Source organism: Rosa chinensis, chromosome 1 (genome assembly GCF_002994745.2).
Source record: "Rosa chinensis cultivar Old Blush chromosome 1, RchiOBHm-V2, whole genome shotgun sequence".
Lineage (NCBI taxonomy): Eukaryota > Viridiplantae > Streptophyta > Magnoliopsida > Rosales > Rosaceae > Rosa > Rosa chinensis.
Window position 1 is genome coordinate 14,344,338 of NC_037088.1, and position 71,512 is coordinate 14,415,849.

At 38.8% G+C, this 71,512-nt stretch overlaps 6 protein-coding genes and 3 long non-coding RNA genes across 12 annotated transcripts in view; 8 read left to right on the forward strand and 1 right to left on the reverse strand.

Moving 5' to 3' along the window:
- Positions 1-2,486: 2,486 nt before the first annotated feature.
- On the forward strand, positions 2,487-4,908 carry LOC121050015. The gene is made up of 5 exons (XR_005801655.1): positions 2,487-2,850; positions 2,980-3,042; positions 3,662-3,904; positions 4,394-4,512; positions 4,880-4,908. It is a non-coding gene; the product is annotated as an uncharacterized LOC121050015 (long non-coding RNA).
- A 262-nt stretch (positions 4,909-5,170) lies between these two features.
- On the forward strand, positions 5,171-6,620 carry LOC112201810. Its single transcript, XM_024342733.1, has 3 exons — positions 5,171-5,584; positions 5,995-6,316; positions 6,439-6,620. The coding sequence occupies exons 1-3, from the start codon at positions 5,171-5,173 to the stop codon at positions 6,618-6,620; spliced, it is 918 nt and encodes a 305-aa protein (XP_024198501.1).
- A 3,727-nt stretch (positions 6,621-10,347) lies between these two features.
- Positions 10,348-10,911, forward strand: LOC112201828. Its single transcript, XM_024342756.2, has 2 exons — positions 10,348-10,542; positions 10,664-10,911. Exons 1-2 carry the CDS (start codon positions 10,357-10,359, stop codon positions 10,907-10,909), a joined length of 432 nt encoding a protein of 143 aa, XP_024198524.1. The 5' UTR covers positions 10,348-10,356; the 3' UTR covers positions 10,910-10,911.
- A 923-nt stretch (positions 10,912-11,834) lies between these two features.
- On the forward strand, positions 11,835-12,752 carry LOC112197052. Of its 2 annotated transcripts, XR_002935544.2 has the most exons (4): positions 11,835-11,857; positions 11,952-12,207; positions 12,318-12,448; positions 12,531-12,752. It is a non-coding gene; the product is annotated as an uncharacterized LOC112197052 (long non-coding RNA). The 2 variants fall into 2 exon arrangements; XR_005801656.1 differs by lacking the exon at positions 11,835-11,857 and having other exon boundaries at positions 11,888-12,207.
- A 15,129-nt stretch (positions 12,753-27,881) lies between these two features.
- On the forward strand, positions 27,882-31,370 carry LOC112197027 (pentatricopeptide repeat-containing protein At1g59720, chloroplastic/mitochondrial). Of its 3 annotated transcripts, none has more exons than XM_024337552.2 (3): positions 27,882-29,807; positions 30,233-30,437; positions 31,037-31,370. In XM_024337552.2, the coding sequence occupies exon 1, from the start codon at positions 27,969-27,971 to the stop codon at positions 29,538-29,540; it is 1,572 nt and encodes a 523-aa protein (XP_024193320.1). In that variant the 5' UTR covers positions 27,882-27,968; the 3' UTR covers positions 29,541-29,807; positions 30,233-30,437; positions 31,037-31,370. The 3 variants fall into 3 exon arrangements, with proteins under 3 accessions (XP_024193320.1, XP_024193329.1, XP_040364467.1); XM_024337561.2 differs by having other exon boundaries at positions 27,882-29,749; XM_040508533.1 differs by lacking the exons at positions 30,233-30,437; positions 31,037-31,370 and adding an exon at positions 29,902-29,920.
- Positions 31,371-31,426: 56 nt separating this feature from the next.
- LOC112201836 (agamous-like MADS-box protein AGL19) lies at positions 31,427-32,158 on the reverse strand. The gene has a single exon (XM_024342765.1). It carries the CDS (start codon positions 32,156-32,158, stop codon positions 31,427-31,429), a length of 732 nt encoding a protein of 243 aa, XP_024198533.1.
- A 383-nt stretch (positions 32,159-32,541) lies between these two features.
- Positions 32,542-33,111, forward strand: LOC112201848 (dnaJ protein P58IPK homolog B-like). The gene has a single exon (XM_024342774.1). It carries the CDS (start codon positions 32,542-32,544, stop codon positions 33,109-33,111), a length of 570 nt encoding a protein of 189 aa, XP_024198542.1.
- A 22,251-nt stretch (positions 33,112-55,362) lies between these two features.
- LOC112201858 (putative dynamin-related protein 4A) lies at positions 55,363-56,731 on the forward strand. The gene has a single exon (XM_024342784.2). The coding sequence runs from the start codon at positions 55,474-55,476 to the stop codon at positions 56,368-56,370; it is 897 nt and encodes a 298-aa protein (XP_024198552.1). The 5' UTR covers positions 55,363-55,473; the 3' UTR covers positions 56,371-56,731.
- Positions 56,732-70,893: 14,162 nt separating this feature from the next.
- The window catches only part of LOC121049889, a 2,108-nt gene continuing 1,489 nt past the window's right edge, over positions 70,894-71,512 (forward strand). The window contains exons 1-2 of the long non-coding RNA XR_005801589.1: positions 70,894-71,137; positions 71,234-71,326. This is a non-coding gene — a long non-coding RNA (uncharacterized LOC121049889). The remainder of the gene's footprint in view (positions 71,138-71,233; positions 71,327-71,512) is intronic.

The window sequence follows — 71,512 nt, forward strand, 5'->3', positions numbered from 1 at the left end:
TCGTACCCCCATACTTGAACTTTGCTTGTCCCTAAGCAAACTAAATGTAAATTAATAGCCAAAAATCTAATAACTCAAACACATATGCTCAAACATAAAGAAAGTGCGGTATTATCCTTTCAAACCATAACCCTTAGAGAACAAATTATGTATATGATCATAAAGTTGCTAAAGCACAACATAGGACATATGAATTTTTAAGGCAATTATGATGCACACGTGAGAAATACTCAAGTATATGCATGTATTGACCATGTGTCAAATCAATCCACCATAATCAAGTAGGCATATAAAAGACCCGATATAACCCACTAAACTCACATAGGTTCACTAAATATTACCGCTCAAGTGTTTAGAGGCTATATATGTTTCACTCAAAACCAATTTCACAACATGAGCCGCCATATGCTTGCTCTTCGATCTCATCTCCGCTAGGTAGCCCACAACATTCAAGATCAAGAGGTCTTTTATTTGGTTGTAATGGGGCTAAGGGCAAGTAGGTATAAGAAATGAAGGATAGGGAAATACAAAATCCATAGAAGCTCATGAAGCGACTCTCTCTTGTAGAGATATATGACTTTTGCTTTCAAATGCTAACCCACTCACTCTACTCCCATTGTACAACACACACTACACTATACTATAAATAAAAATAATACTAGTTTTTTTTTTTTAATCACCTTTTCTTTTTCTTCTTCTTTTTTTTTTTTTCGAACTTTCTTTTCTAAGCACACACTGACCCCCACACTTATTCTTTTGTAACCTCACATTTTGACTTTTTTTTTTTCCTTTTCTTTTAAAGCGCTCAAACATAAAGTCATTCTCTCGAATCGCTTCATCAACTACCACAAAAGGGTAAGATAAAAGTGTATAAGCTAGGTAGGAATTTGTGGTGCTAATAAACAAAAAGGCTAAATATATAAATTGGCTCAAAGTGGCAATCGAGTGGTAAATATTTTTGGACACATGCTTTTTTGGCCATGATGGTATTAAGCCTAATGCCTCAATCCTTTCCATCCCATCGTAAGCTAACATGTAGCCTCGAGAGGTCTCAAGCAAATTCTAGATACGCAATGTCATGAAATTGTACAAACATGAAAGAACAAGTGAATGAACGATGCATACACTATAGATATAGGCACAAAAGCTCACATATAAGGACATGTAAGTCAATCAAATCATCTATATGCTTCTCTAATTATGATGAACTAACCTAACCATAAGCGATGTGCACACATATAGTCAAGCATAGATCACATATACACTTAATCACAAAACAAATTCAAAGTCCTAGATCATGCTTAATCTATCCACAATCATAACAAGCTAAGTCCATGGCTCGTCATTGGGGTTGGAAAAGGCATTAACCACTAAATTCTAATTACAAAGAAGCTATCTAAATGGCATTCTTGAGTAACATGGCTAGGAGACTGACATAAAAGACAAGTAGAAAGAGTAGAATGCATGGCCTTGGCTTGTGAAATGTGTGGCTCACAGTCTTGCTTCTTAAGTAATTGCTTATTGCTCCATCTTTTTCTCAAGTCTCTCTAACTTTGAACTCACAATTCCATCACTTGGCATAGACACCTCATAAATCCCACGACCTCTAGGTAAAGGCTCATGGCCTCTCACATCATCAACACCATGCTCACGAGTCCATGGCTCATCGTATGATAAGAGCATATTTATGCGATGTTAATAGCGTTAATCTCCATACTTTCTTCCTTAGTTTAGTGTATTTTCTGGTTATTTACTTTGTTTATTTATTTTATAGGTATCTTGGAGTAAAGAAGAAGAAAAGAAGCAAAAGAGGGATTGAAGCGCAAAATCAGCAAATCTGCCTGTGCAGATCAGTCAACTTGGACAGATCACTGAGACCATCTCACAATGATCCAGATGATTATCTTTATATTTATGGAAAGCCTTGGATGTCTAGTTTCCAAATCTTTTTACGGCTCATCAATATCATTTTTCTAGAGAAAGTTATGGCCGATTTAGTACAAGAAGGCCAGGCTGCGCGTGAATCTGAGGTTGTACGGGAATTTATGTTTCGAGGCCCAAATCACACCAAGAAGCCCGAGGACGAGTTTGTGCTTCATATTCCGACTCATGATGGACAAATGGCACGATGTGAATGGTTAGAATAAGTCATCAAGTTCAAGAGCCAATAGGAAAACTCCACCTAAGCACGTGAACCCTAATTCTTTTAGGTTTTCACTATGCCAATAATGCCTTCAGACGACACATTTCAGACGACAGAATTTTTGTTTTCTGTCGTCTGAATCTTTTAAACTTCTTTAGACGACATATAAATTAATTATGTAGTCTGAATAGCATGAGAATCCATACTATTTCACTTTTTAGTAAGTTAGAAAATTAAGACGACAGATGTCTGTCGTCTGAAAGAACTGATAAATTTGCATGAAAAAGTGGAAATTTAGGACAACATTCATATGTCGTCTGAGTAAATGGGAAACAAGTGGAAAATTAGGACTACATTCATATGTCGTCTGAGTAAACGGGAAACTGACAGCTAATTTGCTAATCTAAAGTATTCGATCCCTCCCTTGGCTAAAAAAGAAAAACTCGGGCTCCTTTTGCTAGGACCTTTCCCTTAGCTGAAAGAAAAAAAGAACCAACCCTAGATCTAAAAACTCGGGCTCGTTTTGCCGCCCCTGACTCTCAGCCAATCTCTCCCTCGCACGCTCGATCTCACTCTCATGAACCTCAGTCCCTCAATCCACCCTCAATCCCTTTCACCCTCTCAAGCTCACACACACTCTCATCCTCCTGCGATTCCGGCAAAGCAAGTTTGGGTATGGAAGTTTTGGGTATAGAAGTTTGGGTAAAGTAAGTTTGGTAAGTCTTCAATCTTCAAGTCTGGGTTTCTCGGTTTCTTTTTTCACTCTTCAAGCTTCATTCTTCAATCAATCGGTCTCTTGCTTTCTGGGTTTTCAATTTCATGTGTTCAATTTGCAGCAAAGCATAGACGTCCTCAAGTTTGGTTCGATTTCTGGTTCGATTTCGAATTCTTCAAGCTTGGTAAGTTGCTGCCTTTCTGGGTATTCAGTTCTTGTGTATGATACTATGAATAATGAATGATTGGTAACTGAGAAGAGTTGTATGAATATTTGCTTACTGTCTTCCTATTATTGTCTTATTGATTTGAGTGATTTCAAATTTGAGAATTTTCAATTGAGTTGTACTCTTGTATTGGTCCTGTCTGGGTTCGATTTCTTTTTGCCAGAAACTATTGGACTTTTGAAGTTTTGATATTTGGCATCTGTTTTGCCAGTTTTGAAATTGTATCCAATAATGATAGATATATTGATAGCTATGTGATGGATAACATACACTCAAGCTTCTTGCAGTTGTGAAACAAATGCAATACCAATACGATTGATCATGATAATTTATGTAGAATTTGTCTTTGAGAACAACAAGCTTCTACAGTCCATTTATAAGTGATAGATTATAATATTTAGGTACAGTTTATTTGCTAATGTATGTTTGAATATATGTCAATGCATTCTAAGATTTCTAAACTGCATCCTTTTTACTATTAAGTTAGTGCTGATGCAACTTTATTTCGCATCTTTTACATTCACTCATTGCTCTTTTTTTTTCTTTCTTTTAAATTATTTCTTCTTATTATGTGCAGAGACCTGATAAACAAGAACCCATCTCTAACACAAGACACAGTTCCACAAGTAATAGAGTAGACAAAAGGCCAAATCCATACATTCCAGATCAAAATCAATGAAGCAAATGGCTCCATAGTCAAAGGCATCTATCTAGACGTGGAAACCTTTACGCCACAAACAGGAAATGAAACAACAACTTTCACACTAGCCCATCCTCTTCCTGACAAAAAAGAGTCCCTGATAAACAAAACAGTTCGCAGGTAAACCTCTACAAAATTTTTCTTCATTCAACTTCATTTTTCTTGACAGCTCAAGTGTGAAAAAAAATAGTAACTATGTACTTGTCTTTTCTTGGATTCTTTCTCCCCTGTGAATATTGTACTGGAAATTTCTTTTTTCTTTTTCTTTTTGGCAATAATAGAATTGCTTGTTTGAACTTCCTACTTCAAGGTGCCTTAGCATATAGTCAGTGATGCCTGTACGTTACACACACAATTATACAAAGACGTGTTTGAACAAAGTAATGCCAGTAGAAGTTGATATATATTCTGAGTGGCTATAGTTTGTTCTTTTGTTTTTAGATTTTGTGAATGGAGTTATGTGCCCTTTTATGTGTTTTTTCTTCTGCTGTTTGCTAGCTATGTGGTTCTTGCCTCTAGTGTTTTGGTCTCTAGTGTCGTGCTTGAAATGAACTGTGTGCTCTTCGATTCTACAGAAACTGTGTGCTAACTTCTTTTGGAATTCTGCAGAAACTGCCTTACAGCACAGCTCTCTTCTTTCGATATTGCATTGCTATTGTTGTTGCTGTAGTGAAAGGTTGGAGTACTGGGAATGGTGATTAGCTAGGCTGTGACTTAAGCAAATTAAGGTAAGCAGTAATCTTCTGGTATGTTTTACGTGAATAGCATAGTTAGATTGTTAAATTAGCTAATTGGTATGTTGATGAATTTAGTTGGTTGTTTGTATCTGTTTATATGCATGTGGTGAACTAGTTTGGTGATGCTAAATTTAGCTCCTAGCTGTTGTATATGTGTATATATCTGGAAAAATGATGGATGGTATAGAATTGAATTATGCTGATCCTAGGTGATAGTTTAACCAATTGGTATGTTTATGAATGAAGTTGGTTCTATGTACCTATATACATATACATTATATATAGATGTATGAGTTCAGTGCTCTATGATCCTAGGTCATAATTTAGTTCCTAATTGTTGTTTGTGTGTATGTATAAGATGGAAAAAGGATGGATGCATGCTGATAGGAGATCGTTGAGGTTTCAAATAGCGTTTGAGGATTTTCTTAAGTTTGCTTCAGCGAATGCTGCTGACAAATCAAATATCTGCTGTCCTTGTTTGAAGTGTTGTAACACTAATGGATTTTCCATTGGAGTTATTAAGGACCATGTATTTTTTAATGGCATTGTGACTAGTTATAAGAATTGAAAATGGCATGGAGAACCTTCTGTCAAGAATACGGATAGAGTAGGTGAATCTGAAACAGTAGATATGAATTGTAACCAAGATATGGGGGAAAGTGAGGATGAGGAGATATCTAGTGACTCGAATGAGTTTCTAAGGTTTGTGGAAGATGGAGATAAAACTTTGTACCCCGGTTGTACAAAGACAACAAAGTTGAATTGTCTTATTCAAACATTCAACTTGAAAGCAAAACACGGAATGACTGATGCTTGTTATTCCGACATGCTAGTCATGATTGGCATGTTGCTTCCCGAAGGGAATGAGGTACCCGGTTCTCTATATGAGGCTAAAAAAACACTTGCAGCATTAGGGATGGAGTATGAAAGGATTCATGCTTGTCCAAATGACTGCATGTTGTATAGAGGGCAACATTCTGAAGCTACAAGCTGTTTGATCTGTGGTGAATCACGATGGAAACTGGGAAGGGATAAAGTTGAGAAGAAAGGGGTGCCTGGGAAGGTATTGTGGTATTTCCCACCAATCCCAGATTCAAAAGGATGTTTCAATCAACAAAGACAGCGAAGGACTTGACTTGGCATGTTGAGAATAGGAAAAAAGATGGCATGATGCGGCATCCATCAGATTCACCGACCTGGAAATTGGTCGACACAAAGTGGCCAGAATTTGGTAGAGAAGCTAGGAACCTTCGTTTAGCCCTTTCCTCAGATGGGTTTAATCCCCATAGTTCTTTAAGTAGCCGGTACTCTTGCTGGTCGGTTATCCTCGTTACGTATAACCTTCCTCCATGGTTGTGCATGAAGAGGAAGCACATGATGTTAACATTGTTAATATTTGGACCGAAACAGCCTGGAAATGATATTGATGTGTATTTACAGCCATTAATAGATGATTTGAAACAACTGTGGCAGGGGGTTGAAGGTGTGTACGACGCTGTAAGAGAAGAGTCATTTACACTCAAGGCAGTCCTACTTTGGACTATTAATGATTTTCCTGCATATGGGAATCTCTCGGGCAGCATTATCAAAGGCTATAATGCTTGTCCTATTTGTGTCGATGAAACCCGACCATATAGGTTGAAACATAGTAAGAAAATGGCATTTATGAGGCATCGCCGTTTTTTGCCGAGACATCATCCATATCGCAAGCAAGCTGCTGCCTTTGACAATACCATAGAGGAAGATGTTGCCCCTTCACCATTAAGTGGAGAGGAAGTGTTGTCAAGAGTTGAATGTTTGAACACAAGGTTTGGGAAAAAAAACCCTTCTGCCCCCTACAAGGGTGCTGAAGAGACTAGACCTTGCTGGAAAAAAAATCAGTTTTCTTTTAACTTGATTATTGGAAACATCTTCCAGTACGACATATTCTTGATGTGATGCACATTGAGAAGAATTGCTGCGATGCTATAATTGGTACCCTCTTGAACATTCCCGGGAAGACAAAGGATGGAGGTGCTTCTCGTTTGGACATGGTCGATATGGGAATCAGAACTGATTTGAAGCCTACACCTGGTCCAAAAAGGCCAAGTTGCCTTTAGGTAGTTGGAACTTACGGGTAGAAGAGAAGAAAATAATGTGCAATTCCTTTTTTGGTATGACGGTTCCTGTGCGTTTCTCCTCAAATGTGAGGAATCTGGTATCGATGGAAGATTTAAGACTGGTTGGGCTTAAATCACATGATTGTCATACGGTGATTCAGTTTCTTCTCCCGGTTGCAATAAGATCAGTTTTAGAGAAGCCGGTTAGGTATGCAATTATTCGGTTTTGTCTATTCTTCAAGGCAATTTGTAGTAAAGTCATAGCTGTTTCAAGACTTAAACAAATGCAGGCAGATTTGGTTGATACAGTTTGTTTGCTGGAAAAGTTCTTCCCACCTTCTTTTTTCGACGTAATGATTCATTTAACAATTCATCTTGTTAGAGAAGTTGAGTGGTGTGGTCCGGTATTTTTTCGATGGATGTACCCCTTTGAGAGGTACATGAAAGTGTTCAAAGGGTATGTTCGAAATCGACATTTTCCTGAGGGGTGTATTGCTGAGAATTACATTGTTGAAGAAGCTATAGAGTTTTGTTCAGATTGTATCCTTGAAGAAGATGCTACCACTGTGGGAATTCCCTCCACAAGCCTACCTGAACACTACAAACAGTGCAAACCATTATCAGGCGCAACCATGGTAGCAGTTTATGGAAAGGAGTTGACGCTAGCACACCTTTGTGTATTACGAAATACTGAAGATGCTCAGCCATACTTCATGTAAGTGTTTTCAGCAGTAGCTATCGTTTTTTCCTTTGTCATTTCAATAGCTACAATAATTTCTGCATTTGATTAATCTTGCTGATTGGTTATCTTGTTCTTCTACTTAGGGAGCATATGCAATTATTGGAGTTAACGTTCCCTAGGTTCAAAAAGAACCATAAGTGGATGAGAGAAAAACAGAATGCCACATTTAGGGACTGGTTAAAGGAGAGGGTAAGTTCAGTTTGCACCCGTAATGGTGTAAGTGTACTTTTAAATTTAGTTTGCAAATCAAATGAGGCTTCCGGACAATGATGTTTCTGAATCCATTTTACAGGTTGCAAACCAAATGAGGTTTCCAGACAATGATGTTTCGGAAACAATAAGGTGGATGGCTAGTGGCCCCAAAAATGAAGTGCCAAGTTTTGCTTCATACCATGTCAATGGAGTTGACTTCAACACCAAAGACCGGGACAGTATCCGAATGGTTCAGAATAGTGGAGTTTTTTTGGTTGCCGATGCAATGCAAGTTGCAAGTGCCAAGGATAAAAACCCAAGGACTAATGATATGGTCTTCTATGGTGTTATAAAAAGTATATGGGAGGTAGACTACTATAAGTTTAGGATACCATTATTCAAATGTGATTGGGTAGAGAGTACTAGGGGCGTCAAAGTAGACGAACTAGGGTTTACTTTGGTGAAACTGAATAGGATAGGGCCTGTGAATGACCCTTTTGTTTTAGCTACACACGTTAAGCAAATTTTCTATATTCAAGACCCCATCGATACTAACTGGTCAGTTGTTGTCAAGTGCCCAAATAATGACTACCATGGGGTTGATGAGGAAGAGGAGGTGCATGACATAGAAGTAGAAGAAAGTCCATTTGTACCCACAATGCCATCAGTCGATACCTTTGATGATGTAGATGGTCATCAGCCTAGCATACATATGCGAGATGGCGATGAAGGAATATGGGTTGACAATGAAAGCCTACCTCATGACTGATGGGAATAGGTAGCTCATAGGGTTATCATATTTTTTATATTTATTTTCCAGAATTGTTGCTTTTAGCTGTTAAAGTTATAAGGTGATGAAATATATTTGACATAATCATTTATCTAAATTACCTCAGTGTGTGCTTTTTCATAATGGACCATGTATTAATTATCATGTAGCTAACCAGATTTGCTTATGCATTTCAGATCATGGCACCAAAGAATAGAGCAGCAGCTGCTAAAGCTATCGCTTTAAGAATGAAAGCTGTGCAAATGAAGAGGGCTAAACCTAAGGATATAGAGCCGACAACTTCACCATTGAAAACGTTTGTGTCTAAAAAGAAGTCTGCATCTCCAAATAAGAAGGATGTGTCCCAAAAGAAGAGGACTTTGTCGCCAAAGAATAAGGCTGGATCCCCAAAGAAGAGGACTGTGTCGCCAACGAAGAAGGCTGCATTCCAAAAGAAGAACGGCACATCCTGTTCTAGTGCTCGATCTATGAAGGATGTGTCAAGCAGTAAATCTGGAAACAATTTTAAGTCCACTAAGAGAGCACAGAGAGCAGCAGCTTGTAATGTGGAAGATATCAACGTAACAGGTGGTTTAAGGCTGCTAAAGCGAGGAATGGTGACAATGAGTCACATTACAAGGCGGCTGATCAGAGGGAAGCGGCTAACAGTGGAGATTAATGATAAAGGGGAACCAATTGGTAAGGCTGCAAAAGAAATGCAATCTTACATTGGGGTCTTAGCACGTACAAAGATCCCCATTATCATTGGTGATTGGTGAGAAGTGGACCCGGATGAAAAACAGAAAATATGGGAATCGATTGAGGTATTTATATTATCCCTTAAACTAACCTTATAGCTTTGAGTTTCACTAATTTTAGATGCTAACTTGTTATTGCTTCTGTTTTTATGCAGGAGGCATTTGTGATTCCTAAAGAATGTAGGAAATTGGTGATATCATCCGCTGCAAACAAATGGCGGGATTTCAAAAGCAAACTGACTAAAAAGTACATTATACCTTTTATTGATACACCTGAGCTGTTGGAAAATCCTCCAGATGACTATCGATGCATTAACAAGGAACATTGGGAACAATTTGTTGCTGAAAGGATTTCTGATGCATTTCAGGTTTGTGAACTCTTACAAACTAAGTCCATCTGTTGGTTTCAGTTTAGCTATGTTGAATAAGTTGAATCCAATTTTGTTCCTAATCATTTTCTTTGTAGGAGCTGCGTGAAGCCCAAATAGAAAAAAGAAAGGAAAACAAGTATCCTCACCGTATGGCGCGTAAAGGATACGCTAATTTACAAGAAGAATTGGTTAGTTCTTGGTTCATAACATAAATTTGCTAGGTACATCGTGATGTTGATCCACTCCTAATATGTTTCTCATGTGTCATAGTCCGCGACAATCCCGATAGAGGAACTCGATCGTGCCACAATATGGGTGAAAGCATGGCAAGACAAAAATGGTAACTTCAAAGCAGTTGAGGTGCAGGAGACAGCCAATAAAATTGTAAGTCATTTCATGGTACTTTCATGGATGATATTGGTATTGTACAAGAATTACATCCTGAATCATAAGTGTGTTTATATATTTGTGTTGGCAAAAGTTAAAGCAGAAAGAGTCTGATGGATCGATTACCACACAAGGTTCTGATGATGTGCTCACTTTGGCGTTGGGGAGACCCGAGCATCCTGGTAGGGTACGGGGAGTTGGAGGATATATCAAACCAGCTTCGTTCTTTGACTTGCCTAAACGACGAAATAAAAGTGTTGAAGAGACAGTGAGGAAAAGTGTGAAGAGGATATTGGAGGAAAAGAAGGAAACCATTCTTGCAAAGGAAAGAGCTTTATGGCAGCAGGAGAGAGAAAGAGTGGTTGCTGAGGAGCGTGCATATTAGACAGCCAAGTTTGCAGAATTAGCGGCAAAAATTGATGAAAAGAAGCTGCCATTAGAGTCACCAAAACCTATCACAACCCTTCAAGATCCTGGTTCAGGACAAGGGAGTTGTTCTCGACATGCTGAGAAAGTTATGCAGAATAATCCGGACGGTGAGCTCAATGCAGTGAAGAAGAGGTTGGTTTTAAATGATGATGCAGCTGGATTGTTAGTTGAAGAGAACCATGAAGTTCCAGAAGGGAACCCCAAAGTAACGGCAATAATCGAGGAGGAGGTTAGAGACATCATGGCTCCCAAAACTTCCGCAAACACAGATCTGGTAACACCATTATTCCCTTCATTTATTTCTTTTCTCATTTTCTATAGTTTGCAGCTTTAGTGGAACTATTAATGAAACTAAAATATATGAACTAATTGTTTATTTTCATTGTTTGTCTTAGGAGACGACTGCTGCGGTGCATAAGTGTGAACTGGCAGTAGATAGAGTGGACAACATTGTTGCTATTGGAACAATTATTCAAGTGAATGTTGCATCGAGCGATCAGCTGATACATGGTGTTCCATTGGGAAAGGAAAATATGCGCGTCTCAGTTGTTCGAGCCATTGTTGATGATGCCCTGTTACCTATTCCAGTGAAGGATGAGATTGTCACTGTCAGCGACGCCATTGGTACTTGTGTTGCCTAGCCAAGAAACCTGGTTGTTATCCCTGGAGAAAAGGCACCCCTTAAAGCCATTGAGCAGAAGGTAACCAAGCAGTCTTATATAGATTTTAGCTAGTTTGAAAATGGTTTTGTTCAATATGCAATATGTTAATCTGGGAAAAGTTGATAACATGTACTCTTATTGGTTTACACAACTAGAAAAAAAATCGTGCTAATACCAAGAAGAGAATGAGAGATGTATTTGATGATAATGAAGACCTTGAAAACTTGCCACCGAATTTGCCAACAACATTAAAGGATTTGTGCACGTGGGGGAACAATTTCCTTAGAGACGGGGTCACCATCCACACAACATTTGCTGCGGACCTTTTCGGCTATTCAAAGAAAGTCTGTCTGTTTAGAAGTGATCTCTATACCATGGCCAATAACCTAGAAGTATCAAATCGTGTACTAGTGTTTTACATGAGGTAAGGAATTATTAAAGCAACCTGGGTGCATATAGTCAATAATTCATTATACGATTGAATTTTGATCGTCATGTATCACTGTTTATTTTGAAGTACTTTTAACAGTTTCATATTCCAAAATAATTTGTAGCTACCTTCATGAAGTCTTGAAGAAGTGTAGGATGGTGGATATGGTTGCCTTTGTCGATCCTGATCAGACTGGTACACTTGGGTGTGGAAATCCCATTGAAAGGGCTCGGTCTTTGTCAGATCGCTATAGGCAAGGGAGGTTAGGGCAAATCTTTGTGGTTCCATATAACTCAGGGTACGTAAAAAGTAATTTAAGCATCTGGTCTGCCAAGTTATATTGTTAATGGTAATATAACAGATTTTTTTAATTTTATGTTATCCTATAGTGCTCATTGGATGTTGACGATTGTGAACCCAAATGAAGAAGTCGTGCACTTCATGGATCCACTTAAAAGGTGACTCGATACTAGGGAATGGAAATCTATTGTCAACAAGTAAGTCTCTTATATTGTACTATAGTGATTGATCAGTTGGTGTTACTTGGTCATGTACTGGACTTGTTTACTAATTATCATTTTCTGTTTGAAGCTCCATTAAAATCTATAATGCTCACAAGAATCGGAAAGGAAGGAAAGTAATTCAATGGAAGAATCTTGCTGTGAGTCGGTTGAACTTTTTGTAGTGGTTAGTTTTATGTACTTCATTGTATATTTCACCTTCCATTATCTTAATTCTGTATTTTCAAGGTATTCCGGAGCAAAAAAATGACAAGACTTGTGGATATTTCATTATGCGTTACATGAAAGAAATTGTGGAGGACAAGAACTTGGATTTTAGTATGAAGGTAAAATTGATCAACTGCTTACCTATGGACTTTATTGTTTAATGATATAGTACATGCATGCTCTGTGCATGAAACTTTCATATTTAATTTGTTGCATTTCCTTATTGCAGTGGGGAACGAGGTCAAATTTGGTTTACACAGTCAATGATATTGATGAGATCCGAGCGGAATGGGCTGAGCATGTTTTGAAGTTCCCAGAAAATTAAGTATCAGCCTATATATATGCTTTTGTTTCTGGTAGGTTATGAGCAGTAGTAGTGTCTAGGAACTGCTTTTGTGCATTTTGACAGAACTGCCTATATATATGCTTTTGTTTCTGGTAGGTTATGAGCAGTAGTAGTGGCTAGGAACTGCTTTTGTGCATTTTGACAGAACTGATGGAAAGTGTTGAACAAATGCATGCAGTTGCTGTAACTACTCTATGGATGCTACTAGGTTTTTGTCTTAGTTAGATTAAGATCCGTGCAACAATGGCAGTCATTAAAATCATTTAATGTAAAGGCTAGCATGCTAGCTAGTTTAGTATTATGCTACTGATGGGAATGTATTTTGGTGGGTTGATTTATGCAATGAGGAATTTGTTGATTTCAGATCTTATAATTAATCTGCCTTTCTCGATTGACTACTGTACAGAATGAGGTTTGCTATGGTTCAAATCCAACAAATGCAGGTTTATGATATGTTGTATCACAAATACAGTAACAACAGAAAACTGAAGTTTATTTCACTGTCAAACAACAGAGATGCCTTTAACAGACAACAGAAAACTGAAGTTCAATTTACTATCAAACAACAGATATGCCTTTAACAGACAACAGAAAACTGAAGTTCAATTCACTATCAAACAACATAAATACTTCTAACAGACAACATAAAAATGAAGTTCAATTGATTATCAAACAACAGAAACACGAAGTTTTATTTTCTATCAGACAACATAAAAACTTAAAATTGTGGTTGGAATACGAGACAGACGACATAAAAATAAAGTCTTACAACTACTTAGACGACATATGAGCATAATTTACCCAATTATAAGTGATTTACAAACAACAATTAAATGTCGTTAAAAATGCATTCAAACAATAGATTGTCAAACAAGTCTTTATTTTGGTAACTTCAGACCACATATATATGTTTTCTTATTTGTCTTAAGACGACAGAGGTTTTATTAAAACTGTAGTTTGTACCTCATTTCAACAACATTAATATGTCGTTGTATATGATTAATAACTACAGAAAGTTCCATATCCTTCAAAGTTGGGTTGTTCAGACGACAGAGTCTTACGAAACTTCTGTTGTCTGAGTGAGAACAGACGACAGAGGATATCTGTCGTCTGATGCTATAAGAGATGGCAGCTGGATAGACTACATATAATTTGCATATCAGACGACAGATATAATATGTCGTCTGAAGCTATTATTGGCATAGTGTTTGGATTTCCTAACCTCTAAGCATATAAAAGGAGATCAATCTGCAGCAGCTCTCGCTCTCTTCTTCTTCCTCCCTTTTTTATTATTTTGTGTTTTTGATTCCCATTATGTGTAACTAAATTTCCAGTAGTTAGGGGGCAGTTGAAGCCCCTAGACATGATCCATAACATACTTTGACATTCAATTTGTTTTCCAATTAATAAAGTTGAGGTTTTGTTTACCGATTTCTCATTGATGAATTCTATGTTTGTATGCTTTGGAGGCCTACTTGGTATGCATGCTACGGTTCTAATACTTTGATTGTTTGATGCCTGGATCAATAGTTGGATTCCTCAAATTGTCTAGAGAAGTAATTGGTAGTTTTCACTAGCAAGTAAACAAAACCCTAGGTTTAGCAAGGCTCTAAGTTATTTGAGATGCCTACTGATTGCTCAAACTCTTTTCAAACTTAATGATCTCTGCATGTTTAATCTAATAAGCGTACCTTTAGGTTGCATTGCTTGGGAATAGTCTAGGTGTAGAGCACTTCCTGCCTAGTGTGCAAAGTAAGAAAGAGTAATAGGTTGTGTTCAAGCGTACCGAGCCAATCTGAGCGTCTTCAACTAAGTTAATTGGAAGTAAATTGGACAAAGTGTGTTGTGTGTGATTGTTGGGGGTGGATACTTCCTTCCTAGCTAGTTTCATTAATTGATATCAACCAATCTCAAATCTGTTCCAGTTTCGTTTTTCTTTCTGTTCTCTGTTTTGACGTATTTTATTCTCATAGTAAACGAACTCCAAAAATTCCCAAATTTTGTGTGCTGGAATTTTTGTGTGTTTAATACTTCTCTGTAAATTTTCATATTTTTCTGGGTTGTTTTGGTTAGGATTTTAGTTTGTTTTTCGACTGCTGTTCAGTAGGAACTGCAGTCACGTTTTGTGACTTTTGTTGAAGTTTTTAGTTTAACTTAATCCTCTGCGGGAGACCCTTATTTCCCTATATTACAATTGACATATTTGCAGGAGAATAAGGAAAATCAATAGCTTATAAATTTAGCTATCATCGTACAACTCACGGCTCCTCCTGAATCATCAAGGGAATCACGGCCTCTCCTAGGCTCATCATAGGAATCTCAACTCTTATGCTTATCATAAAATTCACGGTTCCTTGGTTTCTCAAATTCATCTCTTGGTCTTCTTCGATCATTAGAGTCCCACCTTGCACTTTGCTTAGATAAGTTCTCAATGATACCCCAAGCTTCCGTAGCATGCTTATTTTCAATGCTTCTAAGTGCGGCATTATCCACACATCTTCTAGATTCCGGTAGCAAGCCTCTATGGAATGAATCAATAAGTAAAAAGTTTGTAATTTATTTTAAGTGTAATACATGTGTGCATCTTGAGCAAAAGAGAGGACATGTTGTCTCAGCTGTGGAATGATATATGAAAGAACACTATACTACAGAAGAAGAAGCGATGATTGAACTAACTAAACAAGTAAATGATGCATGGAAGGATGTAAATGAAGGATTGGTTCACCCTATCGCTACTATCCCTAGGCCACTATTGTTGCTAATTCTCAATTTACTACGCGTAATTGATGTTATGTACAAGTATGAAGATGGTTATACTCATGGTAGAGTTGTGCTTAACTTCTCTTCTTGTCAAACCTGTTCCGATATAGGTTATAAATCAATATTGGACTTGTTCTCGTCCATATTATGATAAATAAGGACTCGTCTGAGGCTGAATCCCTTTGTGGTATAAATTAAAATAGGTACTGAGCTAGTGCTTAAGGGTTGTTTGTAACATGTGTGTATGTGTGTTCTACGATATTATACATCAACAAAATAAATATCTGTAATATTTTCACGTAAATTTCTATATATAATTTACGGGAATAGTGGTTTGCTTGGTTCTCTTATAATTGGAGTGTAGTCCTTTATTTTTTTTTTAAATAGAAGTTGAATTCATTAGATCAACAGAAAAATGGCTGAAGTCTACCAAAACTTACATAAGAAATCCGGCAAGAAAATCCGGAGTAATCTACCTAAGCTAAAGCAAACCTTTAAAGATCACTGGGACACTCACATTTAAGCGAGCCTATACAAGAATGAAAAAACCTCGCCTCCTACGCAAAAGAATCATTCAACTAGCCCTCACTTGCCAATCATACAATTGTGGTACAAACAAGAGACTAGAAACGTCATAGAAGACTCATAGAAGTTAATCCACCCTCAAACAGGCTCATATCCTAATACATGAGGGCCCATATTGCCTTGATCTGAGCCTAAGCCAGTAGGCCCAAGCCCGTAGGCTCAAGCCCAAGTCAAACCTTGCCTGGCAGGAATTGGCCCCTGCCCCATCAGCCCAAGGTTGAACCCAGGCCCAGAAACCCTGGCCCAAACCCAAGCCAACAAGGGAGACGTATCCCTACTCATTGCTCCTTCGCCGCCGCCACCAGTCTGTTCTCCGACGACGCACCGTAGCTCTGGCGGCCTGCTTCTCCAACCGTGCATCACCATCTCGAGCAAAGACCGCTGAAGCCTCTGCCTGCTACCCTTGCAACAGATCCCCCCTCAGAGATTGGAAATCTGCCCACCGCAACTCCGAGACCCGACCTTTCAACCAAACAGACTTTCGCCGCTAAGCCCAACTCAAAACCTTGCGATCTCGAGCCCAGACCCGACTCGTGCTCGCTCCTCCTCTGCAGCCCAGACGACAACCGTGAAGGCAATCCCCAGAAGTTCTCCGTTGCTGTCGCTCTCTTCACTCACCCCCTGGATGGAAAACTGCCACCATGGTCTAAGCAAACCCCTCGCCGCACCCACGATCGCCACAAAGATCCCTCCTTACGTCACCGCCGTCCACGATCGCCGCCTTTTTCGAAGGAAGAAACGCCACCACCAGTCGAAACCTAAGTTTCAAAAACCAAGGTCTCACCGAGAAGCTCGGAGCGCCTTGTTATCGTTGTTTTTTTACATATTCATCATAGTCCTTTATGTTAAATCTAAAAGAAATTTATTGTTATAGGATCAAATTGAATCGATTATATTAAGCCAATTCTGCTTTAAATGGTTAAATTTTTGAACTTTATGTTATTCCCATAATCTATTAATATGCAGAGAAAACATTTTTATCAAGAGAGAGTAAAACAGGAAGAACGGTCATTGACCACCAAAGGTACAATTTTTTTTTTCATTAGAAAATCTAGTTTTTTTTTCTTTTTTCTTTTTTCTATAATTCATTGATTATTTACTATTTTATAAAATTTAAGAGAGAAAAAAAATATCAAAATCCAATTGACATGTACTTTCCACATGTTAACTAAGAGAGGATTATTTCAAAGCAGTGGGTTTTTTTCCTAAGTTTAAGAAAAGGGAGCTTCTATTCATACCTCCAAAATTAGTATTTAGACCTCCCCACTTAATAGAACTCTCGCTTACTTTTACAAATAACCAATATGCTATTTACACCTCCCTAATTTTCCCATAATACACATCATCCGATAATATCAATAAAAACTTTTTTTTAGAGTGTTCTATTCATATACCTCCAAAATCGGTAGTTAGACCTCCATCAATTTTTGAACTTTTCACAATATTATTTTACTCTTGATATAACTAAGCTGAAAAAAAAAAATCAATTGATAACTCTCTCCCCCTCCCTCCTCCCTTGCTTATCGTTGTATTTTGTAGGCATATGCATCTTTAGAGACCAAGAGCAGTTCATTTCTTCAACTTCCTAAGATTCCCTCGTTTCATATATTTGCTCGAACAGTACGCTCCAATGGATGAGTATGATTTTAAGAGAAAGTGGTCTGTTGGTTTTTTGGTTAGAGAATATTGCATATCCGAAATTAACTCAAGGAACTGATCTGTTGATTTCTCTGCTGCTTGGTAAGGATGAAGACCATAACAAAAACAAAAGGGAAAAAACGGCATGACGATGACATTTGTTGATTTCATACCTGTAAAAGGGGGAAAAAAACTTTTTTTAATTATTTTTTTCTTTCTTTTTTGTGTCTTTATTAGTAATTTGACATGAGTTGACAAAGTCAACTATCACTTGAAAAAAGAAAGAGGTCCAAATGCCAATTTTGGAGGTATGAATAGAAGCTCCCTTAAGAAAATTAGAAAAACATAATAGGAATCAAAAATATTCTAAAAGAAGTACAACATACATGAGAAAAACAACAGAGGGAGAGAAAACTAGTAGAGTATCCCTAATTCCTTTATCCCCCAACTCGATCACTTTTTCCCTTTCTTGAAGCGTCCTCTATTTATAATACAATACTTGCTTTAATTACCAAGTAGACACCTTTTTTCTCATATATGAAGTCTCCAACATAGCTGCCCAATTTTTAATCACTTCTCTTCCTCCATGTCACTTTGTATTTTCAACGAACTTCATGAAAACAAGGTGGTTGTTCTATATGTATGTGCAGCGTGTCGATGCAATTCCATAGTTTCAGAGAGAAATGTGACGAATCTAATATTAACATTTCCGATCATGCACTTAAATTACATTTCCAACTGTGCATGTAACTTATACCCATCTAATTCATAGAAAAAAATTAGATATAAACTAATTTTCTAAAGAAGTATTGGGAAAAACTCATACATATTTTTTTATTTATCTAAACCAAATTCACGTCAGCAAACCTTCTTTGTAGAGTGTTATTGTATAATTAATATTTTTGTGTTCTCATATATACCTGATTTACCCTTGGAATAGTGAAAAGTAACATGAGTAATAACTGATTCTTGTTAAAGGAAAAACATATTGTGTGCCTTCGTCAAAGTGATTGACGGAGAGGGAATCAAGCAATTACCGATTAACATCAATCAGCATGGATTACGAACCAATCAGTAGTTAATGTCATCATTGTAATTGTTCTTTCCATTGTAATTCTCTCCCAATATAAAGGGGTTATGAAATGAAATGAGTAGACCATTTCCAATCTCCATTTACTTTTACACGTTATCAGCACGCTCAGAGCCAATAGCCAAGAAAAAAACCCTAGAAGAAAAATTTCTTCTTTTCTGCCGCACTTCCAATCCAAAAAAAAAAAAAAAAAATTCTTTCCAGTCCTCACTTCACAGGCCATCAGATAGGGACCGAAGAACCCTTGCATCACCGTGCCTGTGCTCACCCTCCAGCCTCGATTCCGTCACCGGCTTCGTCAATCTTCTTCCTAATCATCGCCGCTGGCGCGATCCACACCCATCCCCAGCATCCTTCACCGGCCGAGCAGCCCCAGCCCAGCAGTGCAGCACCCTTCACCGGCCGAGCAGCCCCAGCCCAGCAGCGCAGCATCCTTCACCAGCCGAGCAGCGCCCAGCTGCATTCTAGATCGACACCGAGCCTCTAGCAGCCTACTGCAGATCCCAGACCCGGCTCCATCACTTCGATCCCAGATCGGCGTTAGCCCATCAGCTCGCTGCCCCACCTTGCAGTCGCTGCCTCCAGGAGCATCCCACATCCGGCCAAACCCCCTGCACTTCAAGAGCAAACCAGAAGAAAACGCGGAGGAAGAAGAAGAAAAAAAAAAAAAAAAAAAGCGAGAGAAAGAGGTCTGACCCGGCCCAAAGAAAAGGTCCGGTCGAAAAAAAAAGAGAAGGGCCCAAGTTTACACCCGGCCCAAATAAAAAAAAAAAAAAAAAGAAGCAGCAGGCCCAGAAACGAAAAAAAAAAAAAAAAAGAAAAAAAAGAGGCCCTGCGGCCCAGACAAGAAAAAAAAAGTAGACTTGCAGCCCAGAAAAAAAAAAAGAAAAAAAACAAGGCCCATTACTGAAAAAGAGGAAGCGGTTCAGTTTTTCTCAAGTCCAAAAACATCGCTACGCACGCCTGCATCAACACGCGCGTGTGCTAGAATTGTTTTATCGAAATCAAGTATGTTTTCTTTATTTTATTTTATGATTTTAACAAAGCATGCTTTATACTTTATTGTTTATGCTTTTATTATATTTTGTTATTAAGCATGTTTAATTAGATAATTTTGATTGTTTTAAGCATGCCTTATTATTTATGTTTTATATCATTATATTTAAGCATGATTTATAATTATGTTTAAGAATGCTTTATATCTTATTGCTTATATTTTTATTATGCAATTGTGAGCATGTTTTGTGAATTTTATTTACTCTTATATAATTATTCCTAAGCATGCCTTTATATTATGCTATTATTTATATTTTATTTTACGCATGATATATTATTGCTATTATTATGTGTAGTATATAATTTGTTGTATATTTGTGAAATTTGAGCATGCCATGTAGTTTATTTTTATATGATATATTTAAATGTACTATGATTATTTTTAATGCAACATATCAAAACCGTTTGGCCATGATAATGAAAATTCATGCGCATTATACACTCAATTACTGTGATAAAGTATTTTCACATAGCATCGAAAAAAAATGTGACCATTACGAATCTTGGTCTTGAAATCTAATTCATATGTTTGGAAAATACTTTACGTGGATGTCTTTATGACTGCGTAATTTATATCTTCTCTCTTGTTTTATGTAGATGGCTGATCCAACTCGACCTGAGTTTGACATCTTGGACTCAGAAGGACTTGAGTACCATCGTTGGGTTTCCGATATGGAAACTGCCTTTGTGGCAAAAGACTACACTGCCACCAGTACTGATCCCAAAGATGATGAACTATCTAATAAGGTGAAAGCAGATGCCTTAATTTTTCTGAGGCGACATATTGATCCTAGCCTACGCTGGGAGTACCTTCAGTTGAAGACACCCAAAGCACTGTGGGATGCCCTTAAAGGACGTTTTGGGAACATTCACGATACTTTGATCCCAGGACTGGCTGTTCAGTGGAATGGAATCTGCTTGCTTGACTATAAAAAGGTCAATGACTTCAACAAGGACATGTTGCGCTTAAAGGCACGTCTCAATTTCTGTGGAAGGGAAATCACAGAAGATGATATGATCTACAAGACTCTTACCACCTTTCCTAATTCAGCTTTTATACTAGCGAACCAGTATCAGTTGGATTATGACAACAAAAGCATCACAACCTTCAATAAGTTGATAAGCCTACTGCAAGTGGCTGAGAGACAAAATAAGATTCTCTTGAATAACAATGCCAGGCCCACTGGGACAAAGAAAATTTCTGAGGCTAATTATGGAAAAATGAAAGGTGGAAATAACTCCAATGCAAGAGGGTTTAGACGTGCTGATCCCTACCCACGTGGCAACAATGCACCACGTGGAAAGGGACATGGGGATCATGGAAACAAGATGCCAAAGGAAAGAGTTGACAATAAACCATGCTATAGGTGTGGATTCATTGGGCATTGGTACAAGAACTGCCAAGCAAACAACAGAGTAGCAGCCAATTACAAGAGGTATAGAGAGTCTAAAGAACAAGTGGCTCACTATATGGAAGAAGGAGGTCATGACCTAGACGTCAACCTTACAGTTGCAGACTCCAATGGCAAAGAGGAACTTGCTAAGTCAATGGATGCTCTCAATCTTGACTAATCTGCTTTATTCATTTTATTTTCCAAAGACAGTTGTGAAGGCATAAAGTTTAATTAGACTATTGTTTGGTCTTAAAGTTTATTTTCAATCATGGATTGATGAATAAGATTTCTGAACAAGACCTTGATTTGATTATCGTTGGCTTATTAATAAATTTTGAATTTTATTCTGAAGCACTGAATTTATTCAAATTTATTTACTAAACATATTTACATGGTTCGACATAGCACTATAAAGATGTAAAGCAATACATCTAGAGAAAAATTATTAGAATGAAAAGAATACCATTCTACGCAAATAAGAAATACTCTAAAGAATATGAGTTATATTTTCTAAATACCTCCCATTTATTTGTAGGAATGAATGGAGGAGAACTTGAGTGCTTAATTGATAGTAGGACTACCCACACAATATTAAGAAATAGGCAATTATTCATTGAACTAATAGCCTATAATTCCTCTGTGACTACGATGATTGGATTATCACAACTAATAAAAGGGCGAGGAACTACCAAATTTTTGCTGCATAATGGCGCAACATTTCAAGTCACAAACGCTCTATATGCACCAAGAGCTAATCGAACCTTGTTAAGTTTCAAAGATATTTGTGCCAACGGTTATCATGTAACAACACACCGTGAGAATGGAAATGAATACCTTGATATTACATCTAATGACTGTGGAAGGAAACACATTTTAGAGAAACTTATGAGTCAATCTAGTGGACTGTACCTCACTACGATTTGGATCATTGAATCCTATATTGTCACCAACAATGAAATGTGGGACCCTGACTCATACAGGCTTTTGCATGACCGCCTATGGCATCGAGGTCATGACATGATGATCCGTTTTTTTAAAAGAACTCACACGGACATCCCTTCTTTCGAGTGAAAAATGGGAGAAAAATCTGTCACACTGCAAGGTGTCGGTTCTAGTATTGCTCAAATGCAGTCATTGCCTTCTGAAGTACCAGAAGCACTACCTCCCTCCCATTATGCCTCATTGACTATTTCAAAGGCACATCACTCGTTTTGCAAAGCCTGCTCTTTAGCAAAAACAGGATCGAGACCTTCCTATGCTAAAGCTACAAAACAAAACATTCCATTCTTACAAAGGATACAAAGAGATGTCTGTGGACCTATCCATCCAGAATGCGGACCATTCAAGTATTTTATGGTTCTGGTGGATGCTTCGACAATCTGGTCACATGTCATTTTATTGTCCACAAGAAATGCTGCAATACTCCTAGCACAGATTATACATTTAAGGGCTCACCACCCTGATCACCCTATCAAGTCTATAAGGCTTGATAATACTGGAAAGTTTACATCAAAAGCATTTGATGCTTATTGCATATCTATTTGGATCGATGTAGAGCATCATATACCCCATGTGCATACACAAAATGGTCTCGCAGAAGCCACCATTAAAAGGCTACAGATGGTGGCTAGGGCATTGGTTATGCGCACCAACCTGCCTATATCTACATGGGGTTATGCAATATTGCACGCAGCTTTACTTATTCGTTTAAGACCCACAGCTAGCCAACCATTTTCTACGTACCAGTTGGTAACTGGATATGAGCCTGACACTTCACACTTACGCATATTTGGTTGAGCAGTATATGTGCCTATTGCGCCCCCACAGCGCACCACAATGGGTCCTCAGAGACGATTAAGTATTTATGTTGGATACGAATCCCCAACAATTATCCACTATTTGGAACCCTTGACAGGCGATCTCTCTACCGCTAGATTTGCGGATTGTCACTTTGATGAGACAGTCTTCCCGTCGTTAGGGGAAGATAGGAAAAAGGATTTTCCAAAGGAACGACAGGAATTGTCGTGGTTTGTCCCCACTCTGTCTCATCTTGATCCCCGCACTTCATAAAGTGAAAGTGAAGTGAAAAGAATAATCGATTTTCAGAACGTAGCAGATTCGATGCCTGATGCGTTTACTGATATCGTAAAAGTGACGAGATCACATATACCAGCTGCAAATGTGCCTGCAAGGTTAGAAGTCCCCAACAAGGGGCACGGTGCCGCAGATAGAGGCAGTGCAACCACACTTAGTGGAGGTGTGGTTGAGGCCGTGGCTCCCCAAGGAAGAGGGGGAGGTCACTTGGTTCGATTGACACTCACCCAAGGAAGAAGAGGGTGAGTAAGGCACAAACCAAATCATCAATGTATAGAATCCCTCTCATGAGATTGTCTCTGATTATAGTTATGTCCATGAATCAATACTGGAGGACGCTCCGATGTTTGAAATGATTCCAGAGAACAAAGAAATCTCAACGGATTACGAGAGTACGTATGAATTGATAGAAAGATCTTCGATACACATTGATGATATATATACTGTTGCTCAAGGAATCATAGAGCACGATGATATCGAACCACGCTCTGTTGAAAAATGTCAACAAAGAGCAGATTGGCCAAAATGGAAAGAATCAATCCAAGTAGAATTAGATTCTCTGACAAAGAGACAGGTATTTGGTCAGGTAGTGCTAACCCCACCAAGTGTAAAGCCTGTAGGACATAAATGAGTCTTTGTCAGGAAGCGTAATGAGAAAAATGAAGTCCTGAGGTACAAGGCTCGCCTTGTGGCGCAAGGTTTCTCACAACGCCCTGGAATTGACTACGAGGAGACATACTCTCCCGTAATGGACGTTATAACGTTCCGCTACGTAGTTAGCTTAGTAATTTCCGAAGGACTAGAAATGCAGCTCATGGATGTGGTTACTGCATATAGATGGGGATCTAGATTCAGAGATATATATGAAAAGTGCCTAATGGCCTCACATTACCCAAGTCAAGTGACTCTAAACCACAGAGTGCGTTTGCAATTAAGTTGAAACGCTCACTTTACGGATTGAAACAATCCAGACGGATGTGGTATACCCGTCTAAGTGACTACTTGATTGGGAAGGGATATAAGAACGATGAATTATGCCCCTGCGTATTCATAAAGAAAACAAGTTCCGGATTTGCAATTGTAGTAGTATATGTCATAACTGGTACTCTTGATGAAATAAGAGAAACTGCGAGTTACTTGAAATCCGAATTTGAGATGAAGGATCTTGGGAAAAACTCGATTCCATCTAGGCCTTGAACTAGAACACCGAGTTTGTGGAATATTAATCCACCAGTATGCATTTATCCAAAAGTCAGGCGATATAACATGGACAAAGCACATCCTGCTAGCACTCCCATGATCGGTCGAAGTTTGGATGCAAGGAAAGATCCATTTCGTCCAAAGGAAGATGACGAAAAGGTGTTGGGAGATGAAATTCCCTACCTAAGTGCAATAGGCGCATTATTGTACTTAGTCCAATTTACTCGACCAGACATTGCATTCTCAGTGAACTTGTTAGCTAGATTTAGCTCAGCGCCAACGCAGTGTCACTGGAATGGTATCAAGAACATTTTCGATATCTAAAAGGAACCATTGACTTGAGACTGTTCTTTCCCTACAGAGAGACAAGAGGGACCGCATATGGAACTGCAATCCCTAAAGGAAATGTTGATGGCGAAAGCGCCACTCACTACACTGAAACACCAAATGACGTTTTGGTTGGTTTTGCTGATACTGGGTACCTCTATGACCCACATAAAGGTCGTTCCCAAAATGGTTATGTACTCACCATTGGGAACACGGCGATATCTTGGAGATCAACCAAGCAAACCCTTGTGGCTACCTCCTCGAACCACTCAGAGATCATTGCTCTACTTGAGATGGTTCGTGAGTGTATATGGTTAAGAGCTATCATTACACATATTCGAGGGACTAGTGGTTTGAGTTCTACCACTGAAGAGTCTACTTGTATTTATGAAGATAATGCAGCTTGCATCGAACAGATGAAGCTAAGATATATCAAGGGGATAATACAAAACACATATCGCCAAAGTTTTCCTACAATCAACAACAACAGACCCTCCTCAAGATTCAAGTGAATCAAGTAAGGTCTGAGGAGAATGTGGCAGATTTGTTCACCAAATCACTACTTAAGGCCACAGTAGAGAAACATGTGAAAAGCATAGGAATGCGAAGACTTTCCAAACTCACTTGATTAATGTAAAGATCAGGGGGAGGTGTAGACGTCAGGGGGAGTCTAACACACACATGTCATTCTCAAATGTAGAAGGTGCGTTGTGCTCTTTTCCTTCGACCAAGGTGTATTTTTGTCCCACAGGGTTTTTATTGTTACTTGGCAAAGTTTTTAGTGAGGCAACAACTCATGCACCATTTCGTCTTTGACTTGACACAAGGGGGAGTGTTAAAGGAAAAACATATTGTGTGCCTTCGTCAAAGTGATTGACGGAGAGGGAATCAAGCAATTACTGATTAACATCAATCAACATGGATTACGAACCAATCAGTAGTTAATGTCATCATTGTAATTGTTATTTCCATTGTAATTCTCTCCCAATATAAAGGGGTTATGAAATGAAATGAGTAGACCATTTCCAATCTCCATTTACTTTTACAATTCTTAATTTAACAATTATAGATTATTGAAAGGGTTAAATATTGCTTACTCCCTATACTTATAGGGTTCATCGTTTCAGTCCCTGACCTTCGAATTTCACCTAAAAAGTCCATGAACTCCCAATTTCCTCCCAACTGGTTCCTGCCGTCAAAAACTCAGTTATCTTCCCCTAAAAAGTCCATTATACCCTCATTTACTTAAAATATATATATATATATATATTTATATTTCTCTCCCTCTCTTTTTTTAATTTTTTTTTCTTTTTACCTCTTCTTCTTCTTCCGCCTCTCTCGCCTCCTTCTGTTCATCTCCTCATCAAGATGGTTCCAATACACAGACCTTCAAGAGGTGAAATGAAAAAAAAAAGAAATAAAAGAGAGAGAAAAATAAATTAAAAAAAAAAAACAAAGTAAGTGAGGGCATTATAGACATTTTCGGCAACTTTAACATAAAATTTTGACGGCAGGGACCAATTGGGAGGAAATTGAGAGTTCAGGGACTTTTTAGGTGAAATTCGAAGGTCAGGGTCTGAAACGATGAAACCCTATAAGTATAGGGAGTAAACAGTATTTAATCCTTATTGAAATTTAAATTCTAACTTCTTCTTTTATTTCTTCAAATAAAATGGTTTAAAACAATTCTTGTTTTCTCAGTTTATTATGATTAATTCTATACTATATATATATATATATATATATAAGAGCGTGTGTCAATCCATTAAATAGGTAGAGAGAGGCAAATAACACATAGCGACCCACTATTGAGTAAAAATTGCACACAGTGAGCGAAAATGTCACCTAACATAATTTCACTCGTATTCATCTAGTGAATATAGTTTTTATTATTTTAGATTCCACCCATTCAAGACAGAATGTGTCTCTTAATTAAAATCTCCTGTTACAGGGAAACACCCTTTGATTCCATTTATGAAGGAACTAATTGATGAGATGTGTATTTGTTTGTTTTTGCGGCTACACCTAGATATCTAAATGAGTTGCCTACGTACCCTAGGAGAGGGATCAAGCCACTCGTAGTTCAAGAGTTCTAATGAGCGGATGACTCATTGGAGGGTTTTGACTTTGGAATGAGAGTAGTGTTTGGACGAATTTGGTGTAAGTGAATCAGGGATTCGATTTTGTGTTTAGGACGCGGTTGCATCTAGATAAATTTGTTTCTAGATTGCCTACATACCCTTTGCAGGATCAAACCACATGTAGTTCCAGCATTTGAGATTTAAATGGGTAGATGACCCATTAATTTTGAATTTGTGCTTGGGATAGGGTTTAAAGCACTTGAATTTGGTTTGGAATTTATTTTTGTGATTTGGGAATGAATTTGATTTTTCTGGTGTTGGGAGAAATTGACTGGAATCAGTGATTCATTTGGGATTGGCCGAATTTGACCCGTGGAGTCAGGGATTTTGTTTGGAGTTGCGGTTGCATCTAGTGGAACGCTAGACTGCCTACATACCCTGTGAAAGGATCAAACCATTGTAGTTCATTGGAACTAGTATTTCTGGTGTTTTGAGAATTTGATTGGAGTCAGTGATTCAATTTAGGATTGGCTGAATTTGATTAGTGGAGTCAGAGATTCTGTTTAGATTTGTGGTTGCATCTAGTGGGTTACTAGATTGCCTACGTACCAATTGTGGGATCAAACCAACCGTAGGTCATAGGAACTAGTATTTCTGGTGTTGTGAGAATTTGACTGGAGTCAATGATTCAATTTAGGAAGGCTGAATTTGACTGGTGGAGTCAAGGATTCTATTTGGATTTGTGATTGCATCTGGTGGGTCGTTAGATTGCCTACGTACCTATTGTGGGATCAAACCGACCGTAATTCATAAGGAATTGGTATTTCTTAGTTTTGTACAAACTTTTGTGCTCGACGGATGTATATATATTTTTTGAACCTGTTAAATGTATTTCTTTTAGACACCCAATTTAGTAGAGTGTCTACTGTTTTGACCCAGAGACCCAATGCACCGAGCTTTGCAGTGGGCCCAAGATTTGAAAATGGGCTTTATGCTACATATGGCCATACGCCCTTGTCAACGAACAAATTAATCGGGCCCGAGTAAGAAAGTGATCTGTAGACCGATATCTATCCTCGGGCTTTAGTTTTTGCAGGCCCGAGTAAGAAAGTGATCTGTGGACCGATGCTCTTTCTTCGGGCTTCAGTCTCCGTAGGCCTAAGTGATCCGTCCCAAATAGGTAGTTGCTTTGGGCACGCATTTTGGGCTTTACGCCTGCGAGTAACTCGGTATCCTTCTTCACTGTAAATTAGTCCTTTATCCAATGCCTGTGAATGTGATTTCACGTTGAACTAGGCAGCCTGAAAAAATGGCACTGGCAATCCCACCAAATCATCGTCCTCCTCCTCCTCCTCATCATAATCTCCCTATTACATTCAACACCAGTAATGGAGACTCTCTCTCACCCAGCCACCACAGCCGTCTTCTCCACTTGTTGAATCAATGTACGTCCATGTCTCAGCTGAAACAAATACACGCTCACACCCTACGCACCACATCCACCACAAACCCACACACCCTCTTCCTCCACAGCCGAATCCTCCACTTCTCATCCCTAACCGATATCCGCTACGCCTTTCGGGTTTTCAATCAGATTGAGAGTCCCAACTCTTTCACCTGGAACACCCTCATCAGGGGTTGCGCTCGAATCTCTGGGCTCGAAAACCAGGCTATACTACTCTACTGTAAAATGTTATCACAAGGAGTTGCTCTGCCGGATGAGTATACCTTCCCCTTTGTTCTCAGAGCTTGTGCTTACTTGTTTGCCTTACCGGAAGGAAAACAAGCGCATGCTCATGTTGTCAAGCTTGGGTTTTGTTCAGACGTTTATATCGGCAATAGTCTGATTCATCTGTATGCTTCCTGTGGGTGTTTGGATTACGCACAGAAGGTGTTTGAGAAAATGTATGAGAGAAGCCTTGTGTCGTGGAATGTTATGATTGATTCTTTGGTTGGGGCTGGCGAGTTTGAGAGTTCGCTCAAAGTGTTTGGTCAGATGCAGAGGCTGTTTGAGCCTGATGGGTATACAATGCAGAGTGTTATAAATGCTTGTGCTGGTTTGGGGGCTTTGGATTTGGGAATTTGGGCTCATGCTTATGTGTTGAGGAAGTGTGGTAATGCTGTAGCCAGCAATGTTTTGGTGAACTCTTCGTTGGTTGATATGTATTGCAAATGTGGGTCCTTGGATATGGCTCTCCAAGTGTTTGAGGGAATGCCGAAACGTGATGTGATTACATGGAATTATATGATTCTGGGATTTGCCATGCATGGAAAAGCTGAGGCAGCCTTAAAGTGTTTTGATCGTATGGTTAATATGGAGAGTTGTAAGCCGAATTCCATCACATTTGTTGGTGTTTTGAGTGCATGCAATCACAGAGGCATGGTTAACGAAGGTCGTAAGTTCTTTAATGTTATGGTAAAAGAGTACAAGATTGAACCGCGATTAGAGCACTACGGGTGCCTAGTTGATCTTCTTGCACGTGCTGGTTTCATTGACGAAGCTTTGAATTTGGTGACAACAATGCCTGTGAAGCCTGATGCTGTAATATGGAGGAGTCTTCTTGATGCCTGCAGTAGGCAACAGCATGCCAGCATTGAGCTAAGTGAAGAAGTGGCCAGGCAGATTCTTGAGTCTGGAGGAGAGGATGTTTCTAGTGGTGTTTATGTGTTATTGTCAAGAGTCTATGCTTCAGCTAGCCGCTGGAATGACGTCGGATCAATTCGGAAATTGATGACAGAGGAGGGTATAGCCAAAGAGCCTGGCTGTAGTTTAATAGACATAGATGGTATTACGCATGAATTCTTTGCCGGGGACACATCTCATCCTCATAGTAGAGAAATATATCAGGTCTTGGATGCGATGAAGGAAAGACTCAAATAGGGTACTCTCCTGAGTCCTGACTATTCACAGGCATCCGTGGTTGATCAGAAGAGTGATGGAAAACAACACTCATCATTGATCTAGGGCTTCACAGCTCGACAATAGGCATTGCCTTTGTGCTCCACATGTACTTTCCAGAATCTTAATGCAATGAACGCCACAAATTGACCAAATGGATCTCAAAGATGTTTACTGTGGAGTTTACAGTGGTAAACATGCTTGATTCCATCACTTTAAAGATAGCATCTGCTCCTGTCTGGGTTATTGGTAATCTTACACTCTTATGTTTCTCCTATTTGAACTCATTTTTGGATACTTTGCATTTTTCCACTGTTATTTTACTTAATGAATATAACCACAGAAAAATGTGAAGTATATATTATACTTGGATGTGATAGAATTTTCGCAATCAGCTAATATCATAGATTGGCAAGTAGAGACTCAATAATGGTGGAATAAACAAGGCAAGTGGGCTTAACTTTAAGACAATATGCTCTGTTGGTTTTCTTTTTCACACGTTGTGAGGGTAGTATAAAGGCTGATTTCAGTCAATTTTCTTCTACTTAATATTAGTCACCTCTCCAGCATGGTTCTTTTTGTACTTTTTGGCATGTTTCTTTCTGCTTGCTTGCTAGTTGCTATATTAACTTTGGTTTTTCATAAACCCACTTTATTTGGCCTTTTGATTGCAGTCTTCCATCTTGAACCTGTGGAACTCCAGTGAACAGAATGCTTGTGATCACTTTGAGAGATTAAGTGGACTGAGGGGCCTGCTTGGGGTGACTTAATTGGTAAAGTATGTAGGCAGAGGTTATTGTTTTAGTATTACGCTGTATGAGCAGCTGCTTCTCAATGTCTTCGATATGTTGGATAAGCGAAAGCCGAAAGCTAACTAAGGTCAGTACTTTTGGTTCGTGGTCATGATAGCATGACTCTGTTGAAGAAGGATTTATTTATGTTGCCAAGTTATTTTCGGGTCGACTTTGTTTTAATAGCTTTTTGGAGTTGGGTTTATGAATCTATGAGGAACTGTAGACCCTTAGCAAAATTGGATCCCAATGCTGCTTCTTTAGCATTGCTATTTGCATGAATCTGGACTCAGTATCACCTGATGCCCAGGAATGCCCTTGCAACAACACCATTCTACTCCAAAAGTAGTCAGAATTTGATTGCATTGCACCTGATGGCAGTGCAAACTGCGAAGGGATGGTTGTTAGGTAATGGCAGAGTGCATGACATTTTGGTGGTTGAGAATGGGTTTTCAGGGGGTGCTAGTGGTATAGTACTACCCTAATTTAATTGAGTGTGAGCACAGTGGATAAAAAATACTAATAGATTCAAGAAAAACTGATGCCCGCTGAGACTTGAAACAAACGACTTGTTGAAAAGTATAAGCAACACGAGTAAACATTTTTCCTTTTTTTTTTTTTTTTTTTTGGAATTCTACTTGGTCACTTTAGCTAGGGAAACTAATACAATTTTTTCATGTGATTTAGGGATCTGGCAGGGCTTGAAGCCTCTTGGAGCAAAGGCGAAGGAAGAATGCTGCAAAAGACCACAATACATCCATACCGTAGGTCTGACATCACTGGGTAGCAAATTCAATTGGTAGTACCGCGGTGTAGAACTGTTGAAGCAGCACAATTTTTATCTTGTACTTAACATGGGGTTTTTCCTTGAGCTGTAAACTTTTTGGAAAGGAAAAGCAAGACACCAAAACAAAAGCTTATTAGTGGTTATATGGTTGTGTGGATTTGGATGTCTTTGCCAGATCATGTGTACGACGATGGAGCTACTCACATTACTAGAAAAGATATCAGTGTAGTATAATTTATCTATGACTGAAGTAACAAAAACTACTTCATAACAATGATACATATTAGTTGCTATGACGGCCACAACCGCAAGGTGGTCATGTCTAAATGGTCATCGGTTCCCTCCGATGGATAGTTGGAAACAGAAACAGCAGCTCTTGAGCTTGTGCAGAAACCCATTCTATTTCCAAAATTTCTATCGAAATAATTGGCTGGATGGCATGAAAGGATATGTCGCTTGTAGTTTTGCCTCATCATGAACCCCCCGATCCTTCTGCGCAGACTCTTATTCTCGTGCATAGTCTGCTCTTCTCTTGACCTAGATCTCAGCAACTTCTCCTCAAGCAGCCCATTCTCATGCATAGCCTGCTCTTCTCTCGTCCTAGATCTCTGCAACTTCTCCTCAAGCAGTTCCACTTTCTTGCTGTGAACAGCTAATAACCCTTTAGTTTGTTGTTCCAAAAGCGTAGCCAGCGCGTCCGAACTCAGGCCATCCAACTCCTTTCCCATTCTCTGCAATTTCTCCAAGCGTAGCGCTTTATGTCTTTCCTGCAGTTCCTGCTTTGCAGGTTCATGGCGGTGCTCTTCTGGCGCCGGAGACTCGACTCTGCTTGGGAGGACGAGGCCAGTCCTGTTCTTGTATCTTTCAAGAGTGTGTTCCATGCTTGTGCTCGAGTATTCATGGAGTTCTCCATCAGGTGAAAAAGCGATGATGGCGACCTCTGCATCACATAGAATAGATAACTCATTGGCCTTCTTGAGCAAGGTGGCATGTCTCCTCCCCGGGTTTGCAGTCTTTGGCATTCTTGGGAAAAGCTAGCAAACAGGTTAGCTAGGGTTTGCTTTGTGTGTATTAATAAGACTGAATCGTAAAATATGCGCGCTGCTCAATTATATAGAGATGGCCATAGCACCTAATGAGGGAAATAAAGTACAAGTACGACAAGAACTAGGAAATGGATTACTTCAGCGGTAAATAAGGATAAGATCAAATCTGGTATGAGTTAAATTCCTTGCAGGAAAAGGAATTTAACTCATACCCATTGGAGAGAAAGTCCTTCCTTTCCTGCTTTTCGGGAGACCCAATTCTTTTAGTAATCAAAATTACTATCTAATCTGTTACTAATTTTCCTTGCCATATATATCTTCCACAAGACCACAACTCAAAATTTGCAGATAATAATATCATGGCCAGCAACCTCACCATAATGGCTGCTGTCAAGGCAAAAGACACTGCAGAAGAATTTTTGAAGCTTCAAAACTACGAGTTGGCGATCAAGCAGGCCATGGTAGCCAAACAATTCGACCCTAATTTGCAAGGTATCGATCATTTCATCCTTGCCTACCAGATTCATAAAGCCGTGTCGGAAAAGAAAGATTGGTATCATGTTCTTGGCTTCCAAGAGGTTACTGAGTATGCGACCATCAAGAAACAATACAAAGAGTTGGCACGCTTTGTACACCCTGACAAGAATAGCTCTATTGCTGTCGAAGGCGCTTTTAACCACGTCAAAATGGCATGTGATTTTCTTTCTGACCCTGCCAAAAACAAGGCCTACGACAAGTCGTTAAGTACATCGCGATTTCAAAGGGCGTCCTATGTCAAGAACACTAGCAAAAGGGCTTACCCTCAGGCTAAGACCAGTACTAAAGATGATCGTGGTTTCTGTAAGAGAACAGTAAACATAATAAGGAAAACGAATACTGACCAAAACACGAGTACTACTCTGAGGTTGTCAGTACGTCGTGTTGCTTAGGGTTCCTTGCTTTATAATATTTATGAAGTATGCACTGTTTTGAACAATGGTAATTAACAGTATTCATTATTTGATATTTCCGAAACGATTCAATTCCATAATTGACCTAGCGCTCTGCTAGGGTTTATCGTCGGCCTCCTCCTTCGAAAAAATTCCCAAACTTTCAAACTTCAATGGTCATGGCCATTGGTAGCCTTGTGGCTAATTGTCTTCTTCTTTTCGCTGCGTTCGATTTGGCTCTTGGAGTACCACCTTGGACAAGGAGCCATGTGGTTCCTATCAAAGACGGTCGTTGTGTTTTCATGGCTGCTCTGAGGCTGAAATCCGATGGTTTGAAGCCGTGGTGGTCTGCGGCAGATCAGCGCGTCTGGATCTTGGACCGGCGATCCTTTCTGGCGGGGCTGTGCTGGGTTCCCTGGACACGGAGGGTCTGATATGGTGGCTAGTACTGACAGCGAGTACTGGCGTCGTGGTTTAGAGGTCGAAGGTGATGGACCAGTGGCACTGACGGCGAGTACCGATGGTGGTGCATCTGGCGGTTTTTGGTTGGAAAATCACCGGTGGGCTCACTGGGCTAGGGCTTTGATTTACCCTACTATTTGGGTCTGCGTTTGGAATGGCTGGGCCTCTTACTGGTCTATGGGCTTCAGCTTCGAGCTCACTGGGCTAGGGGTTCAAGCGGGCTGGATTACTCTTTTGCCATGGGATTGGATGAATTGGGTCTTTATGACCCATAATACTATTTAATTTTTGTTTAGGTCGCAAAAACCAGAGCCTTCGTTGAAACCATTTTATGTCTGCTTCGAGGTTTCTTGGTTTTTGATAGAATAGAGGTGCGTGGACTTCCTAAAAGGTGGGTGTACGAGGGATTTCTTGGGATTTTATTCTTCTAGAATAGAGTTTTCATGAGGTTCTAAGGAACTATTCTTTCTGTCGACCCCATAGGGGTGTTTCGTTTTTGTACTGCTTGTTGAATTTAATGAAAGGGCTGACCTATTACTCTCAAAAAAAAAAATTTATTTGATATTTCCCTTTCCCTATTAATCTGTATTTCATTTTATTTTTATTCTAGGGTTTTTCATGAAACCTAGTCTATTAACAGAGAATTAATGACAGAAATATGCTTGTGATAGGGAGACTGCTCATGCGTATCAGAGCCCTTCAAAAGATCTTACAACCATCAACAACCACTTAAATGGGTATGCTTTCAGCACATTGATGATTCAAACCAAAGTGTTTTTACTAAATCAATGACTTCATTTAATTCATGGTTTCCTTTTACAGCACACGAAAACGCACACGACTAAATCAATGATTTGGTTAGCATAGCCAACGACTGGTACGTACTTCAAAATGGGAGGTGTACATAGTCAGGTATGTATACTAGGGTTTTTTTTTTTTTTCCTCTTCTAAAAAAGACTGGGGTGGCTGCCCTCCATTAATGAAACCATAGAATATATAGGGGGATAGAGTGTCTTAACCCCAAATTACAGTAGGCATCAAGAGAAGCATTCGAGATAATATTATCATGATATACCAAAAAAAATTTATTGGAAATTCCAGAAATTATACGAAATTTCACAAAAACTTCAATATTATCACGAAATTCTCGATATTTACTAGGCCTGGCCACTGTCCCAGCCCGAGGGTCAATATGCTGAGCCCAGGACCGAGCCAGAAGTTTTCGGGTCGGTCTCAGATGAAGTTTTCCGGAAGTCGGGACCGGAGAGAGCCAGGACTGATGTTTTCCAGGCCGGGTTTTTGAGCCTTTTGCACCATCTCTAGATTTGGAAAATCCGGTGAAGATCTATCACCGATCCGGCTAGAAACAGATCAGCCAATGAAGGAACTTGAAGAATTTGAGGAGATCGAGGAATTTGACGAAGAAATCCGGTCAAAAACACATTCGTCGGGGTTTAGATGGAGGAATTTGAGGAGGTCGACTGGTTGAGGTTGTCACTGTAGTGGCAGCATTAGCCGTGCTCTGGAGAAAGGCATAGTTGACAAACCTCGTTGAAGGAGTCGGGGCTGAGGAAGCAAGAGGGAGAATAAGTGGGTCATGATAGTGTTGATATATGTGGGTCGCTGGAGGTGGACATATCTAGGAAGAGAAGAATTGAAGATCTGGAGGAGAAGACGAAAGAGGAGAATAAAGAAAGAAGAAAATCTGGAGGAGAAGACGCGTGGAGAGAGGAGGAGGAAAAGAAAGAAGGGCCCAACATGGAGAGAGAAGGAGGAAGACTAATAAAAAATATTTAAAAATATTTATTAATTGAAAGAAAGCTCAACGTGGAGCCTATAAGAGAAAGACATGTGGCATAATGGCATATATAACCTATTCAGGCTTTTATCTAGGCTTTCACAATGGTGTACTCTCAGGCTTGGGATAAACCCGTTTTATTCTTAAACAGACCGGGCCTCAAATTTTCGTGTTTTTTTTCTTAAAGCCCGGCCCGAACCCGGCGGCCCGGACCGGTACAGATAGGTTTTTCAGGTTTCTGGGTTTTAAACGCCCAGCCCTAATATTTACCTTTTGTCTCATGGCGTAACAGCCCAATTTGGGCCCCACACCTGATTTTAAATTTGAAAGAAAACGCCAATTATGCTTTCCCAATGTCAAACCTTGGTTGTTGTGGAAAACTGCAAATGGCTCAACCACTCCGGGAAATATAGCAATTGGCATAATTATAACTACAAATATATATTTGTATCCGTTTTTGAAAAATTATCCTTTTTTTTTTTATGAATCTAAAAACAATCTATAAATAGAATAGAATTTTTTTTTTTTTTTTTTTGACAGAGTAATAGAGATTTCATTTAACCTCAAAGCCAGAACGGCACATACAAATAAACCCTATATGCTTGTACCCTAAATCAGTGGTCAAGCAGGTAAGGGAATACGGGTACCATCCACTAGTACAATGATGGTCATTTGAATTTTACGAGCCTACACAACTACAAATCTCAGCGTACACTAAGAAAACTATTTCGAATCTCCCTTCGTCAATGCACTCAATTGTGGTACTCCAGGAGATTCATTAACTTAGTGTAAGAAGAAACCATAGCAATATAGACTAAAGCCCACTAATAAAGCAGGCCTAAACTGGGCCAAAACCCATTACTTTCCCCAAACAAACTAGGGAGTTATTGGAATTAAAAAAAAAAAAAAAAACCTTAAAAAACCCTAAAGCCCAAAAGAAAACCCTAACCCAACGTCCACCCGTGGCCCAGCCCATTCCAATCATCCCTTCCCTGTGCAGCACTGCTGTACACACCAAAACTCGCCGCCAACTTTAAGCCGCCGCAAGCAAGCCAGAGCCACGACACCTGAAGGAACGATCACCAGAAAGCACCGATGAAGCCTAAGCAAGCCAGCCAAACTTGGATCGCCGTCTCAAGCCTCTACCAACTCCCCCCGAAGTAGCCATCCCCGCCGCCGAAACCCACCTCACGCCGTGAATCGCCTCCCTCGAGATGATGTCCATGGCCTCCATGGCGTAGAGAATAGAAAATTATTTTCATTAAACTCATGACACAATTCATCTTAGCAACTTCATTTTTCGCTCCGACATTTTTAATATAAAATTAGATATGTTAACACTTAATATTGATTTTACTGCTTTTAGTAAACTCCTCTGTTATAGAGACTTTATTCAGACAATAATTATCTATAATAATAAGTATCATTAAATCATATTTTAAGAACTGTTAGTGACTCAATATACTAGTATTCACCTTAAATTATTATAAGTCATATGTCATAATGTTGGTTCAACATTTTAATTTGAAATATAGTAGATAACTGATGAAATAAACATCTCTAAAAGTTTCATTTCAAAATTCCATGTTTTTCTCTAAATTTTCATCATTTTTCTCGAATATTACCAATATGGATATTTCCTCGATATTTCCATCAAAATTTCCATTTTTCGGACCGTCAATATTCGATATTTTGGTCATTGCTCCCAACTGAACACAATTTGCAAATTGCTTAGGGAAAATTTCTGGAACAGTACACCAACTAAAGGTCACTAATAATTTCTATACATAAAGTTCTAAAATGAGCATTTTGGTACACAAAATATGAAACCAGATCCATTATATAGACACGACGTCAATGACGCTATGAGAACCTCTGCCACCTGGCATAGTTTAAGGGGTAAATTGGTCTTTACACTCTCTTACTCTAGCCACCCATCTCTCTTTCTCTCTCACTTGGTTGCACAATGGCCGGAGAGATTTTCGTAGTCTCAGGAGCTGAGAAAGGCCACCTACAATAATGCATGGAGCTCTGCAACCACCACCGTCATTCACTCCACCCCATCCTCCACCATCCCCTCATCTTTTTCCCAAAACCCACTCGCCCAAATCCTGCAACTCACCGCTTCTTACGGTCCTCCCCGACTCGAACCGGACTTGCTCCACCACCAAGCCGCCTAAGACCTCGAGGGTCACCTCGCCAACCGCCTAGCCACTGCTCCTCGGCCTCTCTGCACTGTATTCGATTCCAGATAGTAATCCACCTCGCAGCTCATCATCCAAAACCCCAATTCCAATTCCAATTCCAATTGAATCTTTCTTCTTCATCATCAAAACCAATCATTCACACACAGAAAACAGTCCAACCCAAAAACGATGGATTTCGAAGATGAACAATACCTAAAGCAAAGACTAGACTAATTGCAGAGAGACATCTCCAAGAAGCAAAAGTTCGAGCCCGCCGCTGCTGCCATCATCTTTCTCCTTCGCGACTACTACTTCTCCGCCTCCCCTCCACTTTGCAAGTCCTACAACACCCTCATTTTCCATGTCGCCACCGTCTTGAAGACCCGCTACACCTCCCCTGGGTTCTAGGTCGCCGGGTTGGCCCTCTTTCGCCTCGCTCTAACCCTAATTTCAAAGCTGAGAGAGAGAGATTGAGAAGAGAACCGTTTTTTTTTTTTTTTTTTTTTTTTAGAGTGAGAGAGTACTAAATTACCCTTTGACAAATGAATAATGACATAAAAGTTAACGACGTCACTAACGTCGTGTATGGATAATGGGTCGAGCTTCAAATTTCGTGTACCAAAAGACTTGTTTTGGAACTTTATGTATAGAAATTATTAGTGGCCTTTATTTAATGTACTGTTCCTAAAATTTTCCCAATTGCTTATAACAAACCCAACAAACGTTGTAGTAAGTTGTGTCAGTAAAATACATAAATCCTTCGCTCCAGGTTTTCTCTTTTCACTTTTGAAAGTTGGTGGCGATACTCCCCCCTCTAGGGGCGTTTTTTTGTGGTTCAGACCATGATCCGAGTCCCCCTTCGCCTCTCTTTTTCTTACATGTTTTCGATCATGTTCATTTTTGCCTTGTTGGGTCCTTGTTTTTCTAAATCCCCATCAATCACCCAAAGCACCTATTCCTCCTAACTTCCTCTTCCAACTCTGTATCTCTTTCTGAGCACCGCTGCCTTCAACACTTTTCCTATGGTTTTCAACCACCGCCAAAGTGATCGCACTTTGGAGTGTCATATTAAGCTGCTACTCGCTAACACGCCAGTGCACAAGTACTATTCAACCCAAAGTCACCGGAAACGCTGCCTCTGCCGGCGACTCGCGTTCCGGATCGAACGAACCCAATCGCAGGGCGTTTGCGATCCGGATCGCTGTGTTTAGCGATCCCATGGTGTTGGCGAACTCACGCACATCCTCTGATCAAACAGATCAGATCAAAAACATGGCCTCCATACGGATCAAGCAGGAGCTCAGAGCCATACGGATCACGCACCGACTCACCGGAATCTGGAAACTTAGAGCCAATCGCTGTGTTTTTGATCTGTTGTCGAACCATGGTGTTGGCGAACTCAGAGCCAATTCCAATCACAACTCAAGTCTCAAACAGATCAAAAACATGGTGTCACCGACTCACCGGAATCTGGAAACTCACACAGATCTGAACCAATTCCAAGAGCTCTTTTGATTTTCCACAATCCACACCGATCTAAGGAAGCCGAACCTCTGCTGATCTGCAGTTCTGCACCGCATCGTCAAACGCCACCGTGGCTTCCTCTGCAGGACTGCTCGCCTCTAGCTTCCTCTAGATCGGCGGCGGCGGCGGCAGTTCCTTCGAGTTTTTGAAGAGATGAAAAGAATCGGATGCAAAAATGTAATATTCGATTTGCTGGGATTCTGGGAAAGAATACAAAATCGCAATCTAGAGAGAATCCCAGATTATGCCGTATAATTGAGATTTCAGTCACCGATCAAGATTTTTTTTTTAGAAGAGTCACCGATCAAGATTATCCAATAAAGAATCAAAAATAAAAGCAGCTTTTTTTATTATTTATTTTATGTTATTTGTTAATTTACTTGTTAATCCTTCATGAGTAAGGGCTTCTCATAGTATATTAATAAGGGGTATTTAGGTAAAATAAAAGCCATTTAGGATCAAGATTAGGAATCCTGATTTCTAAAGATGTTGATTGACAAGGAAATTGAAAACAAAACTCTATTTATACTACATGCAAACAGTACGTACAACTACAAAGCATAAAAAAAAACCTCTCCTTTAAAAAAAAAAAACCTCTATTATTTTAGCTCAACTCAACAATGGCGTTTGGAAAAAGAAAACCATCCCGTCAAGAACCAATTTTTGAAGAAAATTATGAAGGTGATGTCGGCGAGCATGAAGACAATAATATTGTTGAAGAAACTCAAGCAAGTAATACAGAGTCTACAGACCAATCATCGAGTAGAAACAGCCACGAACAAGCTCAAGAATCTCAAGAAATTCCAATGAATTCTGACATAAAGCCATTACTCAATGAAGTTATTATCGCCAGTGGAGCGCAAGGAAAAAATTCAGGTGGAACAAAGACATGGACCTGCAAACATTGTAATAGTCAGTTTAAGAGTTCATATACTCGCATTCACTACCACTTTTTTGGTAATCTCCCTGGAAAAAAATCAGAGATTCGTCGATGTCAATCATTGATTGATAATCGGGAGGAATATGAGAGGGTTCGCAGAATGGTTATGGAAGCTGAAAAAAAAGGAGTTTCTTCATCTTTGAAAAGCTCAACAATCTTGAGGCAACAACTGCAAAAATCCACCGCAGGTGCTCTTGATGACATGTTCAAGATTATGGACAAAAATATTGTTGATATGAAGGTGATGAGAGGATTGTGCGCTAATGGAATTCCGTTTAATGTGTTAAGAAATCCCCAATTTCATGAGATGATTTCAGCTATAAATCATGGACCCAGGGGTTATAAGGCTCCATCTTCTGAAAAAGCAAGAACTACTTTGCTTGATGAGTGTAAACGAAGTCTGGAAAAAGAATTAGCTCCTGTTAAAGATACATGGTTTACTCACGGTGTTTCAATTGTTTCAGATGGATGGTCTAACATGAAGCATGAGCCACTTATCAACATTATTGCTGCAAATAGTAGAGGAGCGTTGTTTCTTTATGCTCAAGATTTTTCTGGGATACAAAAAACTGGTGAAGTGATTGCTGACTTTATGCTTACTGCAATTGAAGATGTGGGATCGTCAAATGTCCTCCAGATAGTCACTGACAATGCAAAAAACTGTGAATCTGCTGGGAGAGAGATTGAAAAGGTACATAAACATATCTTTTGGTCTCCCTGTGTTGTTCATACCTTGAATCTTATTTTTAAAGATTTGGCAAAAGAGTTTGAGTGGTTTCGGCAAATTTATAATATTGGAAAAGCTATTGTTAAGTTCTTTTTGAACCATTCACATGCTTTGGTCATGTTCAGAAGTCATTCAAAATTGGAGTTATTGAAAGTTGCAAAAACTAGATTTGCATCGCATTATATCTTGTTGAAGCGACTTATTGATTGCAAAGAAGCACTAACAAGTACGGTAATTCTTCAAAAATGAAAAGATTGGGTGAAGACTTTAGACCTCGAGAAAAGAAAACTTGGGGAGAATATAACACAAGCTGTGTTGGCAAACAACTTTTGGCATGATGTGTTGGCTATAGTGAATATCACAAAGCCAATATATTTTTTAATTAAATATTGTGATGGTGATGGTCAAAAGATGGGTGAAATTTATGAAAGGATGGACAATATGCTTGGAGAAATAAGAGAAGTTATGAGTTCTGGGCCGCACTCTAATTATTTTCCACAAGTCGAAAAGATTGTGCTCCAAAGGTGGCAAAAAATGAATTACCCTATCCATTGTGTTGGATATGCCCTGACGCCAAGATTTTATGATAGAGCATATCTCAGTAAAAAAGCACCAGGCTCGAAAGAGCCCTAATCAAGATATAGAAGTGATTACAAGCCTCATGGAAGCATTCGATAAGATATCAGAAGATCGAGAAGAAGCAGAGTTATTACATCAACAATATGCCATTTTTCATCAGCGAAAAGGTATTTTTGCTACACAAGCTGTCCAGACAGATACTGTAACTATGGATGCCATTGATTGGTGGTCAATGTATGGTTCACAAGTTCCAGAATTAGCAGAAGTTGCACAAAAGGTAATTTTTTTGTTGTTATTAATCTTTTAATCTCTGTTCATTTATAATATACTTTATTATTGTTATATATATATATATATATATATATATATATTAAGGTTGCCGTAGGTTGAAATAACAGTTGAATGATTGATTATTGTTTTTTTTTTTTTTGTCAAACGTTGCTGTAGGTTGAATTAATGTATTGCTACAGGATTTTTATTTATTTATTTTTTTTTGTTTGTTAAACTTTTCCGTATGTTGAAATTCATTTAGGATTTTTTTTTTAGTCAACATTGAATGATTGATTATTGCTATAGGATTTTTTTTTATTATTAAACTTTGCCGTAGGTTGAATGATTGAACTCCAATTAATTGTCGTAATTATTGTGTTATAATTAACATATATTTCATCCTCTGCACTTAATGCCTTAATTGAATCCATGCTTGTTACACAGCTTATTAAAACCTTTATCCATATTCTCTAGCATATTTATTCACTGAGTTATCAATATAATAATATCTTGTAACTTGCTGTCCTTTTCTTTTACCAAGTATATTAATTAGTTTAATTACTAACTTGATATATGTATGTTTTGTTTCACACGATATCACAAATAAACAGGTACTAGCTCAACCAGTATCAAGTTCATCTGCTGAAAGGAATTGGAGTACGTATTCATACATTCACAATGTCAAGAGAAATAGGCTGAATGCTGAAAGAGCTGATAAATTAGTTTTTATTCATTCCAATATTAGTCTGCTTTCACGTTTCTCCGAAGGTTACAATAATGGAACTTATAAGAGATGGGACATTAATCTGGAATCAACGGAAGTAGATGATTCACCAATGAGATTGGAGGACTTGCGATGGAGAATGTTAGACAGAGACTATGTTGATGAGGAAGAATCATCGTGTACCAAGAGTACTTCAAGCAGACCTGTTCCACCTATTCTCAATGCACAACCGATTCGGCCAGGAACACATCAAACAGATATATCCAGATTTGCAAAAGCAAGAGACTCAAGCGGCACTTCGAAATAAGAACTTAGACAGGCGTGATGGCCAAGCCTCCCACTGGGTTCCAGCCATCAAAAAAAAAAAAATTACTTTTAAGCATTATTTTTCTTTGTTGGATTGAAAAACTCAATTAATTTTTGAGTAGTAGTGACAATTTATTTTTATTTTATAATTTTTCTTGAGATTTTTATTTATGGTATGGTTATCTCTTTATTATTTTTTATAATTTTATTTATCATAAGTAATTTATTTTAATTAAAATTAGCTAATATATCCTAGCGTACCGCGTACCCTGAAGACTAGCGTACCGCGTTCCCGTACCGCAGCGTTCCGCGTTTCGTGTGACTTTGATTCAACCTTTATGTTGCTTTTTTTATCCCTTTGTGAGTCTCTTTGTTCTTCCTTTTCACTTGGTCTTTGTGGTTCATGCAGTGGCTCTCTGGTGCCATTGCGATTCAGATTTGACGAATCTAGCTTGTTCGTGTCTAGAGATAGGGTCTTTCATTGGGATCCTGGTCGTGCGGTAGTGTTTGAAACGGTGATGTGCCGGGGAAGCCTTTGGCTGGATTATTTACTATTTGTTTGGGATTTTTTTTTTCCTCTTTTGATATGTAATATGTGGCCCATTTTCTGGGTCTACTGTTGTATTGGTGTTTACCTTTAAAATAAAATAAATTAATGTTCTAGCCAAAAAAAATATAAAAATCTTACAACAAAGTTTACCAAAAGAGAACCACGTGGTGTGATGTATTGGTCAAATGGCCTAATCTGGAACTCTCAGGTCTAGCGTTCGAATCCCAGCTCCATCCCCTGGCCAGCAGATTTGAGGGACCCTTTGGGTTCGTGCGTCTGTGGTGTAGTGGATTAGTCTGGGTTTGACTGGTTTTCACCGCAATGTCGGTGCAGGTGTCCTGGCGCTGGGATATCACTGCATGGGTGTGTGAGTTACTAACAACTAACCCGATCAAAAAAAAAAAAAATTTACCAAAAGAGCAGAAAAAAGAAGAAGAAGCTAATTTTACTGTCATTGTACTCATGTACTAGAGAAAAATCAGAAAATAAAAGGGGCCATCTATATCCAGGCTGATCTGGTTGAACCCAGTAAATGGTTTCCATGAAAAATGAAATAATGTGCATGTGGAATTTAGATATGAACAAGGATCCAAGTCCATCAATAAAAGAAGTCAAATCTTACATGTAGTAAACATGCTCAGGAAAGTAATATTGATTTCAACTAATGGAATGTTTTTGTTTTTAAGAATTAAGGCCTTGTTTGATTCTCAAAATGGAAAAGTTGGGAAGCGAAAGTTTATCCTTTCCTGTGTTTGGCACACCTAAGGAAATGAACAATTTTCTTGCATGAAGGGAAAAAGGGGGGGGGGGGGGGGGGGGGGGGGGGGGAGGAGAGAAATGGATCCTCCCACACCCTATAGGATTCATTTTCATTTTCTCTCATACTTTTCTTGCATTAGTTGCCCATTAATTGCTTACTCTAAATATTATTTTAATGTTGTTATTACCAAATTATCCAAGATATTTTTTAATCCTGGATTGTTTATGTTTTGATAATAAGGATATTATTGAAAAATTGATGTTACATACTTTCATTCATGCACAAACCAAACATCGGAAAAGAAAGTAAAATACATTTTCCGATTACTTTCCCGGCATTTCCAAACATTGGTAGGGAAACAAATGAGAAATTTACTTTCCCATGCTCATGGGAAACACCAAGAAACCAATTTACTTTCCGACAACCAAACGAGGCCTAAGATTTTATTCGTTACATAAGTTCTTGATTGATCATTGTAAACATATGTATTAATAAAAGAGAATTAAATCTCACAATAGAAAATTTGAACCTGACCAGTTGTGAAGTTGTACTCAATCATGTATCATATATCTGTTAAAAACAGAACAACCACCTTTAGAAGACTATCCAAATTCACTATTCTTATGTACAATTTTGAACAACACCAGTTAACCAATCAGCAAAGCTAAATTGACATCCTTTCTCATGTTTGCAGATAGAACTTTGGGACATGAGATGGTGAATATGTAATTGCAGATGGAATATATTATCCCATGTTTGGAGGTCAAACCAACTTTAATAGGGAACCATGATCTTCAAGTTTGGAAAGTTAGTGTATCATGTATGAAAACATAGCTGTTTCATCCATGGTAAATGACTTATTCGTTGCATATGTGAAAATACTAGATGGAACAATAATTGTACAGAACTTTTCTCATAGGAATTTATCTAACGAAAATATAATTCATAACACGGAGAATTGCTGACGCAGTGTAAACCTCTCCATTGAGGAAACTTCACTGCGTGGCTTTTAACGTAGCCAACACGAAAAAGATAATCCAATATGAAACACTAGAGTTTATAGAATACAAGTAGTGTTGTTCTCAACAAACACTTTCACTTAGCAACACATGCTAACTTGTTTTACAACCGTTCTAACTTCTAATCCACAAATCTAGATAATCTATCTTCAACTTTTCTTGCTCTCTAATGAATCACTGATCTTGATAGTAAATATGTATGATTATGCAATGGAAATACACGAAACAGGTAAAGAAGGTTTTTCAAAAATGATTTGAACAAGTAGTTCAAAAGTGGACGATTTTATGCATACAAAAACCCTACCTGGAACTTTAGTTTTTGAGACCTTTTATAAGGGAGAAACACTCCCCCTTAATCGAATCTTGTCTTAATTATCAATTAAGATAAATATAGGAAGGTTTTAAAACTGTTTTTGAATAAACAATCGAAACTTTCCTAACCAAGATCAATCCATATCTCAAATTGATATGCATGATAAAAACTCTTTAATGCAAATGAGAATATTGAATCAATCTAACCAATATGCATATCAATTAAAATCATGCAAAATGATATGGACTGAATACCATATATGAACTCAAGATCAGTGAATCAATCCTGCTTGATCTTCTCTTCATGATCTGATTCTGTGATCTTCCTCTTTGTGATCCAAGTCCACTTCATCTTTTGTTTTCCTTGTGACAATGGGAAATCATGCATTGAATGGTTATAGCCGAATATACTTACAATCTCCCCCTTTGGGCATTCCCATTCAACTCATGATTTTTCATCTTTTACCCTGCATGTTAGTTCTCACAGATAAACACTAATCACTAAACAAAGAGTGCTACTTGGATTAAGGAATCAGTTTCCATCCTTTTCCAGATCCAAGTTGCCAAAATAAAATTACTTAGAAATAATAATAGAAAGCATCCCAAAAGTATCTGTGCTTATGCACTTACAACTTCAAAAGAAAATAACTTTTGTCCATGAAAAATTAAAAATGCAGAAAACAGAAATAACAAAGAAAAATCTTTACCCCTCCCCCTTTGAATGGGAGGGCACGTCGAACTCCTCAATAAGCTTGGTGATAGTGTCTAGAAACGCCTCTTCATCAATGGAATCCGAGCTCTCCTCTGGTGCGACAGGCTCCTGCATGGCGTTGGATGTCAATATGCATATCAATCACTGATCTATACTACATCAGTGAATCAATCCTGCTTGATCTTCTCTTCATGATCCGATTCTGTGATCTTCCTCTTTGTGATCCAAGTCCACTTCATCTTTTGTTTTCCTTGTGACAATGGGAAATCATGCATTGAATGGTTATAGCCCAATATACTTACAATATGTATAAGGGTCTTGTTGTGCGGAAGTGTCAAACAAGTATGAAGTACCGAAAATATGAAAAAAGATAAATTAATAGAAAAATTCAGAAGACCAAAGATTTACTTGGTTCATCCCAAAATCAAATGGTTACATCCACGGGCAGAAACAGTGAGGAGATTCCACTAATATGAAAAAATAGAAAGAGTAGCTATTTTGTACTAGTTGGTAGTAGAGGCCGTTACAACAATTTGAATTGGATTATTCCAGATACTCAAGCAGATCATGCCACGCGTCCATCATGATACGGTTAAGATTCAAACTTCATGCAACATATTCAAATAGCCAAATGGAAATGAAGGTCATGCTTTAAGTATGAGTTTTGTTGCTAAGATGACTTTGTTTGCACGCACAGATATTAGCCTCACTATGCTCACTGGTACTAGTATTAGCCTCACTAGGCCTGCTAGTTTGCACACAATCAGATACACCACCGCACACAATAGCCTCACTGTGCATAATCTTTGGCACATTAGTAGGCATAATTATGGGCTACGCCGGTCGTAGCGTACACCTTTGACCGGCCTTAACGAAAGGGCATAACAGTCCTTCAAATTCAAGTTAGAAAGATTACGTGGTCAGGGTTAAAAATCTTCTACTGCAGCGGTAATTTCAGATTTTAGATCACTGCTAGTTGAAGTGTTGAACTGTCAAAGGCACTGAGATATAGATCTAAAATTCCTGATCCACACCGAAATTGAAGAGGAAGGGCAGAAACACAACGACACAACCCCTTTGAATTTCAAAGAGAGGATGCAAAACTACTTGAGTGGAAGTAATGATGTCGGAAGCAGATCCATCTCTATAGCCTCTGCTTGCAATATTCATTGAACATGAGCTAGAGGTGCCACCACCACTTTATATTGACGCAGAACCACTTGACATGAACTCAGAAAGTCTCAAGCCCAATGCAAATATTAGCTGTTCATTAGAAACGAAGAAGAAAAATCCAATCATCTGTGCCAAATTGAGATTGAAGCTAGATCATCTTTGATAAGAACATATGGGTTTAGGAATTAAATGTTCGATCAAATTTAATGGGTGAACAAATGGGCGGATTGAATTGAGATTTTGATTCTGGAGGCTTATCCATAGACTGTGAGATGGGTCGAACGAGTTGGAGCCATCTCTAGTCCATCACTGCCATGGTATCATTAAATTGAATGGTGATCAATGGAATTGGATATTGCTGTAGGAATTTTTTTTCTAGAGTAATGGGTATTTGTCGATAGAACTGGTTGAAATGGTGGTGACCGGTGAGAAATAGAGGTAGGAAACGGAGGAAAATGAAGAAGAATCTGGAAAACTGACTAAAACTAGAAGAAACCGGTTTAGATGAGGTAAAAATAAAAGTAAGACTGCATTAATAAATTTGCAATGGTATTCCATTGGCTAAGGCAATAATGCTTTGTGGAATGATAGCTACTTCTGTGCAGCCCAATGGGCTAGCAAATTTCTTGAGGAGTAACAGCAGCTATATATCCATGGGGGCGCGAAATCTCGGCAGGAGAAAACAAAATGGCAGAATCCTCCGAGTGGGCGACTGAAGGTGAATGTAGATGGTAGCTACCGGGCTGACTTTGGTGATGGAGGAGTGGGGGTAGTAATACGTGATGAACATGGTGTCTGTTTGGCAGCTCTAGCACGCTACTTCCCACATGCTTCTTCCGCTTTGCACATGGAAGCAAAAGCATGTAGGACAGGGCTTCTCTTAGCTATCCATCAGAACATGACTACTCTTGTTTTTTAGAGTGATTGCTCCCTTGTGATTACTGCTCTACAGCATGATGTGGAAGATCGATCTGAAATTGGGCGCATTATGGATGATTATAAGTCATATTTGACGTCTTTGCACTCTTTTCAAGTTAGACACATCTTCCGTGAAGCAAATGGTGCTGCAAATAGGTTGGCACACCTTGCTAGTTTTAATTATCTTTCTGATGTTTGGTTAGATGAGTCTCCTGTTATTATTCGGGATGTACTCTACAAGGACTTTTGTACTGATGATCGAGGTCAAGGTATTATGTCCCCCTCGACTCATTTTAATTCTAATATAATAAGTCAGGCGTGGGGATGAGCCTCCCAGTTTGGCTGGGTTCCAAACCCCTTTAAAAAAAACAAAAAAAAAGGCATAGAGTATATATAAGGTGGCAGTGTTGGATTAAGCCAACTCATTCCCTTTCTTTTTTACATTTTAAAAATTAACTGTGAAGATTAAGTAAGGTCAAATCTAATCATTTTCAATTTTAATTATTTGGTTCACACTAAATCCTTACATGTCTACTAATGTTGTCTAGCTTGTTTATTGATAGTAAAAAAAATAAAAAAATAAAAAAAAATTCTAGAATGAAGAAGGTGGAGGAAATAGAATTCGACAAATTTGATCGTTGGATGTGATCAAGGTGGAGAAATATGGGTAAAGTAAAAAATTTACATGTTTTCGTCATCGTTTTGGCTTCGATCCACTTGGTCAACCGTAAAGTCTAACTATAAATCAAACTAAAACGCTCATAACCACTCCCTCACAACTTCTTTTCTTGATCCGTCAACTCTCACACTCTCATGGGGACGAGCTGTATCAACCAATGTAAAAATTTCAGCATGTTTATCTGTCCCCATGATTCAACTCCCCTTAGGGATATGTAATTGCATATTGGGTTAAAGCATAATTCAACTCCCCAACGCAGATCAAGGCTGAAATGATGACAAAAACATGTCAATTTTTTACCATATACATGTTTCCCTGTGTTGATCAAATCCAACTGTCAAAGTTGTCAAATTCTATTTCATTCACCTTGTTCATCTTGGAAGGTATACACTTCTCTACAACTAGTAAACATGCTATGCAACACTAGTAGGCATATAAGATTTTTGCGTGATCCAAATAATACAAATTGAAAAATTGATCGATTTGGCATTACCCATATATCTAACACGTATTAATAGGTACCGTGTAAAAAAAAAATTAACCCAATCAACCTTCATTTTCATATTGGTCAAAAGGGTCAACCCAATCTGTGCTTATGTCTTCCTAAGAAGAGCCGAATCACAGGGAGATAACCATCCCGAATTTTTCACATGGGTTGATACACCTCGTCGCCGCAAGATTGTGAGCACTGATAGATCAAGAAAATGAGCTACGAGGGAGTGGTTACGAGCATTTTAGTTTGATAAGTATTTAGAATTTAGGATTGACCACTCAAATCGAGGTTGAAACGATGACGAAAACATATACATATTTTCATGCCTTGATCACATCCAACAGTCAAATTTATCACATTCTATTTCTTTTACTTTGTTCTTCTTGAAAGGTATACTTTCTCTACAACCAATAACATGTTATACAACACTTGTAGGTATATAAGGATTTTGTGTGATGCAAATAATACAAATTAGAAATCGATCGATTTGGCAATACCCATGTATTTAACACAGATTAATAGGTACCGTGTTAAAAAACTAACCCAGTTGGTCTTTGTTTTTATATTGGTTAAAGGGGTCAACCCAATATACGTTTATGCTTCCCTAAGGGGAATCGAATCACGAGGAGATAAATGTCTTGAATAATTTACATTGGTTGATAAACCTCATCTCCATAAGAGTGTAAGAGTTGATAGATCAAGAAAAGGAGTTGCGAGAGAGTGGTTATGAGCGTTTTAATTTGATGAGTATTTAGAATTAGGGTTGACCACGTGGATCGAGGCTTAAACGATTACGAAAACATGTCAAATTTTTACCATAGCCATATTTCGCTGCCTTGATCACATTCAATGGTCGAATTTGTCAAATTATATTTCCTTCACCTTGTTCATCTTGGAAGGTATAGTTTTCCATACAAGTTTACAACTAATAAACATACTAGACAACATTAGTAGGCTATAAGGATTTTGTGCGATCCAAAATTTTAGGCCATATATTTCATAGTGATTCGGCTCTCTTTACAAAAATATAAGCATTTATAGGGTTAGCCGCTTTGAACGATGCCGAAACAACAGTGGACTGAGTTAATATTTTGTTGTAAGACATGTTACTACGCAATAAACATATAGAAGATTTTTAATTTATTAATTTTTAATTTCATTTTTCTTTGAATTTCACAAAATATGGAAAAATATGCCCTAATGTGGAAAAAGTCCATCTCCATTATTGAAATTAAAATGCATTATTTTTTTATTAAAAAAATAAATACGCATTTTAATATAATGCAAGCAATGTGTAGTTTATCATTTTTCTACAAAATTTGTTACTGAAACAAAACTATTAAACAAAAGAAATGACGCTTCTTTCAGATAAAGAAAAAACAAATGGAAATTTTTTATAGAAATTCTTAGATTATGTGATTTATGAGAAATACTTTCTAAAAATTTTTTGAGATAAAACATTAAATATAAAGGTTCAATAATAAATTTTTGGGATGCCGGGAATAATTATTATGAATTTATGAAATTTGAAAATTATGTAAATTTATTTTAAATAAAAGAAAATTCGCGGTGCAACCAAACACCGTCTAATCTGAATATAATTCACAAAAAAAAAAAAAAAAAGTACTTGTCGGATCAAACATCCCAGATACTCGACCCGTTTCTCGACCGCCGACCCGCGAAAGTACGTAACCCAGTCGGGACTCTTCCGTATGGCCACTAAGCGGTGGCGCATGGCTCCCCATCGCTTCGTCTCCTCGACGCGGTTTCAAAATCTGGACACCCAACTCAAGACTCTTTACATGCATAGCAGGAGAATCTGAAAACCGCAGTCTGCACTTCATTCATATGATTCATGTCTGGGTCTTCCCGGTGCGCCGCTCAATTTCGCCATTGAAGTTCATCGCAGGAACTCTTCCTTCCAATCTCAATCTGGGCGAGTTTGTAATAATGTCGTAAATTTTAGGGGTTTTCTCCGATCTCGGTTCGATTTGGTAGTCACGGATTTTGAGGTTTTTCCTTTTTGTGTTGTTGAACTAGGTAGGGAGTTCATACTAGAGACAGTAGTAGTTTATGAGAAGCGAATCTGTCTTTGGCCCGCCAATGAAGTTGACAATTTGACATGCATAGCAGCATAATTTGAGAATCGTATAATTAATCTCGCCAAAATCGAATAGATCTTGAGTAGCTTTCTTGCCCCAAACAAATCGAAAAGACCCCAAGTGGTCAATTGGGTATGCATTTGGGTGATCTAGGCCAAGCTCTGACATGAATCCAGAACTGAGAAGATATGGGTTTAAGCAAAGAGAGTTTAAGAGAAGAAGAAGAAGAGTGGTGGGCGCATGAGATGTGAACATTTGGCTGCTTTATGGGTCCTGCGAGGTAAATCCAGAATTCATATGAAATCCACAGAGCAACCTTTGTTCACCTCAGCCCTAGTTAGCAATGCGACAGAATCACTAGTTGGGGTCTGAAACTTTTTCCCTACAATCGTGTAAAAGCAAGGACTTCTATGTTCTTTACCAGTTATTATGAATGGGGATGAACAAGGTGTCCAGGACCCTTTTGGCGTCATCAATGAATCAAAACTTTCTCACCATAAATTAATGAATTACCCTTCAAGTGTCATGAAAGCCCTTCTTCACTTGTCACATTAGACTTGGTCTGCACATCATGCTCATCTTGAACCTCTCCATTCTCTATTACTTTAACAATATGTACACCATGTTTCTGTTGGATGCTGGAACTGATGCTTCTTATAAGTGGCAAAGTTACAACATGCTATTTGATGATATCAAATGCTCTACAGATCTTGCCAAAAAAAAAAAATGCTCTACAGTCATTTTTGAACTTCTCATTCAGTCAACATGCAACGTTTGTTTCATAATCAGCTACCTCTATGATTCTTGTCCCCCTCATTATAGGAAGCAGCGGTGGAACTAGAATGAAAATTAGGGGTGGGCTAATTTAGCTCTGCTTACAAGAATTTTTTTTTTTTTTTTGGTCGACGATGATTCCAAGAATTTTGGGACTCAAGTTTATAAGGAATACTTTTTTTTGAAAGAAATAGGTCAGCTCTTTCATTAGATTCAGCAAGCAGTACAAAAACGAAACACCCCTATGGGGTCGACAGAAAGCAATCGTTTCTTAGAACCTCATGACACCCTATTCTAGAAGAATAAAATCCCAAAAAATCCCGAGTACACCCACCTTTTAGGAAGTCTACGCACCATTATTCTGACAAAAACCAGAAACCTCGAAGCAGATGATGACATACCATCCTCCAAGCATAAATAGCAACTAAGGCACTGATTTTTGCGACCCAAAAAGAAATTAAATTAAAATAGCAGTAGAAGGTGGCAGACCACCTTCCACATTATCCTCTGCATCAGGAGACCCAAAATGGGCCCAAAACCCTGTCAAAATTAACCACCTCCAGGGCCCAAGTTGGGTAAACCCTAGAGCCCAGCAAGCCAGTTTAAGAGAAACCCTAGCCTCCCCAACAATTTTGCCGTCGCCGTCATCCCAGCTGGCCCAGTAGGGCGAAATTGCTAAGGGCACCTCAAGCACTCCATCACAGCCGTGCAAGCTGCCGCCGCCATCGCCGTGGATCACAACCCTAAGGGGATCAGATTCCAACCAGAAACCGTTGCCGCCTCCAGACAAAGTACCACCTCCACCATCGAAGACCAGATACTCCGCCGTCATGAACCAGAGGCAACCCCTGCACCACCCCCATCGTCTGAATACAACGAAAAGATGGAGCAGAGAACGAAACGATCAGCTTGCCTAGGTTCTTCATTCGGAGGCACACAGCCCTGCCACCAAGCCTTACCACCTCCAACAGAAGCAATCTGGCCACCGCGTCGGTCGCTACCACCACCATCAATCGACGGATCAAAAGCAGATCCATCATCACTATCAACAGGACTACCAAACCAGATCTGAACGATCACGATTCCAATCCCAATCCCACCAACATCAGCTAAATCGCCTCCCCAAACCGAAGATAGAGGAAGACGAAGAGATTTATCGCCGCTGCCATAAGAAGAGAGAAGCAAGCGAGAAGGTTTGTCGCCGCCGCTCGCCGAAGAGAGGAGACGACGATATTTCTCTCGGGAGAGAGTCAGAGCCATTAACTTAGATACCGTCTTTCAATTTAATTATTCTAAGTTTATAAGGAATACTAACAAAGCATGCTAGAACTAAAGGAAAAAAAAAAGGAGAACAAAAAGGGGAAAGAGAAAAAAAAATTAACAGGCTAGATTGCCTTTAAGAGAAGAAACTTTTTAAGAAACTAGGAATAGAAAATGTTGTAAGAAAATAGAATGGGAGAAGAAAATGGGAAAAAGACCAAAAAAAAAAAAAAACAGGAACAAAAGGGGGAAAAATGCCAAAAAGGAGGAAGGAAATGGGAAAACAGCAACATAAGGGGGTTGTGAGGACTCAAACCAAGGTGGGGATCTTAGTAAGAAAGGAATCAACTCCACGATTTGCCAAGTGAACCAAGCTAGTCTTGTTAGGAAGGCACACTTATACTATATAAAATATCGCAAGAATTTATCCCTTGTTTGGAGGTCAAACCTACTTTCATAGGGAACCATGATCTTCAAGTTTGGAAAGAGTATCATGGATGTAAACATAAATAGCTGTTTCATCCATGGTAAATGACTTCCTCATTGCACATCTGTAAGGGTCTGTGTAGATTAATTTATCATAAATCTAGCTATAGATTAATATCTTTGCTGCAACAGAAAATTTATGATCTGGTATAGGTAGAGATATGTACACCATGTTTCTGTTGGATGTTGGAAATTAACTGATGCTTCTTATAAGTGGCAAAGTTGCAACTTGCAACTATTTGATGATATCAAATGCTCTACAGATAGGTAAGCACGCTAGTCATCTTTAAACTTCTCATTCATCAGTCAATATGTTTCTTTTGTAGCTCTTGTTCAAGTGGAAAAAGAGAGACCTTGCATGATACTCAGTTTTTGATTGATGGTATCATCTTTAAAGGTTACCTGATGAAGTCGTTGCGTCATTAATTGCTTCAAGATAATGGGTCAACGATTGACAAAGACAGACGATAATGGGTCATCAGCAACATTACCTATGGAATTGAGTTCTCCCTCATGAATGGAGACGCACCTCATAAGCTCAAAAAAGGAGAGGCTTTTGGACCATTCGCATCTTTTATTCTGATTAATTTCTTTTTCTAGCTCCCAATCACTTGTGGGTTATAGAGACTCTAGAGAGAAATGAGGTGTATATATTCGGGGATTGTGTATGAGAAGTTGAGAACATATACCTTGTTCTTGTTACAGTAAGCATCAAGCTACTCTTCTTGTGGACGTAGGTCTCACTAGAGGCCGAGCCACAATAGTTCTGTGCAATTGTTGTTGTGCATGCTTGATTTCATTACTTGTCAGGTCACTTTGTTTTTTTTCATGCACTAGGATTTATTTACAACAGTAACTCCATTCAAAGATGGTGGTATCTGCAAAAACCAACTCCTTGATTCGGTAACCTCTGGTTGCCTTAGGAGCTTCCATCTTTAACTTAATTTAAGTCATTTCTAATCACAAAAAAAAATATTAAAAAAAAAAAGCTCATCGGGATGTTAATTAATATGTGTTTGCTTCATAATCAGCTACCTCTTTCATAGTTCATTGATTTTTGTCCTCCTTATTATAGGAAGCATTAAGAAGGCCTTTATATGGATCATTTTGTTATCTGCACATCACGATTCAATATCACAAGACATATCATATAAGTATCATGATTTTATTGGAGTCATAACTTATTGGACTATGACGCATGAAATAACAAATTTTGCGGGAAATTCTAAAATGTAAAAGCGCAGAGATCGTGAAGTCCAAATTAACCAGCTGACCGGTTCGATTCTTTTGCTTTACTATTTATATACTTTTAATTTTACATTATTGTACTATGTTGCTTTAACATTTTGTTTGTACACCTTTCACTTTTTCCTAGCAGAACAGATTCAATTCACATGGATTGGTGGGGCTTCCATGAGCCTCAATCATCGTCCTACTGTTCCTAGTCATCTTCATGACTTTTCCGAACAAAGAATAAAAGTCTAAATTAAGGTCCCTACTTTGTTTTCACATTACTATGTATTCTGTTATTTATTACTCTGATCCCATCTCTTCCTCCATCTCACTCTTCAAGTCTTCTTTCAGTCAATACATCAGATTATCAAGAAGATGGGAGTAGCAAGGCAAACAGATTTAGCATGCATTTCAGAAGGTGAAGGATCATCATGTGTAGAACAACATGCCATCATTGAAGCCGCACCGATTGTGTCATCCTACAATGACAAAATCCGTCCACTCCTTGACGCCGTTGACAAGCTCAGGAGCCTCATGGTTATGGAGGAAGGCATTCAGCTCCCCACCATTGTTGTTGTAGGTGACCAATCATCTGGCAAGTCAAGCGTCCTTGAATCCCTGGCCGGCATCAGCCTGCCACGTGGACAAGGTATCTGCACCAGGGTACCCCTTATAATGAGGCTTCAACACCACTCTAGTCCTGAACCAGAGTTCCAGCTGGAGTACAATGGCAAAGTTGAGCACACTGATGAGGTCAACATAGCTGATGATATTATCAATGCCACCAATGCTATTGCTGGGGGAGGTAAGGGAATTTCTAACACCCCATTGACTTTGTTGGTGAAAAAGGATGGTGTTCCGGATTTGACTATGGTAGATCTCCCTGGAATCACTAGAGTTCCTGTTCGTGGTCAGCCTGAGGATATCTATGATCAAATCAAAGTCATGATCATGCATTATATCAAGCCTGAAGAGAGCATCATTCTCAATGTGTTGTCTGCTACTGTTGATTTTACAACTTGTGAATCCATCAGGATGTCACAGAGTGTGGATAGAACTGGTGATAGGACTCTGGCTGTGGTCACAAAGGTTGATCAGGCTCCCGAAGGACTATTAGAGAAGGTTACAGCAGATGATGTTAGTATAGGTCTCGGTTATGTCTGTGTGAGGAACAGGATTGGAGATGAAACTTATGAGGAGGCAAGGGCTAAATCTCAACAACTATTTCAAACTCATCCTTTGCTGTCTAAGATTGACAGTTGGACGTGCTAATGATACTTATAAGCATAGTAACCTGGCAAGTTGACTTATTCCTGGCCATTGGATAATCATTGGCCGTAGACATGCACATATGTGGCCATAAAGGGAGAGGACATGCGACGTGGGCATGTTAATTATGAGAGTCCAGTTTGAATTTGAAAGTGGTAATAAAATATATAGAAGCACTTCTAGCACCTTAACAATGACAAGCTTGTACCCAGACTTTATTATTATGAACATCAAACTTTATTATTATTATGAACATGCAGCTAGGAGGCACACACATTGTGGGGGATATTACTTGTTTATAACAGTAGAAACATGCCGAAATGTTTGAATGTGCCACATTTGTGTGGTTGATAGGCGTGGCAACGCCCTAGTATATATAATTAGTCAAGCATGTGTCCAGCACCGAGATGGGTAGTATTATAGGTGCTGCTATTTGAGATTATGTAACATGATTTGTGCTAAAGTAAAGGCACATGTCATTTATAGCTTAATAAAGATATGAGTGCTAAGTAAAGGAACTTATCTTTGTTTCGTGTTGTTCTGCTCTGCCTTTCAGAGAAATGTGCAGATCACATATCGGTGCCCAGATCATGTTGGAGGGTGACTGGAAGAGGATCATGACTGGAGACCAAGTGAGTTAAACCGGTTTTCAGGTAATTGAAGTGGGTCTTGAGATTGACAGAGCCATCAAAGATACGTACTGGTGCCTAGATTGGGTGCGCAGAATAGATATTTCGGTGCCCAGAATTAATTTCCTCCCCTTTCTCTTTTTTTTTTTTTGGAATGGTGAAGATCACCGAGACTGAGTGATTAAGCAAGGCTGGAACTTGCCTCCAACCCCGAGACCGAGATGGATTAGCTGCTGGAAGGGGTGTTGCGATACCGAGAGAGGGAGTTGCAATAGTTAGTTGTCGGAGTTGCGATACCGAGTGAACTGCTATGCTGCGAGGACCGATCTGGCGAGTTGTTGCCGAGATGGGTTCCCGGATCTCTTTTTTTTTTTTTTGAATCGATACTTGGCCAAGATGGGTCAGCGAGACTGGGAGGCCGAAATCGAGTTATTGGGGCTCCGATACCGACAGCCCTGGGGATTCCAAGACCGAGATGGTGAGCTTCTTCGATGCTCTTGGTGAGACAAGTCCATGAGGCCGAGATCGAGAGTTGGAGACTTGACGACTAGTATCGACTTTGAATGGAGGCTATGGTTGCCATTAACTGGTAGCTGTCCAAGGAGGAGAGACTATAGTCTGGAGCGGCTCATAAGTAGAAAGATTGGAGTACGTTGCCCATACATGAGACTTCATGCCAGTTAGCGAGTACCGATAATACACTTGTTTTGCTCGTATGAAAAAGTTTTCCAGCAAGGATTTGTAGAGCTTGATACTAGAACACGTACCAAACAGAGCTATATGTGTGCTGTGTGACACTGATGAAAATGGTAACCTGTCATATTGAATTATTCATGGCCATTAGGTAATCACTAGTCGCTAACAGGCATATATGCAACAATAAAGAGAGAAGATACGCAGTATAAGCATATTGAATATGTGTCTCCGAGTTAAATTTCAATAGGCAATGAATTTAATGCGAATGATTTTCTACAAGAAACATGGGCACAAGAGCTTATAGTGCCAAATAACATGCATATATAGTTATTTTGAATGTCGAATTTGCAGGGGACAAAACCCATTACGTGCACCGATGGAAAAGATCTATGGCGGTATAATTTATATGGAAATGCACTAGGTGAGATAATCACTTTGATATACATATGCCATAGCCTCTATATATGTGTATGAGTTCCTGCCTATGTCATAAGCATGAGCCTATTTTATCGGTTCTTGGTGTATACCGAAAACATAGATAGCAGATATGTTCATGCCGTTATAATTGTCTTATGTGTGATAATTGGAACATGGTCAACTATCCGTTGCAATGATAATTGGCAGGATATATTTTTATATTGGAAGTGCTGGGCATAATTAACAAGCATGACAATGTTGACTATACGTGGCTAATTAACAAACAAGCATAATTAGGATATATTCTGATACTGGCTAACTATACGTTGAAATGGCATGGCAATGAATATACAAGTCATGATGCATGTGACAAGCAGCTGAGTGGGTGTATGTTGTTCATGCATATAGGCAGACAAGTGCCCATGCCGTTAGTGCGTGGCACTTTGTACTCCACGTAGTTAAAAAATGAGAAATGGCAGAGCATGCCTAGCAGAATAGCAGGTCATGTGCGCATATATGTAGACTTTGTGTGGTTGACATAATCTGTAGCACGTGAAGCTGATTTAACTTCTGGATAACAATGACATAAATAGTTAGATAAGAGAGCTTATCTCTGTGTGGCTCAAAGGCAGTCGGTGTTTGAAGGAGCTGCACTCTTGAGAGCTGGTTTGTATCCAGATTTTGAGTGGGTGGACGCCCGTGAATTATGTTTGCAGGTTGAGCACAAAGTGGCATGGCGGCAGAGCACCAGCGGCAAGCGTAGCAAGGGTGCTGGTGATGAGTCTAAAGTGATGAGCTGATGGAGTTTGACCAGCGGAGGAGGGCCGCTGACGGAGATTGGCGGAAGAATGTGCCGCCGACTGACGCTCAGGAGCTTGCTATTGCTTGGCATAGACCAAGAGCGAAAGCCGAGGAAGAGGTGATGTAGTTTGGCGGTGTACAGTCCGGTGTAGGGAGGCTAGCGGAGAATAGAAGGTCGGCGGAACTCAGAGCTCAGCGGAGATGGCAAACCTGGAGCTCGGTGGTGTTGGCTAGCGGATTGTCCTGCGGAGCCGCTGTTGCTGGCGGTACTTTGTCAGCGGTGGGTGATGAGTGAGTAACCGCTGATGAAGCTTAGCGGAAGAAGTCGTCAGGATTGGCCTCGACGCGACAATAACCTTGCTGGACTTTGGTGTGGAGTGCTGGTAGTAGTTTAGCGGCGTTTGAGCTAGCGCTGGGCACTGCGGGGTTGTCGACCACGGAGAGAGAATTTGAGATTTAGAGAGTACGAGTACCCAGTGAAGATTTGGGTGTCCAGATCGATTTTGGGTGACCTTGGCTCTGGCGCGGGCTCCCTCCAAGCATCATCGACGATGTAGTGGTTAGGGCCGACCCACCGACGACTTGTATTCGTTGGAGAAGATGCACGAAGAGAGGGAGAAGACTCTGGGTGTCCAGAGAGGATTTCTATAAGTACTATGTTTCGGCACGTGACCTCACCTTCGACATCGTCGGACATCGCGATGGCTGAGGTGGACTCGCCGGAGGCCTATGAGCGCAGTGGTAATGGAGGTGAGTCGTGGTGGTGACAGGAAGTAGGTGGTGGAGGAGAGAGAGAAAAGCACAGATCCACTTTCTCTCTCCTCAAACTCTCTGTAAATTGCAACATTGATTACAACTTGCACATGGTGTTTATAACTTGCTCCCAACATTGATTACCAAGATCAGAGATTAGCTTGGCATACGTCCAGCAAGGAAGAAGTTAGAAGTTAGCTGCCGGAATAAGAGGTTAGCTGCTGGAATAATGGCCTAGTCCCCAGTGAAGTCGCCAAAAATGTGGGGGGCATTTTGATCGGAGTTGTACGGCATTGAAAATTCATGGGTATAAGGACCCAAGACTTTGCCCCTTCGTCTGAGTAAGTAGCAACTAGGCCCAGCAGACCTCGAAGGATAATAAGTCCTAAGAAGAAAGCTGTTGATTTCTTCCCAGCAGCTCCTCTCCATGTTCACAGCAGTGAATTAGTGTGCAATTTTAGTAAAGGCTTGGCAAGATGTGCATGGCATGGGAGCTAGAAAAGCATGAGTTTCGGAAGAAGAGATTCCTGCAATGGTATGATTTCTGGGTTTTTGGGTTAAGGTTGATTGGTAGGAATTGATGGCTGGGGATTCAGAGATAGGGCTTGATCTCTTGCTTCATGTTTTTGGGTTGTTGTGGCTTTTTGTTCTTCTAGTGGGAGAGTTTCTTGGGCTGTTTAGTAGTTAGCTTGTGCCCCTCTCTCTCTCTGCCCTTCCACAGCCGCTATAACCATCGATTTATAGAGTGGTGGTGGCTTAGGTCTGCCGCTGTTCTAGAAATCTTGCTGCTGTAATCCCAGGAATTCTGCTGCTATAATCCCAGGAATCCTGCTGCTACTGTGACTCCAGGAATTCTGCTGCTGTAATTCCATGAATCGTGGTTCCAAGATTTGCTGCTGGAAAAAGGGGAGTGACGGGTAGAGAATTGGCTTGTGTGTAAAAGAAGGTGATATAGTACTTGAGATGTCTAATTTAAGGAAAATAATTGAATATATTGGGTAAAGAGAAGTGTTTGTTGTAATTGAGTGGTTTTTGGGTTCTTTCTTCTTCACTTGCCCATAATCAGAATTGGGCTGTTGAGCTTGAATTTCGGTCCCCAAGTTCGAAATTACCAACAAGCCTAAAACTAATAATGGGCCTCATGCTTTTCCGTTACCTTCCACACCACACCCGCTCTTGCAAGCCCCAAATGAGTGAATGTGGCTGGGGTCCACATGCGTGGCATGATGATTGTCGTTATAATTTGCTTATTGGGCTCGAGAAATGAATTGGGCCTGATAGCTGGATTTTTGGGCATCAACACAGTTCAAATGTATCAAGAAATTTCAAAAGTTCACTGTTCCGGTGACTTGCAGATTCATAACTGCCTCCAACATTAGTTATTGACACTTTTCTGAACTTATACACATATGCCAAAGGAAGAAAGTGCATTCAGCTCTCAACCCTCCAAAGCATTTAACAGAATATCCAACCTATCATTGCTTGTAAAAAATTTATAAATTGAGTTGTGGAAATTATAACCTGCACAAGAATCTCAGGCTTGGACATTAGAGTAGAATGACCCATTCCCTCCTCAGCCTCCTCCAACAGCTAGCAAAAAGTTAGGAGGAAAAGAATTTATAAAAAATACGGAGATGTAAGTATTCATACTAGGCGATGCGAACTTGTTGACTTCTTCATTAGCGAAAATCAACTTATAAACTTCTTATCTTACTGTTGTTAGCTGCAAATATATAACAAAATATTTTTTGAGCAAAATACCATTGAAACCAGAAACAAAATGAAAGCACTAACGAAAATAAATTAGGTTTCCAAATCAAATAGACACCGACTGCAGAGCAAACAAAAGAAAGTTAGGGAAAGCAAATAGAGCGACATCAGGAGTTCGTTTTTCTGCTTCTCTTTGCTGTAAAACACAGTAAGGAATCAATACATAGCTAATACCATCATCGATCATATTTCCTATAAGTTACAAAGTAAGAAAGATGCACACAATTGAAAATAATAAGCTCTACAAAGTGAACTTACAGTCGTATAGAGAGTCTGAGACTGAGCGATGAAGATGAGTAGAGTAGACGAGTATAGAACACTGACAGCTAATTAAAAGGTTTTTCATTCTGCACCAGTGATTATGCAAGCAAATCAAATCCAAATCCAAATTCAAAATTTAAGATAATCAGAAAGCATAACAAAGTAGATACAAAGAAAAACAAAAACTAGAGTCTCTTGGGATCGCCCCATATGCACAGATTCAACAAAAGCTTCAATAGATCGAGTAGAGAGATCGACCTCTATTTCACGGCGTCATATGGATCAGAAACTTGGGACATGAATAAATCGTCAGTTGAAGTAGCGATGTGGAAAGGCGTACATCGGAAGATGTTGATCAGCGATTGCCATTGCCAGCGATCCCGTCGATTGCAGTGAGGGGAGGAGAAGACTGAATAGGATGGATGGAAGAGAGAGAAAGAGGATGTAACTAAATGGCCACGAACAGATAACATATTTAATTAAAACCCAAAAAAAATTATGTTTCTGTTTTTTGTTTATTAATTAATTATGGGACCTGCGAGTGAGAAAATTTAGTGCACTACTGCCTTATATTATATATGACTAAACAATTGGCCACGGACAGATAACATATTTAATTAAACAAAAAATTGAAAAATATATAATTTTAATTATGTTTATGTTTTTTGTTCATTAACTATGGGACCCGCGAGTGAGAAAATCTGCAATTGTGTCCTGCCTTGCGACGAACGAGGTGGGTTTTGTCACTGGCTTTCTTAAAAAATCATCCCCTGCGACGGATGGTGTGCCTAAATCAATTAAAGCTTCAGTTAAGAGTTGACCATCCCAAATTAGGACAAATTGTAACTATACAGCCACAGATGGGTGCTCGTCCCTATTGGGGCTGTGGCTATAGGCCATATTTCTAGTAGTGATTCTAGGGGCTCTCACTAGTGAGGTCATTTACATTAAATAACAAGTAAACACTTTCAAATAAATAGTTGGATGAATTGTGGTTTGCTTCTTTATATATACTAGATACTTAGATAGATAGCCTGCGCTTTGCTGCGGGTATTTTTGTTATCGTTATGTGTTTTTAGTCAATTAGAGTACACATAAGCAAAAATTATCTTTTGATACTTAACAATAAGTTTCACTCCAAAACCAGTAGCAACTGCAACTACAATCCCCAAAGGTTTGAACATAGATACATAGAGGTTGTAATGTTATTCAAAAAAAAAAAAAGGTTGTAATGTGTTAGGAAAAAAGAAGCTAGGACAGAAAGGTAATTATGACAAATATGAAAGGGCAAAATGATCAGTGCACTATTCATTTCATTTGTCTTTTTGTGGATTGGTTTTAGTATATTTACTAGAAACGGAGCCCGCGCTTTGCCGGAGAATTTGTTGTTGTGAACAAATTATAACCATGAAATTATAACTTCATTCTACTGAAATAGCACTGAAGGTTACTTATATGTAATGCAGGCTTCATTCAAAAATACATAGATATTCAAATTACTTACATTTCAGTCATTAAGTTCAAACCACGGAGGGCTTTTCTTACATTTTTCATTCCAGATGAAGCCTTTTTTTTTTTTTTTTTTTGCGCAAAAAGAGGATCAAAGGATTTCACTCCTACTAGGGGTGACTCGAACCCATGACTTCGTCATTAGGTAGTAGGTGCTCTAACTACTGAGCTAACACCACTTCGTCATTCCAGATGAAGCCTATTTAAAAATAGGTTAACCTAGATAAAATTGTTGCTGGAGTATATTTAAAAATGTAGCTGCTTTAGTTGTACCGATACAAAAAGGGTAGCTGCAAACATTTGCCGAGAATAAGTAAAAGAGTCATTTTGAAATACACTTGCAATATATTGGCAAATCATTGTGATTTTGGCAATTTTGAAACACTATCCAAATTATATAGTTCAGCGTCTCTAAGTCTGCCAAGTTACAATGTAGCTCCTTGGTCATTAAAACTTTTGGATTTGCAATTTCAGGAGGTATTAACAACTGTAGTGAGACTTAGTCTCCTCAGCTTCTTGACAGCTTGAGCTTTGGAGGAGCAGTGGCTGGTCCTTTACAATTGCTATAAGTGCCAATAACAATATTGAGAAGAGTCCCTAAAGTGAATGTCTGAAGAGAAGAATATTCAATTGTGTGTATGTACAGTGTATGTGTATATAAATAAAAGACTAGAGAATACCATAGCATAAACTCAGGCACATATAAAAAAATATATAAATTAAAAAAAAAATGCAAACTCAACCATCAAATAACAACATATATTTTACACAAATCAAAGAACAGAAAAAAAAAAAAAAAAGTAATAAGCACAACATAGAGAATAAAACAACATTACAAAAACATAAAAGAGGAAAGAGAGAATGTTACCTGATGTAGAGGTGCCGAAAGTGAGACTCAACTTCTATCAACATAGTCCACACCTATCAAATCAAATGCAGAAAAATACGGAACCGCCATTAAAAAATAGCACTACCTTAATTTCAAGGACTAATCAATTGCCTATTTTTATACTTTGGTTCAATCAATCAACAAACTTGCTGATAGTTTTCCTAAAGTCTGCTAAATTCAAATCCTTTGAGCACAACAGGAGCATTATTAAGCTCGCAAAGCAAAATAGATATTAATATCATGAAATGACTAGCAACAGTTTAAAAATCCAATATATAAATTATTCACTTTGTAGCGGAAATTGAAGAACTTTACCCAATAACAAACATGAAGTCAATATTGTAATTAACACTGATGATAAAATTAAAAGAGTACAGAAAAATCGTAGCAGCTCAAAATGAATGATCTGCAGTAAGGGTAACTACCAATCAATAACCAGGATTTGAGAATGAATTGCACAACAGGAAAATCGATTATATTTCATAAAACATTTGGACCTCTCAGTATATTAGAATTCAAGCAAAGCTTTTGATTTGAAGTTTTGTTCTAATCAATGTTAATGTTATAAATCAAAATATTGGTATGTTCCTTCTCCAAAACAAACGTAAATTGATTTGTCCTTTGCTCTTTCGTATCTCACTCCTTGAACTTTACAGAGACTGCAAATGACAAAAAACCAATCTAATTTCTGTCTCTCTCTTCTCCTTTCTTCAATCAAGATTGATATCTGCGTTCGATGACTCTCTTCTCGCACCCACCTGTTCCCAACCAAACCAACACAGATTCTTGCTCCTCTCCTCTCACAATCTCTCTCTATCTCTACACCTCTATCCAAACCAACCCAGATCGATCGATTGCAACCTCAAAAATGCTGATAACAAAGAAACATAACCCATTATGAATCGCATGGTTAAGAAAAGAAAAAGGGAGAGAATGGCAAACTGTAATTCAGTAAAGTAGCAAGGGCAAAAGCGACAATTCAGGATGAATAGCATAATATGTGCGACCGGGTTTAGATGTATGTACTAGCAATGGTACCCGCGCTTTTCTGCGGGATTTGTTGTTGCTGACATTGGTTTGCCAAATCAAGTCCGACTGATAAGGAAATTGAATTCAAGAGGGAGTTGCCTCCATGTGAGATAATGATAATGCCGCTGGATGTAACTGTTAGACAGCTAAAACAGGAAGCTGAGAGTGTCCAAAATGATACATATTGTATGACAGAACAGTTTGTGGTGATGGAAATCAAAGACTTGAAGGAATCAGATTATATGGAAGTATTTTCTAGAACAGTTCAATCGGGCATAGTTTGTCTCTCTTCACACAAATACTATTCCGACTAATGTAATATATGGTATTTTATCAGTTTGATAAAAAATATATTCATTTTCAATTATATCTTCCATTATTGTGAATTATTACCAATAACAAATCCCACAGCAAAGCACGGGTGCCATTGCTAGTCAATAACAATTTTTGTGGTTGCCAAATTACAAATCTATCACATTTTATCAGTAAACTTTGAATACAAAATGATTAATAGTAACAAATCCCGTGGCATAGTGCTTCCACTGAATTATCACCTCGTGATATAGGTTCTTTCCTAATCTCCCCAAATTTCTGAACATCTGCACATGAGTACACACGATTCAATTAACAAAAGCCATAGCAGAAACTTCCCAGGAAATTGAAGCATATTTTGAATCAAAGAATCTAGCCCCTCCAAAAGTAGTAAAAAAATAAGCCACAAATAGCTTTTCTAGGAAACAAACATTATACAAAGAGATGAGCATATATATACACGACAAATCGGAGAGGATTATTTTTCTGTAGCCAAATCAAAATGTAATGACCTGGACTTTCGTATTAATTTCTCGTTTTTTTTTTTTGGAAATTAATAAATGTCCTAGTTAGTACAAATTATGGTTTCGATGCCTTGTTCTTTTGGTTAATCGAGAATTAGATTTTATTTCGAACTATTATTCACTCGAAATATTTCGATTCAGGAGTTGACTTTTTGTATGTTTCGATTTTGTGAAAACTTCCTTCACAAAAGTCAAAGAGTGCGTCGATACGAGTTCGTGCATATGTGGAATGTGAAAATCGAAGTTCGTATAAAGAAGTTATAACATTCGGAAAAAAATTTATATTTTTGGTATAAGGACAAAATTTTACAAAAATTCCAGAAAAGCCCAGATTTCCAAATTTGGAAACCCGAGCTCTCTTCTCTCTCCTCCCATAAGAAAATTGTGTTTCTCTTCTTCCGACCACATCTCCCTCCTCCGGCATCTTAGGACGTAAAACCACATCCATTAGCTTCATCTCATCCTTGTGCAGCTGTCAATGGTAGCAATTTGGCCTATCACCTCCGCTACACGGAGTTGCGAGGAGAACTCGATCCAAACCCAGAAAACGGTCAACGCCAATATCTTCCATCTCTGGCCACCATTGCTTGAGCCACTTGGCTTTCTGGAACCTCCTGAAGACGGTGATCATGCTCCTAGAAGAATCTAAGCTCAAGTGAGCAGTAGACGGAGAAGCCAAGCTCGCCAGAAAACAAGGAATTTTTCGATTTCAGTGGCTTTAGATGTACTTTTTGACCCTTTACGCTTTGATTTAGGCTTGATGCTAGTTGAGAAAGTTGTTGGGCATGTTGAGAGGAAGAGTTTTATGTAGGTTTCACCACCTAACTCGGTGGTTGACAGTGGCGGCGCCGCTGTCTGTGGCGGTGTTTTCAGGCAACTTTCGGCCACCCCAGGGACAGTTTTTGTCCTTCTTTTCAATCTACAGACCGATACGAACATGTCGATGTACAATACATAATTTTTGGAAATCGTATGAGCAAGTTATGATTTTTAGGGTTTTCGATCCGTGATGATCCGGCCATCCAATCGACTTGTAGTTTTGATATATTTATCGTATAAGTATTTCGGAGATCTCGGATGAAGTTTCGCGTCAATTGGCATTATTTTCGGGATTTTAGTGCAAACGGGGGTTCAAAACATATCTCTGCTGTAAGAGAAGACGCAGCGGGATTTTGAGGTGAGTAAATCTCACGCAGTCATTTACGAACCGAGTTACTTAATATTCATAATTAATTGATAATTGTAAACCATTTTCGAAAATGAATCTTTGTTTTAAATGATATGAACTCGATCGACTACGGTTCATAGGACTGCGGTTCACAAGTATGGAAAATGGGTTTTAAGTATAAAAGTAAATTTCTCGATTTTCATGATTGTGAACTATAGTTGATATTAGTGGCATTCCTGAGTGAATGACCATGTATATATATATATATATATATATTTACGTGAAATATATAGATTGATGGTGTGGTGTTGTGGTGGGTACAAGATTTAGGAATTTATTCATGTTGGCGTTTTGTGGTTTTACTCTTTGCGGGAGAACAATATACTTGAGAATGTTGATTTATATTGTTTTGAAAGAGTACCTTGTGTTGTGGGGTAACATTTTGGGGTCGAGTGGGATTCCTTTAAATGTTTTGTTCTGAGGGCGTAAGGGTCCAAAATTTGGCGATTATAGTGATAACTGAAGTGCAATATATCAGATGCTTAAACCTTGGCCGAGGTGACATGTAACGATTCAGTTAGAGCTCTAGTCTGCTGCAAGCGTACCGTCATGATGGTAACTGTGTTTGTCACGCCCCGAATTTTGAATAAATAAATTCAAATCCGAAACGCGAAACTCAACAATCACAAGAAGAATAAACATAAAATTTTTCATTTAGACTAAGCAACAAACAAACTGAACTCACAATGTCAACACCGACTCGTTCTCTAGAGTCAAATATCACATCACCAAGTGTTTACAAATTAAACTGAATAACAATTCAATAAGTAAACGCACCCTCCACACTCACTACACAGCGGAAGACTAGAACCAAAATACCCTACTGCGTCCAAGCTACGACAGCAACAAAACCTCAGCTTCGATGATGATTACACTGACCTGCACAATAACCCCTACACCATAGAATAGTGCACCGAGATTGCAAACAACAAACCCGGTAAGCTTTTTAAGCTCGTATGAGTAAACTCAATTAAAATGACTAACTTCACTCATGCTTATAATTTCTCAACTCGTGAGATAATTAAAGCAGCAACATTTAACTCCACAAAACACAACCAAACATCAAGTTCATATCATATCATATCATGCTCACGTAAGTTAACTCATATCAAAATCAACATGCTCTAACTCTCGACTCATGCATCCAATTTCATACTTCAACTAAACAATTAAACTCAATTATGTTTTAAACATTTTAAAACACAACGAACTACAAAATCAACCTTCATTTGTCTCAACAAAAGTAGTTGTCACCTTAGTGACGTTTCAAATCATTTTCCATCTCAACGACAAATCTACGAAAATCACACTCACTTCCCCTCAACATAAAGCATTTCTCAAAACAATGACCTCACAACTCACTACAAATCTCAAACCACAACCGCACTTACAATTGAATTAAGTAAAATTAGTAATCCCTGCTAGAAACTTAGTTCAGGAGATCACATTAAAAACAAACAATAGAAATCATATAAATCTCTGCATAGAGTTTAGTTCAGGAATTTACATTAAAACAAACAGTTCAAAAAGCAGTAATCCCTGCATATAATTTAGTTCAGGAGATCACATTAAAAACAAACAATAGAAATCATATAAATCCTTACATAGAGTTTAGTTCAGGAATTTACATTAAAACAAACAATTCAAAAAGCGGTAATCCCTGCATATATATAACTTAGTTCAGGAGATTACAATTAAATCAAACAATAGAATTCATAGAAATCCAAATCTCACGTATAAATTAAAGAAAGAACATCAACAACATTCCTCTAAAACTACATACTCATGATGCAGTAACCCAGTTACTACCATGACCGCACACATACCACAGACTACGTACTCATGATGCCGTAACCCACCTTGACCGCACGCATACCATAGACTACGTACTCATGATGCCGTAACCCAGTTACCACCATGACCGCACACATACAACAGACTACGTACTCATGATGCTGTAACCCAGTTACCACCATGACCGCACGCATACCACAGACTACGTACTCATGATGCCGTAACCCAGTTACCACCATGACCGCACGCATGCAAACAGACTAGAGCTCCAACTGAATCGTAATCTATCACCTCGGCCAAGGTTCAGCCTTACGATACATTTGCACCCAGGTTACCACTGTAACCTACAGACTTCAAACCCTCGGAACAGACATTTAAGGAAATCCCACACAACTCACAAATGTCACACCATAACTCCAAAATTAAATCCCTCAAGGATCAAGAGCTATGGTGGCCGGAGGAGGGAGAACCCACGGGGGCGATTTCCAACTCAAACCCGTGGCTTTCCGGCCATGCAGCACCGCCTATGGTGCTTCCCTCGACGAACCAACACCACAGACTTGTAGGCGGGATCAAGGCGAGCAAAAACCCCGTTGGAATAGAAGCAAAAGGTGACCAGACGGTGAAGAAATCGGCTGGCTAAGGTGGCGGCTGCGCTGGAGCTCGGGACCGAAGAGAGAGAAAACTTTCCGAAATTGGAAAGTTGGCATTTTCTGATATTTTCGGATTTTTTTCCTATTTAACCAAAATGGAAACTTTTTCCGAATGCGATAACTTCTTCATACGAACTCCGATTATCGATGCGCTCTACGACTTTCGTGAAGGATGTTTTCAGAGAAACCCAACGAATAAAAAGTCAACCCTTGCGCCCCCCCTAAAATGACGCTTCATGAATATTTATTCGCCCGAAACACTTCCGCTCCATCCACGAGCCACGAAACCGTCCAATAACCAAAAATTAGATTCCGGAAAATTCTCGGAAAATAAATACGAATTTCTGGGGCATCACAGTGTTACTGCATCATGAGTACGTAGTTTTTGGAGGATCTTACTAGTGTTCTTTCTTTGGGTTATAGTGAGATTTGGATTCTATTAAAGTGGTGGTGTTGGTATGATCGTTTTGATTTATCCTTGAATTGAAGAATTATTATTCATGTGGGTTGTGTCAATTGATTTGAGTTTACTCATACAAGCTTCAAAAGCTTACCGGGTTTGTTGTTTCAACCCAGTGCACTATTCCATGGTATAGCAGTTATTCCTGCAGGTCAGGACCACCAAGGCTGAGTTCGAGGCGTAGTGGCAACAGTTAAGTTCATAACCTATTTTGTTATCATACTGCTAGACGTAGTATGCTCCTAGCTAGCGTTTACATTTGTATTTCATTTCTCTCGAGTTTTGTAAACACTTATTGATGAAATATTCGACTTGAGTGGTTGAGTCTTTATTGACATCATGTTTTTGGTTATGTTGTTGCTCAGATTAAATTGAAAAAGTTTTTATATATTTCGGGCAATTGGTAAAGTTATCGCGTTTCTGATTTCGAATTTCTTTATTCAAAATTCGGGACGTGACACAAAATTTAATGCATAAAAAACCGATGCATTACTAAATGATCATATTTGAAATTACATCAATAGCTTTAGTTGGTTTTTTGTGACGACCTAAAATTTTTAACATTTTCTGGAAAAAAAAATAAGTTTAGTTTTCATTATTGTGTTAAAGTATTTGTTTAAATATTGTTTATATATATATATATATATATATATAGTGTAGAGATTATTTTTATTTGTTTGGGTTTAAGTAAATAGAGTGTAGCCCAAAGTATTTGGCCCAAAACTCTAACCCAAGTGGCTTAAGAGCTTATAGAAAGAATTCCACGACAAAACTAGATCAAACAACGTCTAAACTCAAAGCCTTGTCCCTTTTCTTCATCGCCTTCCTCACCCCCAGATTCTCCTCCATCTGATACACCAGCCACCGCCTTAGGAAAGTACAAAGGTCATAGTCTCCACCATGGGCAAGTAGGAGGTGTCAACAGCCTTGGAAATCAAGGTTCAAACTTGGTGATTCCCCAAAGCTATGAAGCTAGGGCTGGAACCCTAGAATCAGGAGCTGGAACTCTAGAAATCTGGAGGTGGCAAGTCTAGTATCTTAATGGGTAAGATTTCAATTAGAATATCTATCTTGCTTTCTACGTTTTCACCTCCTTACCAGACACTATAAATAGGCTGAACCATCTATGCTTTCCATACAGTTTCTTGAGTTGCTAGATACATAGACAAACAAGGGAGAGAGAGAGAGAGAAAGAGAGTTTTGGTATCTTGGAAGTGGAGGAGTAAAAAGTCAGGTGTGATTCTTTTATTTTTGATTTGATAAGTTCTTTGTTGGTTCTAATGGTTAATGCAATTTGGAAATTGGGTTATGTTTATGCTTTAAATATTCATAGGCTATTATAAGACCTGGGGATTCATGATGATAGAATAAGTTGCAATAGAGATGAAGTTCAGTTAGGAATAAAGCTGTTGTTACTGGA

Coding starts and splice junctions, on each gene's coding strand:
- LOC112201810 (XM_024342733.1), top strand. CDS start 5,171: ATGGGGGAAAGTGAGGATGAGGAGATATCTAGTGACTCGAATGAGTTT. Junction 5,585..5,994: donor AGAAAGGGGTGCCTGGGAAG/GTATTGTGGTAT, acceptor CAACTGTGGCAG/GGGGTTGAAGGTGTGTACGA. Junction 6,317..6,438: donor AGTGTTGTCAAGAGTTGAAT/GTTTGAACACAA, acceptor AACATCTTCCAG/TACGACATATTCTTGATGTG.
- LOC112201836 (XM_024342765.1), bottom strand. CDS start 32,158: ATGCCAAAGACTGCAAACCCGGGGAGGAGACATGCCACCTTGCTCAAG.
- LOC112201858 (XM_024342784.2), top strand. CDS start 55,474: ATGGGAGTAGCAAGGCAAACAGATTTAGCATGCATTTCAGAAGGTGAA.
- LOC112197027 (XM_024337552.2), top strand. CDS start 27,969: ATGGCACTGGCAATCCCACCAAATCATCGTCCTCCTCCTCCTCCTCAT.
- LOC112201848 (XM_024342774.1), top strand. CDS start 32,542: ATGGCCAGCAACCTCACCATAATGGCTGCTGTCAAGGCAAAAGACACT.
- LOC112201828 (XM_024342756.2), top strand. CDS start 10,357: ATGCAGAATAATCCGGACGGTGAGCTCAATGCAGTGAAGAAGAGGTTG. Junction 10,543..10,663: donor CTTCCGCAAACACAGATCTG/GTAACACCATTA, acceptor TGTTTGTCTTAG/GAGACGACTGCTGCGGTGCA.